The 70,514-nt window shown below is 43.7% G+C and overlaps 6 protein-coding genes across 9 annotated transcripts; 4 read left to right on the top strand and 2 right to left on the bottom strand.

Moving 5' to 3' along the window:
• Window positions 1-17,541: 17,541 nt before the first annotated feature.
• Window positions 17,542-22,831, top strand: LOC307071180 (uncharacterized protein). Its single transcript, XM_079730098.1, has 5 exons — window positions 17,542-17,681; window positions 20,266-20,443; window positions 20,691-20,828; window positions 21,190-21,574; window positions 21,691-22,831. Exons 2-5 carry the CDS (start codon window positions 20,271-20,273, stop codon window positions 21,889-21,891), a joined length of 897 nt encoding a protein of 298 aa, XP_079586224.1. The 5' UTR covers window positions 17,542-17,681; window positions 20,266-20,270; the 3' UTR covers window positions 21,892-22,831.
• Window positions 22,832-24,001: 1,170 nt separating this feature from the next.
• On the top strand, window positions 24,002-37,906 carry kcnn4 (potassium intermediate/small conductance calcium-activated channel, subfamily N, member 4). Of its 2 annotated transcripts, XM_079742585.1 has the most exons (8): window positions 24,002-24,528; window positions 27,602-27,697; window positions 28,618-29,093; window positions 31,490-31,628; window positions 33,649-33,759; window positions 35,251-35,372; window positions 36,145-36,214; window positions 36,443-37,906. In XM_079742585.1, the coding sequence occupies exons 1-8, from the start codon at window positions 24,244-24,246 to the stop codon at window positions 36,611-36,613; spliced, it is 1,470 nt and encodes a 489-aa protein (XP_079598711.1). In that variant the 5' UTR covers window positions 24,002-24,243; the 3' UTR covers window positions 36,614-37,906. The 2 variants fall into 2 exon arrangements, with proteins under 2 accessions (XP_079598711.1, XP_079598712.1); XM_079742586.1 differs by lacking the exon at window positions 36,443-37,906 and having other exon boundaries at window positions 35,251-35,419; window positions 36,145-36,206.
• Window positions 37,907-40,432, bottom strand: LOC307080014 (uncharacterized protein). The gene is made up of 3 exons (XM_079742570.1): window positions 40,369-40,432; window positions 39,998-40,073; window positions 37,907-39,901 (listed from the first exon to the last, which is right to left on the bottom strand). The coding sequence occupies exon 3, from the start codon at window positions 39,587-39,589 to the stop codon at window positions 37,916-37,918; it is 1,674 nt and encodes a 557-aa protein (XP_079598696.1). The 5' UTR covers window positions 39,590-39,901; window positions 39,998-40,073; window positions 40,369-40,432; the 3' UTR covers window positions 37,907-37,915.
• Window positions 40,433-41,098: 666 nt separating this feature from the next.
• Window positions 41,099-46,302, top strand: smg9 (SMG9 nonsense mediated mRNA decay factor). The gene is made up of 13 exons (XM_079730634.1): window positions 41,099-41,462; window positions 41,554-41,628; window positions 41,725-41,959; window positions 42,395-42,492; window positions 42,593-42,705; window positions 42,993-43,104; window positions 43,237-43,332; window positions 43,516-43,601; window positions 44,021-44,127; window positions 44,382-44,489; window positions 44,606-44,731; window positions 44,941-45,085; window positions 45,817-46,302. Exons 1-13 carry the CDS (start codon window positions 41,316-41,318, stop codon window positions 45,893-45,895), a joined length of 1,527 nt encoding a protein of 508 aa, XP_079586760.1. The 5' UTR covers window positions 41,099-41,315; the 3' UTR covers window positions 45,896-46,302.
• A 1,265-nt stretch (window positions 46,303-47,567) lies between these two features.
• Window positions 47,568-55,267, bottom strand: LOC307087617 (ankyrin repeat and MYND domain-containing protein 2-like). Its single transcript, XM_079753238.1, has 10 exons — window positions 55,096-55,267; window positions 54,647-54,711; window positions 53,762-53,900; window positions 53,456-53,554; window positions 53,190-53,350; window positions 52,525-52,739; window positions 51,708-51,843; window positions 50,675-50,803; window positions 50,358-50,487; window positions 47,568-49,923 (listed from the first exon to the last, which is right to left on the bottom strand). The coding sequence occupies exons 1-10, from the start codon at window positions 55,160-55,162 to the stop codon at window positions 49,796-49,798; spliced, it is 1,269 nt and encodes a 422-aa protein (XP_079609364.1). The 5' UTR covers window positions 55,163-55,267; the 3' UTR covers window positions 47,568-49,795.
• A 4,312-nt stretch (window positions 55,268-59,579) lies between these two features.
• On the top strand, window positions 59,580-67,531 carry herpud2 (HERPUD family member 2). Of its 3 annotated transcripts, none has more exons than XM_079728809.1 (10): window positions 59,580-59,702; window positions 60,307-60,425; window positions 60,508-60,665; window positions 61,988-62,065; window positions 62,839-62,949; window positions 63,052-63,218; window positions 63,336-63,461; window positions 64,507-64,860; window positions 65,006-65,120; window positions 66,274-67,531. In XM_079728809.1, exons 3-10 carry the CDS (start codon window positions 60,519-60,521, stop codon window positions 66,469-66,471), a joined length of 1,296 nt encoding a protein of 431 aa, XP_079584935.1. In that variant the 5' UTR covers window positions 59,580-59,702; window positions 60,307-60,425; window positions 60,508-60,518; the 3' UTR covers window positions 66,472-67,531. The 3 variants fall into 3 exon arrangements, with proteins under 3 accessions (XP_079584935.1, XP_079584933.1, XP_079584934.1); XM_079728808.1 differs by adding an exon at window positions 59,873-60,003 and having other exon boundaries at window positions 59,587-59,702; window positions 60,307-60,665; XM_079728807.1 differs by having other exon boundaries at window positions 60,307-60,665.
• The last annotated feature ends 2,983 nt before the right edge of the window (window positions 67,532-70,514 follow it).

Raw genomic sequence — 70,514 nt, 5'->3', positions numbered from 1 at the left:
GGGGGGGGGGGGGGGGGGGGGGGGGAGCTTCTCCCAGCAGGGGAGGCTCTATCACTGTCTGACAGCCAGACTGGCGGTCAGACGGTCTGCCGGTCAGACGGTCTGCCCGAGGGAGACCTGTCCGTCTCTTAATGTCTTGGTGTTTGTTGATGTCTTGGTTGACCGCCTGATCCCAAAGCTGTGAGCCACGCTACTTTATTGTGTTTCTGATGTTGGTTTTCTGTGTGACAAGTTTGCTCTGCAATGCAGTTGATACACTTGTGTGATGTATAACTCATCTGTGATTGCCCACACATGAACAATGTAAATTATTTTCTGCCTCCTAACTCGGTCTCAAGACTAGAGGATCAAATCATGTCAAATCATGTAATTATAATCTGTATGCTGGTATGTTTTCACTAATGAGGAGAAAATGTGTTTTGTGATATTATATAATATTGCTTTGAACAGCAAGGTGAAGGTTTTTCCCTTGAAATTAAAATTGCTCATGAACTGGGGAAATATGATGTTTTAAGTACTTGGCACCACTGAGAAGGAGTTACCGTTTGAAGGGGGAGCAGTAAGACATTTTAGCAGGCTTCATATTTCATGCTACAAACCATTAGTGTGACCTTGATGGAGATATTCATGGATGGAAATGTGTCTGTATGAATATATATAGACAGGCTATAGTATACTGTGACTAAAAATGTTGTGTAGTAGAAGTGAAGCCACACTCGGCCCCACAGCCACTGTCATTTCAGTTAATTGAGCTGAGGTCTGCTCACTTGGTTCAGACGGCGTTGTTTGTGTTGTGAGTCGCACCCTGACCGGCTGGGTGCGACTGCAACCTATAATTAAATTGTTTACAGGGATTCACTTTGATCCGGTGGGTAAACTAAGACGGGAAAGGACACACAAAGGGGGACGGCAGAATGTAAGATGAGAAAACATTAAAGGAAAAGCAGAATAGACTCTGCTTCACAACAACGCTATAGATCTCAATTAGGGTTAAAAATAACACAGGTCATCTCAAAGCGTACTCGTCAAACGTCGTCAGTGCTACAAAGAACACACGTCTGAGTCTGTCGAGCGGGCCTGTATGGGACGCATGGCAGCGACATCAAGAGAGAGAGGCAGTCTGGAATTATTTCTATTTTCGAACAATGGTTGCCCTCTACTGGCGACTGGGAAAGATATTTTTTCCCCCTCCTACTGGTTTCATACAGCTCTCTGTTGCTTGATCCCCATCATGCAATATTCAGCCTGAAAGGTTTCATGCTTTGTTGGTTATCAAAACAGAACTATTCTCATTACCATTCTCCTTCTATAGCTTCAAGAGGAATAAGGACATAATTGACTTGACGGGTGATAGATCTCTCCTATCAAAGGCGCAAAGCTTTCAAATAAACAAAACGCCTTAAAGACTGAATTATATTTAAACACATTTATGATGTGGCCATGTTGTCGGATGGAGTGGACCAATAGGGCAACAAGGGGGGAGGGAGGAGAGCCAGGGGGGAGGGAGGAGAGCCAGGGGGGAGGGAGGAGAGCCAGGGGGGGAGGGAGGAGAGCCAGGGGGGGAGGGAGTAGAACCAGGGGGGAGGGAGGAGAACCAGGGGGGAGGGAGGAGAGCCAGGGGTGAGGGGAGAATATGTCCAACAGTGCGGAGACCTTCAGGTGTCTGTTGCCTCCTAGCTGGTAGGACTACATAAGATCACTGCAGCATGTTTATAGTGTATAGTATACATTCTATAGTGTATAGTGTACAGTGTGCAGTCTATAGTGTATAGTATACATTCTATAGTGTATAGTATACATTCTATAGTGTATAGTGTACAGTGTGCAGTCTATAGTGTATAGTATACATTCTATAGTGTATAGTGTACAGTGTGCAGTCTATAGTGTATAGTATACATTCTATAGTGTATAGTGTAGTGTGCAGTCTATAGTGTATAGTATACATTCTATAGTGTATAGTGTACAGTGTGCAGTCTATAGTGTATAGTGTACAGGCTTTAGTGTAAAGTGTACAGTGTGCAGTCTATAGTGTATAGTGTGCAGTGTGTGTGTGTGTGTGTGTGTGTGTGTGTGTGTGTGTTAGTGTGTGTGTGTGTGTGCGTGTGTGTGCGTGTGTGTGTGTATGCATGAGTTTGTGGATCAGAATGAATGCCAAACAGGAAATTAAAACAGATCAGAGGAGGCTAAGCTTTGCCCCACCCCCTCTGCCTGACCTGCTCTTCACTTTCCTGTGAAATAACGCAGTGTCTCTCTGGTAGCTACCACAGAGACAGAGACAGAGACAGAGAAAGAGAGAGAGAGGGAGAGAGAGAGAGAGAGAGAGAGAGAGGGAGAGAGAGAGAGAGAGAGAGAGAGAGAGAGAGAGAGAAAGAGAGAGAGAGGGAGAGAGGTGAGAGATGGAATGAAACACTGGTGAATCTGCGTCCTCTTCATAGTCACTAGATTCTGAGCTTGCTACCAGTTTGTTGTTTGCACCATTCAGACTTCCTATCTTCGTCTCTTCCTCTATTAAAGTACACCCCCAACCCTGTACCCCTCCCCCTCTCTCTGTCTCCCTATACCCCTTAATGCAGCACAGACAGAGAGAGACAGAGTCAGACAGAGAGAGAGAGAGAAAGAGAGAGACTACAACTTTATATAACATATACATGACCTAGAATTAGTTTAATTATTTATCAATGACACATTTCTCACACTATACAATTGGTTTTGTATGTGTCTGAAAAAAATAAAATAATGTCATCACATTTGTAGTATGTGGTGTGTATGATGACATCACTTTGGTAGTATGTGGTGTGTATGATGACATCACATTGGTAGTAAGTGGCATGTGTAAACGTGACATCTCAATGGGAGCATGTGCTTTGTGTGATGACATCACATTGGTAGTTTGTCGTGTGTGTGATCATGAAATCACATTGGTATTATGTGGTGTGTGTGATCATGACATCACATTGGTAATAGGTGACGTGTGTGAGTAAATGTTGCAATAACTTATAAACCTACAACATATATATAGTGACATTTTGCCAGGCTTCCCTTGAGATAGCATGCAGACAAACTCCTACTAAGTCACCTCTTTCAGCGCCTTGTAGTAAACCATGTGTTGTGTTGACGCTGTCATGCTATGCACATGAAATGCTCTGTTCTGTATTAGCAGCCTCCTCATCTCCAGATGAGACCACGCTCTGTCCTACACTAATCTGCTTTGGTTGTCGTAAGCCTCGTATACCAAGGTGGCAAAATGGAGGTTGCCATGGGAACCTTTTGCCTGGCAACCCCTACAGCCTGGCAACTAGCCAAACTGTTGCTATGGCACAGCTGTCAATCTCTGCTGGACTGGTGTTTGGTGCCCTTCTGTAGGCACTAGATGTAAAACAAGGTTAGTGTTCATGTTCTGGAGATGGAGAGCCCCCATGGTTCTGCTAACATAAAAAACATAAAAAAAACACCTCACAGAACAAAGAATAATAAGACATTGGGACTATCAAGTCAAATACTCCTATAGTTTGCTGTGAACCCTCAAGACTTATTCATACAATGTCCAAATATTTGTTATTAATTTGTCAACTAGGACAGATCTAGAATTTGAAACAGTGAGCAATTGGGAATTGTAGAAGTGGATTGTAGAAGTGGATAACAATTTAGTTCTTGAAATACCAACTTTCTGAACACTCTGATATTTTACTATTGCTCATGTGAACAGATATATGCAGAATGAATGGCAGATATTCAAATTTATAATATTAATACCTCAGAAATATTTGATAAAGTATGAAAAAGTGTGTTAATTTATCTGGTCTGGTAAGCATGTGAAAAATGATTTTCTTTTCATAATAAAAATGCATACAGTAAGCACTGTGTAATATTTCTATATTTTGTGAATCCAGAATAACAAATAATAATGATACATGCATTAAAAATAACTGTTTCTGTGATTATCATTAGACCTACTATCACTGCATTTAAAGAATTGTATGCTTAGAAACTGACATAGAGATGGAAGCATGGATGGATTGATGGACGGTTGAATTAATTGTGGACAGATTGATGGATGAATGGTTAAGGATGAATGGCTGATTGGTGAAACAGAAAAGGGCTGGCAGGGGGTGGCTGGTTGAAAGCTTTAAAAAAAACAGAAATGTTTTTACCTTGTACGTCCTTTATGCAATGTCTTCCTGAAACACAGAGGGCAGACAAGGTTAGATAATGATAGATGAAGACACTTTCGAACAAGAAGGTGTAACATTGAAATTGGACTTGACTTTCTTCTGTGTCCTCTGTATTCATTCATTATAACTCAAACACAGTTCCAATTGATTAGAAGATTCAGTTTGGGCCATCCCTTTCCTCGCTTTGACCTTTTCTGACCTAAAGTGGATTTTGATGCCGGATTTTAATCTTCATGGAAATTGGGAGCCAGCTGTAATGAGATGAACTGAAACACAGCTGCAGCCCGAATCATTCAATCACACCAACACTTATCATCACATTCACATGGAGGAACAGGTCAGAGCATTCATGATCTTGTGTTGGTTCACTGGCGCTTCAGTGTGCTGTTATACAAGGTAAAGGGAATCATTGATTCAGCAAGAGCAACTCTACTACTGATGTTTCATAACACAAACGCACAGTAAAGCATATCAGTACTTTTCCCTCCTTTAAGGGAGAAATATAACAAGGTCATTCCTAATGCTGAAATCACAGCTGAGGTGTGATGAGAGGAGGACTGAGAGGATCTAAGGATTTCTGAAGTATCTTCATTCCATTTAAGGAAACAGAAATAACCAGTGTCAAGAAATATACTACATAAAACAGACACCCAGGCGAGAGGTTTCATTTATTTATATACTGTTTAGATGCTTTCCTGCTCTGCCTTATACATACAACTTCTGCTCAAACCCACTGCATGAAGTAACTCAAAAAAATGACATTAACTATCATACCATCATACTAGAGCACACCCGAACGTTCCACGGCTGTGTGACACCTCAGCCTTTTAACGGTTTCTAATCACGGTCAAATACAATTTCAACCAGATGTTTCCTTGACAACGCCACATGAAATGCTCACAGAAGAGGGGAATAGTATTATAGCCGATCAAAAAATAGCATTATCTTTATAGATGTAAGTAAGTAATATACAATCAAGTTAGTAAACTGTTCTTTAAGCTGAATAAAGGATGTCACCTGATTCTTAATTGGCTGGTGGTAAGCAACCACATCTTCACCCGACCACACATGTTTAAATAACAGGTCACCCGATCATGGTTCATTCCTTACTCATACCACCGCATTGTGGAATACTGGATTCTGATTCTGCTCATGAAATGCATATAAATATGTAATGTATCATACATATAAAATTAAACCTAATAAAACACATATCATAAAACATGATAATTTATATATATGTATATATATAAAGCATGTTACATAATACATGAAAAAATAACTATGTTATATTTCATGTAACATTATAACTACTAATACATATATATATATATATATATATATATATATATATATATATATATATATATATATATATATATATATATATAATATCATAATACCTAATAAAACAGATATTTAAAAAGTAATAACTAATAACTGGGCCTGTGTGCTGCCATGGCCCTACGATCACACGTGTCTTTGTTTCACCGCCAGTAGCCCGGCTCCCCTCCTCCACCCTCTCCTCTCCCCTCCTCCACCCTCTCCCCTCCTCTCCCCTCCTCCACCCTCTCCCCTCCTTTCCCCTCCTTCATCCCTCCTCTCCCCTCCTCCACCCTCTCCTCTCCCCTCCTCTCCCCTCCTCCACCCTCTCCCCTCCTCTCCCCTCCTCCTCTCCCCTCCTCTCCCCTCCTCCACCCTCTCCTCTCCTCTCCCCTCCTCCACCCTCTCCTCTCCCCTCCTTCACCCTCTCCTTCACCCTCTCCTTCACCCCTCCTCTCCTCTCCCCTCCTCCACCCTCTCCTCTCCTCTCCCCTCCTCCACCCTCTCCTCTCCCCTCCTTCACCCTCTCCTCTCCTCTCCTCTCCTCTCCTCCACCCTCTCCCCTCCTCTCCCCTCCTCCACCCTCTCCTCTCCCCTCCTCTCCCCTCCTTCACCCTCTCCCCTCCTCTCCCCTCCTCCACCCTCTCCTCTCCCCTCCTCTCCCCTCCTTCACCCTCTCCTCTCCCCTCCTTCACCCTCTCCTTCACCCCTCCTCTCCCCTCCGCTCCCCTCCTTCACCCTCTCCTCTCCCCTGCTCTCCCCTCCTCCACCCTCTCCTCTCCCCTCCTCCACCCTCTCGTCTCCCCTCCTTCACCCTCTCTTCTCCTCTCCTTCACCCCTCCTCTCCCCCCTCCTCTCCCCTCCTCTCCCCCCTCCTCTCCCCTCCTCTCCGCCCTTCTCCACCCTCTCCGTCACCCCTCCTCCACCCTCTCCTTCACCCCTCCTCCACCCTCTCCTCTCCCCTCCTACTCCCTCTCCTCTCCCCTCTCCTCTCCCGTCCTCCACCCTCTCCTTCCTCCCTCCCCATCCCCTCCTCCACCCTCTCCTTCACCTCTCCTCTCCCCTCTCGTCTCCCCTCCTCCACCCTCTCCTCCCTCCCCTCCTCTCCCCTCTCCTCTCCCCTCCTCTCCCCTCCTCCCTCCCTCTCCTCCTCCACCCTCTCGTCTCCCCTCCTCCAGCCATCTCCTCTCCTCTCTCCTCCTCCACCCTCTCCTCTCCCCTCTCCTCTCCCCTCCTCCACCCCCCTCTCCCCTCCCCTCCTCCAGCCCTCTCCTCTCCTCTCTCCTCCTCCACCCTCTCCTCTCCCCTCTCCTCTCCCCTCCTCCACCCCCCTCTCGTCTCCCCTCCTCCAACCCCCAGCACACAGCGGAGGCACACATGAACCTTTTGAACCTCCGTCTTTACAGAGGAAACGCGTCCGTCCCCCCCTGTGTAATGCCTGATTGACCACAGCACCTCTTAAAGAGGTCAAAGGGCAGACAAAACAGTCTGGTGTCATGGCAACCTCCCTGCCACCAACTCCAATGGGTTGAGGAGGAGGAGGAGGAGGAGGAGGAGGGCAGGGGGAGCAAGGGGTGGGCTCAATTGAGCTGTCAGTCAAACCGTTTTGTATCCCACCTTGGGTTTGCGCCAAATGGAGGTGTATGTGTCCACGAGTGTGTGTTTATCTACTAGTGTGTGACCACGTGGGTGTGCGCCTGCACACTGTTCTTGATGTGACGAATAAAGCATCACTTTATTGCCCGCTAAGCATGGCAGTTTACCAATCAGAAAGCATTGCATTGTGGGAAAGTGTACAAGAAAGCGGGGAGGGCAAGGGCGCTTGCACGCAGGGCCTCCACGTTCGATGCCATGATGGGGGAGGGGAGATGTGTGTGTGTGTGTGGGGGGGGACCAACGGATAAATGGGGAGCAAATGCATCCAGATCAATACTAAGCTGAGAGAGAGAGGAGCAGTGCAGAAAGAGGGCGGGAGGGGCATTCAAGGAGGCTGATTAATCATTCCTGCATTGTTATTGACTTTCTGCTAGCTGGGATTGTGTTTGTGTGTGTGTGTGTGTGTGTGTGTGTGTGTGTGTGTGTGTGTGTGTGTGTTTGTGTGTGTGCATGTCTGTGTATATGTCTGTCTGTGTTTGTGTGTGTGTTTATGTGTATGTGTGTGTTTGTCTGTCTGTTTCTGTGTCTCTGTATGTGAGTATGTGTGTGTGAGCAGTGCATTTACTTCCTTGAGGGTAGAAAGCCATCAATTATACTCTCCATCAATTATGCTACCCATAGTTTCACCATAATAAGTCTAAATATAAGTGAATCAAGTCTATATAAGTATAAATATAAGTATCAATATAAGTATATATATAGATATAAATATATATAGATATAAATACTGAATAATTATATATAAGCATAAATATAAGCATAAAATGTGTATGTTTTTCAGGGTTTGTCCCCATTATCTGTCTTTTTTAAGTTCTTGACTTTTTTAGGGAGTTGCGTACTTAGAATAAAGTAATAAAAAATTAATGTTTTACAAGGAGGCCTCATTTGCAGTTCCATTAGCGTAGCATAGAAAGAGAAAGAGAGAGGCAGAGAGAAAGAGAGAGGGAGAGAGAGAGAGAGAGAGAGAGTTGAACAGGAAGTCCCCTGTGAGGAGTTAATGAGGAGGTGAAGACCAAACAGGCAGGGCTGAGGCGATGGAGGAGGTTCTGGAGGTGCTAAAAGGGTGCACAAAAGGGCTGTGATGCTTCTGCCCTTCAGCAGAATGTGTGTTACCTTGATCTTGAACAATGAGAACCAAAGAAACCTGCTAAACTACTACTAGCATTAGTATTCAGGTTTAGCGGGCATACAACTTCCACCAATGGTGAGCTAGAGTGAGCTCCTAACGGCTAAAAAAGTGCCAGGCTGTGATCATCTGCACTTGTTGTACACTTGTTGTACACTTGTTGTACACTTTGTTCTCAATGCAGATCCTACGATTGGAGAGAATTTCTCTCTCAATTCTCTATTCACACTACTGAAATGCAGAATATCTCCTGTACTTTTCCCATTCTCTGTTCATCCCTTAACTTGTTCAGAGGCTACGTTAAAATTAATTATTTATCTTTTTGTTGGGGTTTGCATGCAGTTGCGTGCCTTCCAGTAATCTCTATTTACTCTGTTCTCTAAATGTTCGACACTGTAATTAAAAGACACACAGGAGAATAGAGATGTGATATGTTGGCAGCTGGCTTCAATATCTCTACTATCTGTACTATCTCTAATCTACTATCCCTACTCTACAATCTCTCCTCTAGCTGTACTCTAGCATCTCTACTATAACCACTCAACTATCTCTCCTTTCACTGCTATCTCCGCTGTTATATCTCTACCAGACTATATCTACTGTCTCCACTCTAATAGCTCTCTCTTCACTCTAGTGAAGAGAGAGCTACCTCAACTACTATCCCTACTGTAATATCTCTATTATACTATCTTATCTGAGTTCTCTACAATCTCAATGATTACATCTACTCCACTATCTCTACCACAACCTCTGCTATCTCTTCTTCTTTTGCTAAGACCTGCACTCTATTATCTATACTCCTCAACCAGCACAGCAATGTTCTGGTCTGACAAGGATTTACAGAATATGCAATTGTCAGTTAGTAAGGTTCATAATGAGCTACTGGCTGATTTCGCTAAAGTCTGTGCCAAAACACACAAGCAACCAGCAATACTAGCAACCTGTACACGGGTCATAAATAAACTAGTTTTAACTGACAAGAAGCTGGAAATCGTAGCATATGAGCTGTGGCGTTATTCTTAACATAGCTTTTGAATTTGACCCAGTTTTAATTACTTGCAGAAGGGAAAGTATGTAGGCCTCACACTCCCAAATGTTAGCATGTTGGTTAAAAAACATTGTAGGATGTGATTTGCTCTTGATGAGGAAGAACAGAACTTACAGTCATCAGACACTGCATCTCAAACAGAGACACACAGAAGGCGGAAAAAGGACATGTAAAGATAGACACAAAGTATTGTACAACTGTGCGTACATGCAAACACAGTGTTTGCGTATATGTGCACACACCCGCACACTCTATTACCCAAGCCCTTTCACCCGAGGCTCTTAAGATGTAAAAGAGAGAGAGAGAGAGAGAGAGAGAGAGAGTGTGTGTGTGTGTGTGTGTTTGTGTGTGTATTTATGTGTGTGTGTGTGTGTGTGTGCGCACGAGAGAGAGACCGATGATCAAAACCAGAGAACAGAGAAAACAATAGAAATACAGAATGAAGGCAAGAGAGAATAAAGACAATATAGAAACAGAGCATAGGCAATACGGAGAGTAGAAACATGACAACATAGAGGTTTAGAGGACACTATAGGGATATATGAGGGCAAAGAAAACATGTCAATATAGAGTGTAGAAACATGGCAATATAGAGTGTAGAAACATGACAATATAGAGGGTAGAAACATGACAATATAGAGGGTAGAAACATGACAATATAGAGGGTAGAACCGACGATATAGAAGATAGAAACATGGCAATATAGAGGGTAGAAACATGACGATATAGAGGGTAGAAACATGACGATATAGAGGGTAGAAACATGACGATATAGAGGGTAGAAACATGACGATATAGAGGGTAGAAACATGACGATATAGAGGATAGAAACATGGCAATATAGAGGGTAGAAACATGACAGTACAGGGGTTAGAAATATAGATTGTTAGAATTACAAAGTTAATATAGAGATATAGAGGGTCAATATAGAAGTACAGTGAACAATATAGGTATAGAGGGAACAAGAGAGTAGAAACATGACAATATAGAGGTATAGAGGAAATAAGAAGGTGGAAACATGACAATATAAAGGGTAAAAAAATGACAATAAAGGGGTTAGACACATGACAGCATAGGGGGAGTGAGACAAATAGGGGACAGGACAGAGGAGACGAAGATTGCGTGTCAATATGTTTTCGAGGTTAGAGGCAACACTGTGACTTACTAGCCAACTCATGGACTAACTAACTAACTCACTGACTCACTAACTAACAATGCAGTGAGACTGAGGAGACTGAGGAGGCTAAAGGGACTGAGGAAACAGAGGAGGCTTAAAGGACTGAGGAGACTGAAGAGGCTTAAGGGACTGAGGAGCCTGAGGAGAGTGAAGGGACTGGGGAAACTGAAGACTTCTCGCTGCTGATTCCAGACACATTCCTGCCGCCCATGGCCATTAACCCCCACCACGCTCCACCACAGCAACTAGTACACTATCTACACACATAGAACCACTGGTATACTTTCCCTGAACATAGGACCCCTAGAACACTATCCCCTCTACATAGAACCATTAGTTCACTATCCCTTCTACATAGAACTCTTAGTACAATATCTAAACACATAGAACCACTAGTTCAATATCCCCTCTACATAGAACCACTAGTACACTATCTAAACACATAGAACCACTAGTACACTATCTAAACACATAGAACCACTAGTACACTATCCCCTCAACATAGAACCACTAGTACACTAACCCCTCTACACAGAACCACTAGTACACTATCCCCTCCAAACACACACATAGAACCACTAGTACACTATCTACACACATAGAACCACTAGTACACTATCCCCTCTACATAGAACCCCTAGTACACATCCCCTCTACATAGAACCCCTAGTACACCATCCCCTCTACATAGAACCACTAGTACAGTATCCCCTCTACATAGAACCACTAGTACAGTATCCCCTCTACATAGAACCACTAGTACACCATCCCCTCTACATAGAACCACTAGTACACCATCCCCTCTACATAGAACCACTAGTACACTATCTACACAGATAGAACCAATAATACACCATCCCCTCTACATAGAACCACTAGTACACTATCTACACACATAGAACCACTAGTACACCATCCCCTCTACATAGAACCACTAGTACACCATCCCCTCTACATAGAACCAGACGGCAGCTGCAATATTAATAATGATGCATAATAATAGAACGACGAATGTGTGCTACTTTTTGATAAACATGGGGGCCACATTTAGGGTTAAATGTGCTGCAGAACAGGTCAACAGGTCAGGCTGCCTGAGCCAGGGAATGTGTAGGATAACAGAGCTGTTCTGTTCGTGAAACAATAAGCCAAGCTGCACACCTGCTGACTTATTGAACATCGTTCAGATCCGGGTCAATTTAAGGCAGTACCGAGCTATGTCAACCGCTATGTTATAATGTGCAGTACACAACACAATATGACTGGGCAGAAGCGGCGACAGGATATCTGTAGCCCACACGGCCAGCGCAAGCCTGGGACAATGGAGCACTGAGGGGAACGGAGCTACGCAGACACAGCTCTCTCCGGAGTCATGCTCATCTCTGCCCCTCGGGTGACCACCCCCCGGCCTCTGCCAAAACGGGGGACCGAGGAGCAGGTGACAAATGGGTGGGTGGTGGGTGGTTGTAAGTTTGCGTGTAGGTTGACTGCAGATAGCTGGTTTCCATGGAGACGGGTAGGTGTGTAAAGAGCATAGAGGGAATGACGATCTTGGGGCAGCGCACGCCCGGGTGGACGGACGCGATAACTTAGGGAGGAAACAATGGAGGCGCGGCGGAGGAGGTACAGACCACGGTGGAAACACACAGCAAGAAGATAACACAAAATGACTAATGAAAAGTGTTTGTTTAGGTAGATAGGTGTTTGGGTGAGGGTTGGACTAGCGATGTGATGGAAATATTCAAACACAGTGGAACAATTGGCAGGAGGATCGGGCCGTAGGCCGCTTCAGGGAGATGAGACCACAACATTTGACCATTTGGTCAAACCCTGATGCAAACACGATGAGGAAAGCTGACCATAATACATTTACAGATAGCAACAACACAAAGATGAACAAAAGAAGCGGTTGAATGGGACAACCACATGAAACCAGTGCTGCGACTATGCCTTCGTCTTTACGAGATACTATCCTTTACCAGCATAACCCGATTTAACACAATGCAACTTATTATGAGAACAACCATATCCAAAATGAATCCTTCAAATAAGAAGACAATAGCCTGCTACGCTTCGAAATTCAGAAGAGAACTGTGGGGATCTACGAGAGTGTAATGCAATGTGCACTTCTAAAACACACACAGAAAGGTACTTTCAAAAAGCACAGGCAGAATGCATTGGAAAGCAAAGCACAGAGAGACAGTTATACGGAACAGACCCTTAGAGTATAACACGTAGAAAACATATAAACCAAGCACGCATGCATGAAAATGCAGATATAATGAACATTATTGCATGATGAACATATTAACATTAATACATTTAAGCTTAGCTGGAGCATTTTTCTCCTCTTTTTTTTTTACCGTTTCCCGCGATTCCGTCCCGATTCCAACTTTGTGTTCCTGGCCGCTCTTCCTCACTCTCTGCTTCCTGCTCCACCACTTGACCTGCAGCCTCCTCATCCCAGCTCTTCACTCTTGCCTTCTAACGTTTCCATTCTTCATTCACTGCCACATTCCCTTCCTTCCCAGACCACGTCCGATCGTACGCATTGTTCCTGCAGAAAGGCAAACCAAGGTATGAGGGCAACAGAAAATGCTGATTATATATATATATATATATATATATATATATATATATATATATATATATAGCTCTCTCTCTCTAATAGACAAAGCAAAGAAGCGGCATGGTGAGCCGGCGAAAGAGGGAGAGAGAGAGAGCAAGAGAGAGAGGGAGAGAGAGGGAGAGAAGGTTTGCAGATCTGTCCCGTGAGGGAGACGAGAGAGGGAGCAAGAGAGAGAGAGGGAGAGAGAGAGAGAGAGAGAGAGAGAGAGAGAGAGAGAGAGAGAGAGAGAGAGAGAGAGAGGAGAGAATAGTGAGGAGTCTGCAGCTCAGTTTGTGAACGGGACGGCATCCACTGCAGCTGCACAGAACCGGTTCCACCGTGCACTAGGGCAGACAAACACACACATACACACGCACCCACACGCACACACACACACACACGCACACACACACACACACACACACACACACACACACAAACACACACACACACACACACACGAGGGAGAAAGCGAGAGGAGGAAAGAGTCTTGGCGGTGGAACGGAGAAGGCTAGAGCTCAGGGGAAAGAGAATGCAAGAGAAGGAGGGATAGAGAAGGCATCAGTCATCGTGTGTGTGTGTGTGTGTGTGTGTGTGTGTGTGTGTGTGTGTGTGTGTGTATGTCTGGCAGGGGAGTAAAGGGGAGGCGAGAGAGGGAGGGACAGAGGTTGAAAAAGAAAAGGGGGTGGTTCACAATATATCTGGAATGGGAGGAGGTGGGAGGGAACAGCGGGGGGGGGGGGGTTTGGGGGTGAAGTCTCTCCTCTTTCCTGTTCTCATTTTCTAATTGTTTTTCTGACAACCCTTTGTATTGTCTCCATGAGTACCACTGATTTGTCAAAAACACATTTTTGAGCTAATGGCTAGCCGCTAACTGCTAACTGCTCAGTGCTAACTTCTAGCTTCTCCAATGCCGGCTTGGGTCCTTTTTATGTTTTCTTGAGCTTCACGTGTTGAAGCCACTGGACTTGAACTCAGAATGCATGTCCCTCTACCCCTTGATGGCCCCCCACACACACACACACACACAGACGCATATGCAGACACACACACACACACACACACACACACACACACACACACACAAACATGGAGGAGAGAGGGAGAGGGGCTCAAGGGGAGAGCGAAGAGGGAACAAGATGGGGGAGGGGAAACATTTGTAAGGGTTTGTAGTTCCAGGGAACCATAAAGATTTGCCCCATAGTTTAAGAATTCAATCATAAAATATACATGATTTTATTCACCGTTTGACATCATCTGTTATCAGCTTTCTTTAAATATTTAAGTCAGACAATTCACCTGATAGGTTTTCAGGTTTGATAATAGACACAAGCTCATCTTTTTTATATTGTAGGCTGATCAACATTATTAATTCAAGTGCAAAAATGTTAAGCTTACATTAAGTCGACATATTTGAACTAGCAGCTACTTCTCTGCATTCTGTATAGTTACGATCGTGTCTTTCGACAGAGTGGGACAGGTGTGAAGATTGCTTATTCCCTTCAATAAGTGCTCAGGTCTATTATAATAATATTGATAACGATACATTTAACATTATTAGGGTATTTTTTAGGTATTTTAAATACCTACCCACAGATTCTCGCTACATCACTAGACGCCACGCACCACCGTGGAAGGGCGCCAGTCGTTAAATGGCGGTTTCACTTGGCAAACAATCACTTCTCACCTCAACGTATTACTTCACACCATAAATAGTCAATTTGAAAACAACCGGGGTTAATTGCAAACCCATCAGTTACCTATCTGACTATAAAGGAAAATAAAGAAGCGAAACTGTAAATATATAAATAAACAAAAGTGCTGGCTGTTAATTGCATTATTACAGCCATCGGAAAGTCGATGGCTGTTTACTGATAAAGTAAAGGGATGAGCCGATTTTAAATGGGACCATTCCAGGCTACAGTGTGGAATGAACCTCATTAGATGTACCGTCTGGAGCCTAGAATAAACCAGCTACAATGAGAGGTCATCAGCTGGATCAGGGAGAAAGGGGTTCTTTAATTAAAAACATCTCCTCAGTATATATACCCTACTCGATAATTCAGACTTTTCCAATCTAAAAGGGCATTGGTCCGTGCACGGGAAATACAAACAGGTATTGACCTGGCTGGGGGGAGAGGTAATGAAGGCCAAGGGAAGGAGCAGCAGTATATATACCTCCTATCCTTAACCATAATGAAATGAAGAGCAGCAAGGTGAAGGAGGAGCAGGAAAGGTTGGAGAAGGAGGAGGAGGAGGAGGAGGAGGAGGAGAAATAAGCAAAGGAAAGAACGGAAACTAAAACAAAAGCCATGAAGGAATCAAGACGGACGGAATAAAGAGAGAAAGGAAGAAAGAATGGATGCTAGAAAAGAAACAAAGATTGAAAGTAAGAAAGAGTGAAGGACAGAAAAGAATGAAAGAGAGCAAGAAAGAAAGAAAGAAACGCTTGTCCTTTAATGCAGACATAGCCGAGAACATCGTTACCTGAGGGGGAAAGAGGCGCGCTGGGCGTTAGGGGAAGAGATGCTTATACTGGCACTGATCTTGAAAGGGCCTCTGCCATCGATCGCATTAAGCTTTCTGCAGAAGGGGGAAATCAATATGTTGTTAAAGGCGAAGCGCGGCTGCATGTGGTGTGGCGTGTTTCAAGACACGTTGACACCATCAGGAGTGGATGACAATAGAAAAATTAATGGTGCAATGTTGATTCAAACCATCTCTAACACTTGATTAAAATCCTCTCTAATACTTGCTTCAAATACTCTCTAATACTTCATTCAAATCATCTCTTATACTTGACTAAAATTCTCTCAAATATTTAAATAAAATCCTCTCTAATACTTGGTTGAAATTATCTTTAAACTTGATTGATATAATCTCTAATGCTTAACTTGATTAATATAATCTCAAATTCTCGATAAATATCATCTCTAATTCTTGATTATTATCATATCTTATACTTGATTAAAATCGTTCTTATACTTAACTTGATTAATATAATCGAACACTTGAGTTATGTATGCATTAGGAGAAACATAACACGAAAATTCAACCATACTAACTGCTTTCGATGGAACACGATAAGAGCTCATTGCTATGTGAAAGCTAAGTGTAAAAGATGACAATTCACGAAAACAAATTGATAATATTACAAGATAAAAACTCTAGACACTATCATGTCATTCTCACACACACACACACACACACACACACACACACACACACACACACACACACACACACACACACACACACACACACACACCATCAGTAACTCTTGACTTGACATTTGGGACAGGGGCTATGATTTAACTGAATGATGCCATGCGTGCAGCTATCTGACCCACTGTCCTCTGGAAGAGAGGGAAAGGAGGAGTGAGGTAGCCTGTATAGGACACCAGCCTGCCCTCTAGTGTTCATAGAAAGACAAGACATGACTATCGTGGAAGGAATAATGCAATCCAATCCAATAATTATTACTATCAATACTACCCAGATAAACCTACCAAATCTAATTATATTACAACTACTGTGGATGAATAGTGAAAGCTTCTTTAGACATTATATGAATGATAGACACAGCTACAATTAAACAGCTATTAATTTTATTCACAAAGAAAGCTGTGAAAAAAACCTGTCAGTGACTTATTTTTGTCACGAATAAATATGACATTTTCTAGGGTTATCAAATTCCTTGGGTCAAATGTAAATGCTTTGATTGTCATCTTTATCATCAGTAAAAACCGCACAGAAAAAATGAAAAATTAAGTCGTGGTGGCAATGTCACAAATACGGCAGGCTATGCTTGTATGAAATAAGATCGCCATGCATTGTGTCTTAATAACACTTTCACCCGTGTGGTTTTGGAGTTAAAACACACCTTTGGTTCCAACGTAGCCGTCCATATTTCGACTGGGGTGTAGTAAAAAGCAATGTTGTTATAACTCATGGCATTGCTCATCGCGCTGAGGAAGTGAGTCACACTGACGGTAACATGACGTCACTACAACAGCCCCAGACGCACGCCAGCGCTACATGAGTAACGTGGACGAAGGGGAGGATCCTGAACTGTAGCGTTTATCCCGGTCTATCATATCGTCATCTCTGGTCTCTTACTTCCTGTTAGCCGTATAAGCCACCAGTCCCGAGAGCGAACAGAATAAGAAGAACATGAATTTTCTTTTTTTTCAAGAATAAGTATGGAGATTTCACGAAACATTTGGCAAATCTAAAAGCACCTTAATCATGTAACAAAAAAATTATATCCCTCTGTCGGAAGTCCCTCATTTTTTCTTGCCGCCAAAACAATTTATCTGAAAGTCCCGCCCTCTCTTGCCAATAACGCTCATTTGGAGCCCCCCCATGCGGGAGTTTCGTCGCGACTGAGTACGAGGTTTTATTACAACTCACTACAACAGCCCGCATGAGGAACGTGGAGTGCTTTACCAGAACAGAACAAGGAAGCAACATGTGCTGACAACAATAACTCGCCTAAACTCCGGAAAGAGCCAAGAAAAAGCGAAACCCCTGTCAGGGTAGCCGATATTCACGAATCATTAAAACAATTTCATGTGAGTAACTTAATGAATAATAGTTGTATAGGTTTCAGATGTTTTAATTTTTATGTATTTAAGCTATGTATATATATATATATATATATATATATATATATATATATATATATATATATGTATATATATATTCGTTTATAATAAGTATGTCAATTCGAACAGGATGTAGCCTAAGTGGTCGATCTTAAGATGTTGTAGTCTTGTCTATATCGTTGCCGTCTTTTTTTTTTTTTAAAGAAGTTTATGTATGATGTAAGATAAAGGCATCAATATAGCCATTTGAATAACGCTAAAGAAGCCCTCTTAATGTCTAATAACATCTTTGTATGCTACTCGTCTCAGATTATAAAGTACCGTGTATGGTTTTCTTGGGGGGGTTTCCAGAACTCCCAACTCGGGCTCAAGTGCGTGTTTCCATTGTTTAGGTCCTACAGCCCACAGCCGTGAACTACCGTTCTTTTCTGTCGTATTTCTTCTGTTCTGCTGTAACAGATCTACAACCAAATCTGTTCAGTCGAAACAAATTACATTTTCCGTTTCCCTGATTTCCGAAGATTTTCATTTTTTATATAGGCCTATTTAACAGGTGGTTCCATTAAAGTCTGTAATGGACATGTTCATTATAGGCTTATTACTCTGCCCAAGTCCCAATGTAAAAACTTCGATTGGCCTAATTATGTCAACTCCACATTTTGGAGTCATCAACTCAATCTCAAATGTAGTGTGTTAATGTTACTATTAGTGTTAATGATATATAATAATTTGTAATATGTAAATAATTTAATGCTCATGGCAATTTAGGGTCATAAATAAAGGAAGATAGGTCTAACGTATTGTGCTGAGTAAGCATTAAAGCTATTTGCGCAAGGGCTGTGAGAAACAGCAGGTCGGCAAACTCACTCAAAGTAGAGACATTTGCTCTGCTATGTGTCAAATGATTATCTGTAATGTTCTGATGTCACTGTGGGACAGCGGCGTAGGAATGAGTTTAACATTGGGGGGGACACATATCGGAAACGTGACAGATCCGTTAATGGTTTGAACAGAAATATGTCATAAATTAACTACACTGAAAAAATTCACAAATATATTTTATTCTACTAAAAAGATACATTTGTAAATGTAAAGGAAAACATATTTTGAATGGCAGTAATGAACTGATAAATATCAAATAAATTCTTTAATTGCACGGTCAATCATCCAGTTTTTAAGAATAAGAAGCGGTGACAAGACGCTGTGTTGCGGTTTCAAAATTAAATAAAATATTTTTCTCCCCCCGGTATAATTTTTAGGTGGGACAAATGCGCCTGTCTCCAATATTGGAGGGGACACGTCCCCTCCATCCCCCCCGGTTTCTACGCCCTTGCTGTGGGATACTTATAAGTGAAACATATATGTACTTAAACATATTTACAATCCTATTTCTCTCCTTGGTTGTTGGACTCTATTCATAGTGGGCAGGATCAATATTAAAAAAACATTCTAAAATCTCCAGAGAAAAGACCAAGAAGACCCAAGGGATAATCCCATTGTTTCACATTCATTTTAGGTGAGGATGGACTTCATTGCAAAGGTTTGGCCTGGTTTGGGTTAGTTCAGGTTGGTTAAGGTTAGCTTAAATAGTCATGCCAGATGCAATGCAATCTTGCCCAGAATGCATATAAAGTTGCCAAATGGGGACTCTTCTCAACTCTGCATATGTTTATTTATATTTTTGTGTCTCAGACAAAATAACAGCGCGGCAATGTTCAGGGATGACAGTGTATCATATAATATACAACTGTGGTAATTAGGCCGCCCCGAAACAGCACTAATCAGTACTCTGACAGGACCATGTGGACATTATGGGCTTGTTGTCTCGCTGAACACCGAGCTTACATCAGACCAGAGGTTATTTCTGCCCGCAACGCTCCTGTCACCAGACTCTCCTTCACCAGCGGGCCTGTGGCAGGGGCCTACCTCCACAAACATTAATTTCCTCTCAGGACAACATTACAAGCAGAGACACAACTGCGGCGTGCTTGAAGGTAGATCTCAATCCTCTAAGTGAAGTCGAAAGCCACAAAAACAAATGGCTCTCCCACCTCAGAACAAGAGAGTTAAGCTCCTCAGGAGACATCTCGGAAATCCCTGATGAAATCACTTGGCACAGCTTTTTCAGTGTTAGTTCGAAATCAGGCCGCTACGTCGGAGGTACATAGCAAATACTCGTACGGTCGACCTGACATTGGCTCAACCCAAACACACACACTATCAGAAGATAACGTGGCGGAGCCTTTGCAGGACTTTGGAAGGTTTTGCATGGAGACATTGTAGTGCTGGGATTTGCATGGGGTTTGCCGTTTACAAACAGTGACTCGCAACAGTGTCGATACTATGTTGTCATCCACGTACTTTCCCTAACTGGACACAGGGAAAAGTAGTACCTGGCTGTTGCAAGTGCAGTTGCAGCTGAAATAAGGATCCACATACATAGGGTTGAAGTGGTTTCACTGCTTATTACAAAAAGCAGTGCTAGAGTATCATATACCAATTGAGTGCCCTGTGCTGTAACATAAACCTTGGTATGTGTTGTCTCTACCAGAGACGATGGAAAGAGAGGTGAGGGCCGGAGTCCACTTCCTGAAGCGCATGGCAATGGAGCGTGGCAAGCTGGACGCGGATGAAGCAGAGGTGTTCGCAGGGAAGCTGCAGCAACAGCTCTGTGATAAATACAGCGGCCATTGGTACAAGAACTGCCCGAGCAAAGGACAGGCATACAGGTAAATATCACCCATGGCAAAATCAGTCACCTTCTGTCAATACGTATTTGTGACCATAATCACCAAAGTAGTTACCGAAAGCATTGCACTAACTTATAATATATAAGAGCGATAGCTATTAACCAAGATATACTAAATGGTTTTAATGAGATTCAGACTGCTCAAAGTGTGAGTGACAATAAAAGATATGCTTGAAAATACAAACCACCTTTCTCCAAGCCCTTCGTGACATGTGATTGCCCCCCAGATGCATCCAGATCATCAACGGGCTGGTCTGTGACGACGTGCTGCTGAAGGCCTGCCGAGAAAGCCACCTCACTCCCGCCCAGCTGGGCCTCCCGCGCGAGCTCACGCTGTGGATTGACCCCCTGGAGGTGTGCGCACGGTGAGTCACCGCCACCTCCCACTCAGTGGAGTGTGACACACACACAGACAGACAACAACAGCGCTGTTCTTCAGTCTCCAGACGTCCGGTGTCCGCAGTTTTGTTCACCAAATTTGCATTCTCCTGATGCCTTGTTAGACCATCACTTGCACTGTAAGTTACGCCTTTTGATTTTTACACCTAGCAATACAATGTCTAAACTAAAATTGTGCCTGAAACGAATAGACTATTCTAATGCCCATGAAACTAATAAACTGCTCTAACATCCATGAAAGCAATAAACTATTCCAACGTCCATAAAAATGATTAAACAAGTCTAATGTGCATAAAACAAAAAACCTATTCTCATTTCTCCTTGTAGGTCTGGGGAGAACTGCAGGCCGTTCACCGTGGCTCGCTTCCAGGAGGAGGAGGAGGAGGAGCAAGGACCAGCCGTTGGGGGAGGAGAGGAGGAGCTGAAGGGGGAAGGACAGGACACAGGAGGCCTCGACACCTCCGACTACCACTCCGCCTCCTCCTCCGACTGCGGCTCCACCACCTCCAGCGACACGGAGGAGGAGGCCAAGGAGCCCGGAGAGGCCCAGGCGCCGCAGGAGGCGCAGCAGACGGAGGGGGAGGAGAAGGGAGACCAGGAAGAACCGGTGCAAGGAGAGCCGTATGTGATCGTCATGGTGCCCCGCAGTAGGGATAGGGTGAGGAAGCAGTCCAGAGACCTACCAAAGAAGACCAAGTTCGCCAGGAACCTGGTAAGCCTCTTTGTCTTGTCATGCTGCTGCGCTCTGCTGAGGTACAACCTCGGTTTAAAGATTAACAGTACAAAACTTATTTCAGTCACTTATTGCCAAACCTCTGTTTTCACCAGATGCCTGCTGCTACCCTGCAGTACTTTTACCAACCTGCTCCTGCGTGGCCGCGGTTCGAGAAGAGCGCCCCCGTGTTCCTCACTCCAGTGTGCGCCCCCCTGCCTCCGCCACCACCGGTGTTTGGATACTATTTCCTGCCCCAGCCGCCTCCACCCTTTATCGTTCCACAGGCCCCGCTCCAGCCTATAGGCGCCAGGTGAAAGGGCGGTTAACAAAAAGGTGGACTTAGTGAGTTGAAACAGCCAAGACACGCACAGGCCTGAAATGAATTAAAGCCAATCATGTGAAATCACTGTATTTTATAGAACCTCTTTTAGCCTTTTTAAGCTTTCACAAAATTATGTAATTACTTAAGCAACACATCGAAGTTGCTTTTTAACATAATCTTAATTAACATAATTTAATTCCTTGCCATTCACTTTAAAATCATGTATTACCAATGCATAGTTATTTCAGCCTGTGTTTTTATAAAAGGGCTTTGGGTTCCATCCTATCTGTGGTGCCAATGCACAATATGGGACTCCATCTTGGAGTGACATCCTTCAAGAGCTGGTACGGAACATCTCAGGAACCCACAGCAAGGTGTATTTTAGCTCTTATTGTTGTTCTCAGGCGTCTTCCCTTATCTCCCTGTTACCTGGACCACTCACTGACAAGGTGCAAATGTATATAGAACAAATCCAAATGTAGTTTAGTGGAGTGTGAGGCAGGGCTTCATATCCTAAATGATTGAGAATCACAATATTTGTACATTAAGATACATTTATTTTTACGAGACTGCTTGTATATACCGCAGGCTTTTATCGCAATAAAATTACAGATTTTTGTGATTCATATTTCTGTTTCTTTGTATGATGGCCCCAATTATATATTTTTTAACATTTGTGTTGCAATTTTTATACCTACCTCTATACAACATGCTTTTTTTTTCTTTTCTTTTTACCAATTGTTAACTTAAGACTTTTTTTGATAACATTGTAGCTATTTGGTGTTTGCCTGTGGGTTCTGTTGCGTATATATTTGAACATGAAAATAATATTCTTACTTGACTGGAACCTAGTTTACTGCAAGAACCAGCAGTGTGTTGTTGGTTTTGTTGCATATTTATTTTATTCAGTAAATTCTCTTTTTTGACATTAACCATTGTTTCCTATTCCATATTATGATGATTAAAACGTGAGGTCTATCATTTTGCCATGTTTAAAAAAAATCGCATGGTTATTGGTTCGGACATCAGAACACTGATGTCTTGCTGTTCGTCTGCTGCTACAACATCCAGAAGAATGTGGGCATAATTTACCATGCACAGTCTTCTTTGTCAACAATCACTGAAGCTGCCAGAAAGCACAGTCTGCTGCTGATGGAGGGTTATATGTTATAATATATAATATACATTTATTATTAAGTTTAGATGCATTCATGCTATGGGATGATCATATTAGCTTGAGGGTTTACTCTCGCGAGGTCAACAAGACAACCTGTCTTGAGGTCACCAACATTCTCCTTTTTGTAGGAGAAAATAGGCTGTATGGAAAGCATGCTGTGGAGCTGGCAAACAATGTCAATAGTAGACATAATCTTAAAGGGTCTTATTATGAATGATACAGGGTCATGAGACAACCCACCCCCCACCCCCCGCTCGAAGGAAGTCTCGCCCGGGGAGTTACTGGGCGTAGAACCGCCACTGTGAAAAGCATAATTTTCCCTCTCATTGACAGGCTCGCCCTTATTTTACAGCAGCTCTAGATCGGTTGCCTTACTTGACCACCAGGGGTCAGTAGCCTCCCATGTAGCAGCTTCATCCTCCTTATCTTTACGCTTAACTTCAAACCCGAGCGTTGAGTAAATAAAACTGGTCATACTTAAAACTAAGTTAAGCATAGGTCGGACAATTGTTAAGTAAACACTTACGCTTTACAACCCGGAGGTATGGACAATATAATGCGTTATAAAGTTATGCAGCCTATTTACCATTACATTCAACAGCAGGATTATGCTACTCACTGTTTTTCCTTTGGTTTAACTTAGTGATTCATGCAAAGAAAAAGTGAAGCCTACTTAAATTAGGCTTATATGGGCCGCATATGAATCTGAAAACCGTATGACTTTGAATTATTATTCCCACGTCGCACTATATGGGCAACTTGGGAGATGAGAATGGATAGATGCAGACTTCTGTCATTCCTACTTACAATATAACAATTCATGCAGGCTAATAGCGTCCAACCGTGCCGATAAAAGGGACCACACGATGTGACTCACATCCATGTAAACACGTGGCGCGGCTCAAACGTTATCAGTTAGACGCTCTGGTTTTAGGGGGCGTTAAGGTGAACTCCAGTAGGTTTAACTATCTTTGGTTTACCAGCAACTTCGATGAGCGACGGACGCGAAAGGAGCCTGGTTTTCAGTGGGCCTATTATAACGGTTCTTCTTCCCGTCCCTGAGAAGGACGCACGGTTGGAGCCGAACGACCCGGACACTGACCGGCGTCTGCAGACAACAGCGGGGAGAGTGGCGGCGGTCGCCGTCCCGTGTTCCCCCCTGCGGAGATGGAAATGACCACCAGCGGTTCAAACGGCGACTCGAAAGGCGATTATGTCAATCGCGATGGGCTGAACGGACGAAACAGTGGAGACACGACAGAGATAACCGTGCCTCTGTCTCTGCCCAAGCGGATGACGCCCGTGGAGGGCAACAATCTATACCGATTGCGGGACAGGAAATTTGTGCTGGAGGATAAAAAGCGTCTCTGCACGTGGGCTCTGGGCGTCGCGCTCCTCGGCATCCTGCTGATGATCTGCCGCGCCGAGATGTGCCCGTCTGTTTATCATCCGGTAAGTAGTCTTCCACCTCACACCGTGGGTCTGCACCGTGGATTCAACTGGATAACTTGACAATTAACAACGCTACAGGCGCAGCTTACCAATGCATCCAGAATGTTAATTGTTACAACAAATTGGCCTGTTAAATAAATGGCTTTTTTAACCAGAAATCTTGCATGTTCATGTGTGTCGCGCGCGCACAGACACACACACGCACGCACACACGCGCACGCACAGACACATGCGTGAACACGCACGCACGCACGCACGCACGCAAACACACACAGACAATGGGAGAAACACTGCACTGTGTGAGATATTATTTGATAACCCCGCCGTTTACATGACAGCCTTTTTCTATTAATGTTTTCGTTTAAATTGTGCCTACCTACCTTTCCAAAGCTAGCTGCAACGGGGATTTGTTTGTGTTTTGCATAAATATAGGTGGGAGATATAGCGACCACACAGGAAACAATGTACTTTAATAATGTCAGGAAGAGGAGCGTTTAAACAAACCGTTGAGTTCACGAGACTCCACAAGCTGTGGTCACATTATTAATTACATCACTCAACACTCACAAAAATTCCCCACATGTAAAATGAAACATCATGTAATTATACTTTTTTAAATCTGTGTTCTCCGTCAGCCAAAAAGATTGAGGCGGGCTTATCACTAACTGACCAAACACCATTTTGCCATCTGTAGTGCGTTTGTAAAGTTGAAAGAACCCTTCTTAACCTTGTGTCTCAACTTAGAAACTAGAGGACTTGTGTCTTACAACTGATTACTTCCCCTAACTTAAGGTCTGTTGTTACTGATAGTGATGTTGAAGGCTTCCACACTCACAGTCACCACTGAGTGTAATGTCCTTCGACAACACAATTGTTGTGTGTTCCTTGTGTGGTCACAGCAGTGATGCCAGTAACCCCCCCCCCCCCCCCCCCCCCGCTTTGCACCTGGGGCCCGGACCAGCCCGACAAGCTGATCAGAGTTGAATTTCCACTCTATTTGGTGGCACGGCCTCATGACACGAGGCGATGCAAATCTCTGTGGATAACTACGCCAGGCCACAAAATCAGCAAATGATTAACTCCCCCGGTTCCTTAGGCACGCACGTGTGGGAAGTAATCCCTCATTAATGCCCCGAAACATCCAAGCTGCCCCAGGGAGGAGGAGGTGATGGACTGTGTCAAGATCCCCCTTGTCAACAACAACAACCCAATCACATAAGGCAGGAATATAGAGCTAAGGGCCTTCCTTCCCTGCAGAGATAAGGTGTCTTACAGCCCAGCCTGTTTATTACACTACTTCACTTTACAAATATCCACAGAGTTAATATTTAGAGTTCCTGCCAATGTTGATATTTACAGCAGCAGACATCATATTCATGTTCTGTATCAGTTGTACAGGAGCAGTTAAAACCCATTACCTGAAGAAATACGACTGCGCATTTGGAATATCTGAAAAGTGTTCCATCACCGTTGCAGAGCCCTACTGTGTATATAGTAGAGCAATGTACTTTGCAGTAGTGAAACAGCAGTCTACTAACATTTCTGTTCCTGCTTTTGATGGAAATTGGCTATTTAAGGCAAGTTCTTTACAGCTAGTTTTTCACATACAGCCCACTCACTGGCCACCATGTGCTGTCTGCTGGTCAGTAGAGAGCTACAAGAAGCTGGCCTATAAAGTCAGCACCCACACACAAAGGAACAGGGCACCGCAGGGCAGGAAAACATCACATTACTTTCCACGCTCAGGTCAAGTGGATAATTTGAGAGCTCTGTGTTGCCCATCCAAGTGTCTAGAGAGCCGCGCCACCATGGCAGAACACCAGTGCGTCGTGCTTATTAGTTACTTATTACAATCACGCAGTCTGCCACATGTTGACAAGATGCCAGCCATCGCTATGACGCTGTCACGTCTCGTCTGTACCACATTAAGTCAACCAGCCGTATTAAGCTTAGTGCAAATTAGGTTGTTTAAAAGGCCTTGAAATGACTGTTTCCAAAGGGAAAACATTACAGAACGCATTTAGAAACTCTGCAGGCAAGATGTTGGGAAGCCTCTGCTGTGGAAAGGATGGTGACATCTCTCGTTTACTGCAAATAAAGGATTAGAGTACTGTGGAAAATTAACTACAATCCAATTACTCCACTTCATCTATCCATCCATTGTCCTTCAATTCATCATCCTTCTATCATCCATCAATCCATCATCCATCCATCCATCATTCAGCCACCCTTCCATCCATCATCCTTCTATCCATCCGTCATCCTTCCAGCCATCATCCAGTCATCCATCCATTCATTATCCTGTCATCATCCACCCATTCATCATCCAGTCATCCATCCATCCATCATCCATCCATCATCCATTCAACCTCTGTCCATGAATGCTGAGTGGCTGCAGGTCTGTGACCCTGCAGTGACACATTACTAAGTTCTTCCACTCTTTTCTTAGCATGACTGTCATGCACTGTGTTTAATACACATCTGCTAATACGTGTTTAATACACGTATGTGTTTAATACATTGTTTGTGTAATACTCATGCCTTTAAAACACAGTGTGTTCAAGACAATGTGTGTTGAATACATATGCGTTTGATTCACAGTGTGTTTCATACACTGTGTTTAATACACTGTGCACTTAATACAGTGTGTTTAATACACAGTTTGTTTGATACCCTGTGTTCAATACACATGAGTTTACATTTTGGAATACATGTGTGTTTAAAGCACCTAGTGTTTGGTGCACCCAATGTTTAAAGCACCCAGTGTTTGGTGCACTCAATGTTTAAACACCCTGTGTTTGGTGCACCCAGTGTTTAAACACCTTGTGTTTGGTGCAACCCGTGTTCAAAACAGCCTGTGTTCAAAACAGCCTGTGTTCAAAACAGCCTGTGTTTGGTGCAGCCTGTGTCTGGTGCATCCTGTGTTTGGTGCAGCCTGTGTTTGGTGCAGCCTGTGTCTGGTGCAGCCTGTGTCTGGTGCAGCCTGTGTCTGGTGCAGCCTGTGTCTGGTGCAGCCTGTGTCTGGTGCAGCCTGTGTCTTATGCACCCTGTGTTTGATACATTGTGCTTCCAGGGTTCTTCCTATTCCTTCATCATCAGCTGCTCCATCAGTATGTCTACAGCCTGTCTGCTGATCCTCATCATAGCTTTTCATTATAAAGACATTAGGGTAAGTATTCATTTTGCCTTTGTTCATGAGCCAACTTAACAAGATAGTCAATTCTTTCCTGTTTTTCCAGTGATTCTGGAAACGCTCCCTAAATAAAACACTATTGAAGGGGCAATCTTAAAGATCCCTAAAGATCTTCATTTAAGACACTATCTGTCTAGAATCAAGTAACACAATGGTGATTGAGTCTATGGCCCGCTGATGAAAGCTCTTCAATTTTCAGTATTATGAATGTTACCAACTGGGTGTCGGTGGCGGCTTCCCGCCATACATTCAAATCATGACGATAGGATTGACATCTCCCAGCAGTGATTTTTCTGCCAGAGAAGGTATAACAGAGCTACCCGCAGACTCGTTCTTCAACTAATTTGTTTGTTTAGCAGTGTTCTGGCAAAGAGAGGTTTGTGAGAGAGAAATGGAGAGGGATTAATCACGCATTCCACACACGCATGTACAGAGAAGGCCCACTGCGACATGAAATGTATGATCTGTTCGATGTCTATGTGTTACAGAGGGTTAGGTTAGGATGGTCTATGTGAGGGTTAGGTTAGGGTGGTCTATGTGAGGGTTTGGTTGGGGTGGTCTGTGTGAGGGTTTGGTTGGGGTGCTCTATGTAAGGGTTAGGTTAGGGTGGTCTGTGTGAGGGTTAGGTTAGGATGGTCTATCTGAGGGTTAGGTTAGGGTAAGTATGTTCACTACATATACAAATTTATAAGAGAGGGGGAGTCCACTATCTCTATAAAAGGCAGTCTCTCTATTCACAAAGAAGATAGACAGAAGGGGTGAAAGCCCATCGGAACATTCTCAGTCTCTCAAGTTAAATATGAAAACGTGTATAGAGGGCTTGGTTTTTACCAGCCTCCCTTTGGGTGTACTATCTATCTGCACTTACCATGCGGTGGCGGCCCTCTTCCTCCCAGCTCTTCATCATCGACCACCATCACGTGGACTGGCGCATCGCTATGACCGGCCACAAGATGCTGCTCATCTCCCTGGAGCTGCTGGTGTGCACAGTGCATCCCGTGGGGACCTACTGGGAGGTGGCCCTCTCCACCCCGGAGTGGCGCACCCAGCGCCCTGACGCCAACACCTCCCTCTCGCCCACGGCGTCCGTGCTGTGCGTGTCGCCGCGGCACGGCGAGCGTGTGGCGGATGCGGAGCTGCTGCTGTCCCTGCTGATGTTCCTGCGGCTGTACCTGGTGCACCGCGCCATCCTGCTGCACAGCAAGGTGCTGCTGAGCGCCTCGTACCGCAGCATCGGCTCGCTCAACAACATCAACTTCACCTTCCGCTTCGTGCTGAAGGTGCTGATGGACAAGTACCCGGCGCGCACCCTGCTGGCGTTCATCCTGCTCATCTGGCTGGTGGCGTCCTGGATGCTCACCCTGTGCGAGAGGTAGGAGCGCTGCCGGGCGAGAATGGGGGAAGCCCGCCTTAAGAGGCCTGTGCTCCTTTATATTAGGTGTAAGTAAATGTCCGTCCAACTCTGAAGTACTTAAGTGTGTGAAGAAAAGTCTAACATTTCTAAAAGGGCTTGCTGTAGGCCTTTATCACAGAGGTATGTAGCAGGGGCGAACACGGAAGTATCTCATGATGTTAACTGATGGCCGTGGCACATCTGACTTGACCTGTTTTCACCATGACGCCTCTGTGATGGAGGATCTTTGCAAGACTCCACTTAAAGGTGCAGCGTGTTCCAAAAAGGTTTCATTGTCTACGACAGCATCAAGTAGCCAAATATCAAGTAATGGGTTTCCCTGATAGATTTATGAATTGTATTTAGTTATGTAGGCTGTTAAACTATAGGTCATGGCTTCCAGGTACAATAGCGATAATGATTGTTGAATGAAAGATGTGTCCTATGTAGAGCAGGTTGCCCTTCTGGGCTACTGTAGAAACATGACGTTGCAACATGGCAGCTCAGTGGAAGATACAAAGGGCTCATTCTAAAGTAACGAAAACATGATTTATATTATCTTGGGACGATACACAAATTAAATATATGAACATTTAATTAAATTACTGCCATGTCCGTTCCGCTTGCTGCCACTAAATTCTACACACTGCACCTTTAATTTTGGTTATAAAGCACCACTGTTCTAAATTGACCCTTTTCTATGCAAATAAGAACAACTGAGTCACTATGGTTCTCATGCTGAAGTGGGTTTTACTCTAAAAGATTGCATCGCTGTTACAGGTGATTAGACAAATGTGATTAGGAAAGTTATGTCTTCAAGTACCCAATATCAAGACAACTCACATCTACAATGCTAGGCATATCGGAAAGCTTGTTCTTTAGATAAGGGACACACAATATTTTCCAGTGAAGGCACCTGAATTAATCTGAGTCAACATTCAAATATTTACATTTCTGCTTAAAAACTTTGGTCTTCATGTTCCGCAGTATATCACTATGACAGCAGGGAGCATAGGTGAGTGGTGTGACTAACCAGTAAATTACCTTAACTTAGAAGCCCAAGAACTCTGCTTATAGGACCTCTTTTCAAATATTCAATCTTTCAATACTTGTTTACTCAAAAAAGCATGCACACACACACACACACACACACACACACACACACACACACACACACACACACACACACACACAAAACATACATAAACATGGAAACACAAACGCGCACAAACACACACACACACACACACACACACACACACACACACACACACACACACACACACAAAATGTCTGTCGGCCCATTCCCCATAAAACCTTGATGGTCAATTTAACATTCCTATTTGGATTGTGTTCCTAATATCAGATTGAATGAAAATAATTTTCTATTTGAGTTCCGTGAGCCAATTAGAGCACAGTGCGAGCCAACATCAAGTATAAACAGCATGAGGCTATCCCTGTATTTGAACCCTAATGGGTGCTTTGTTCCTAGTATTATTCCGGTATTTTGTGATTTGTTTGATTTCATGAAAGGGCTTTTTGTCTTTGAATTTAGTTTCCTTAGTGAACTGTAATTACCTTTTCTTCAATTACAGAAAACGCTTTTTGAGTCTTGCGTGTTAGCTCGCCAATGTTGCAATCAGTTTTAGGTTTTGAGTAAAATAGGACAGAATGAAAACAGGAAGTGAATTTATTAATTTGAATTGTGTATTAAGAGCAAAACTAGTAGCATAATAACCAAGAGCACATTAAGAACAATACTAGCAGTATTATAACTAGGAGTACATTAAGAACAACAGTAGTACTATTATAACCAGGAGCACATAAAGAACAACACTAGCAGTATTATAACCAGGAGCACATTAAGAACAACACTAGCAGTATTATAACCAGGAGCACATTAAGAACAACAGTAGTAGTATTATAACCAGGAGTACATTAACACTAGTATTATAACAAGGAGCACATTAAACTAGTAGTATTATAACAGGAGCACATTAACAGTAATAGTATTAGAACCAGAAGCAGATTAACACTATTAGTATTATAACCAGGAGCACATTAACACTAGTAGTATAATAACCAGGAACACATTAAGAACAACACTAGTAGAATTATAACCAGGAGCACATTAAGAACAACAATAGTAGTATTATAACCAGGAGCACATTAAGAACAACAGTAGTAGTATTATAACCAGGAGTACATTAACACTAGCAGAATTATAACCAGGAGCACATTAACACTAGTCGTATTATAGCCAGGAGCTTATTAAGAGCTACGCTAGTAGCATTATAACAGTCAGGAGCACATTAAGTAGTAACACCCATAGTTGTCTTGTTTGTCTGACTCAGTGTTTCTGACGCCCCCTGCAGGCAGAAGCAGCAGGTGAAGACGGGGAACATGGACACGGCCCTGTGGCTCATCGCCATCACCTTCCTTACCGTTGGTTACGGCGACGTATCGCCAGAGACGAGCTGCGGCAAGGGCGTGTGTCTTCTCACCGGCGTCATGGTAACGGGACGGGGACCCCAAGGGTTCGATAACATCCGTAGGACACCGTGACAGCACGTTACCGAGAGAGCTGCGTGCGAACGTGTTTCCCGCAGGCCCCATGTCAATGTTCTCTTCTCTTCTCCATGATCTCTGAGTGAATTGAGATGAAAGTCCTCAGCGGGACTTGGGTCGTGCCAGGTGCTTCTTCAAACCGCGTCAAGTAAAACCTCCTTAGGAAACAGGAAAGAGCATTGAAGCAGGGCCCTGTTGACGCGGTAGGAAATCATGATGGTTTTGCTGACTAGTGATGTCATCGTTTTGCTATTCTTACTCATTTTACGGCATACCTCAAGTTAGCGTTTATTTCTGGACCTTTGAAGGAGGGATTCAGGACAGTAAATCCCCATTATGCTATATATATATATATATATACTTTTGTGACGTTATCAACGGTTTGTCCAGTCTACGCCATGTCAGAATGGTCACGTCTAGCCTAGCAGGCTCCTCGAGAAAGATACCTAATAATAAACATACATAATAATACGCAGCCATAATAATACGCATACCTAATAATACGTACACAAGTACAATTCAGGCCCATTAGGCTGCGGTCGTCATGACATCATCCCCAGTGAAAGCCCTATAAACGCGCTGGGGAGCAGGATGTGACCGGGGTTTCCCTGCTGGTGTTGTTGGTCTGAGTGGACGAGGAGCAGTGGATCAGTGTTCTGATGCGTAACACGTCGCCCGTTGTTCACACCAGGGCCAGACACATGCTCTCACCCCGGCCGTGTTTTATAACCTCCCCCTAAAGTATCATGCAGAAACTTTCCACCATATCCATTTTTAGTTGGCTTTATAGCCTTTGGCACGGCCACAACATGGCGTTCCGACGTGGGCCCATTAGAGGAAAAATAACGGGTTTTTTTAATACTACCAGTAGAGAAACACCGTGTTGGAATAATGGAGCGAGGGAGACAGGACCACACCTGTGCTTTGTCTGGGATCTCTTCTAATCAGGAGTTGCCCTCGGCAACACTCTGGCCTGCGCTGTAACTTTGTGTTCCACAGTTGGCCAGTTGGTAACCAACTGTTTCCACTTCCACTCACATTATGTGGAAGGATCCAAGGGAAGACGCTTCGAGGCCATCTTCAGGGAATTTACTTGGAATCGTAGAATCACTGTCCAGGGTCTAGTTAGCAAAGTAAGTATGTAAAGTTGGCTTTAAGATGGAAAATGTTGAAAAGCTTGCGATTGATTTTGGTGTAAAACAACACAGTCCAATACACGGAATATAGAATCTCAAGTATGATTAAAGACGTGTAGGACGTTCAGCAGGGAGAATTCTCAGTTTACATCTCAGGAAAGAACAGCTTACATGCTTGTATGATGTATTTGTGAGCAATTCAATGGATGGCGGTCTTTTACATGCGCAAGCCTAATTTCTCTCTCTTCCTGTTTCACCCATGCAAGCCATAGAACGGAGTAAAGGTAATCTCATTAATCTTCATTAAATTTTCCAGTATATGACTATTAATCATCACTTCATTGTTCCTTGTGAAGCTGTACGCATGCACGACCCATGACCTCAGTTGACTGTGTGACTACATGAATGCAGGGCACTCGTTTTTCATAGCTCCCCGTCCAGCAATAGCACAGCACTATCCCCAGGGGAGGCCCACGGGGCAACCAGATCTATGTTGAACCACAGAGTTTGCTAAACATAACTGATGTTTTACAAGAAACCATATGGAGTAGAAAGACCAACATCACTTCTGTCTTTCTGCCTCGGAGGGTACGTGATCTGGGCTGTAAATTACACCTAGAGAAAGCGTTAAAATCCAAACACACATGGATGGTTTTAGCTTCTATGACCTAATAAATTCAAAATGTCGATCCATTTATTCATGCAGTAACTGTAACGGTTCCAAAAGGGGATCTTAATACCATGTGCTGTGTGTCTGTGTGGGTGTGTGCGTGTGTGTGTTTCTTTGCTTATGTGTGTGTGTGTGTGCATGCGTGCATGTTTGATTTCAGGGCGTAGCATGCACTGCCATGCTGGTGGCGGTAGTGACTAAGAAGCTGGCCTTGAACAAAGGAGAGAAGCACGTCCATTTCTTCATGCTGGATATCCAGATCTCTAAGAGGGTGAGAGCTAACGATCTGTCAGCATGCCAAGAAATCACTGCCAAGGCAAACACCCACACCCACACACACACACAAACACATACAACTAAAATAGATTTATCTTCCATTTTCTGAACGCTGAACCAACCACTTATGAAAATGACCCAGGGCAATGTTGGTGGAGGGTACTATCACGATGTGAACTGTTGATCTAATTACTCTCATAACCATGGTCTGACAACAGCCCCACTTCCTATGGGGCTGCCCTTGAGGGTGTGTGTCAAAAGAGGGACTTACGTTCCCTCCAAACGTTTCGCCGTCGACTCAGAAGTGCAAGAGGAGGCACGAGAATGACACAACAGATTTGTCCCTCTCTAACTCTGGTCCAGGTTGTTTCCGCTGCCTTGTTTTGGTGTCTTTTTATAATCTTCCTTTTCCTTAAATAGTCCACACCAGCACACAGGAAAGTGTGGGAAGAAGGCCTGGGTTTCTCACTGTTGGTCATTTGTGATTTTGTGTTTGTGTGTGTGTGTGTGTGTGTGTGTGTGTGTGTGTGCATGTGTGTGTGTCGGGGGAAGTGTGTGTCAGGGGGTCTCTTTATAGACTCTGAGGCGTCAAAGTGAGGAAATAATTGTTTGGCTTTCAGGAAAGGTACGTGTGTCATTTTGAGATGGACAGGAAATGGATTGTGTTAGTGTATGTAAGTGTGTCCTTCAGTGTGTATTTGTGTTCGGAAGTGTCTTGCGAAGGGGTTACGCTGTCCGACAGGATTCATCTGTTTATCTCTGGAAAGGTAGAAAACGAAACACAGAGTAACAAGCTGAGGGAAGGACACCATTCTTATGGCGCATAAAAAACATATCACACATTAATAACATACAAGTGAGACATCACACCGAAACTATACAAAGACATGTCAAACATCACACATAAACTATATAATAACATGTGAGAGATCACACGTAAATCCCTGCAATGTTTTCTTTGCACTCCGGCGTAGCACTGGTGTTGTGCCATTTGTCGGGAGGATACCACAACTTCCCCTCCCGGGCGCCTGCATCCTGTTCCTCGACGCGTCCCTCACCTCTCACGGGGTGTTTTGGTGTGTTTGTGTTCAAGGGCTGTGCGCGCGTGTGCGAAACCGCCATGAATGTGCGTGTGCTGTGCATCCTTGGGAGTACTGTTCTGCGCGACGGGTACATACACTGATGGGAAAACGGGAAGGACACCTGGATGCCGACACTGACAGACCATAATAGTATTAATAGCCCACCATAACAGGACCAGGAGTGACAACATCGCAGAGCCCTGACAGCGTGCTGAGCAGGAAGGTCCGTACGGGAATAGAATCAAAGGGAACAGGAGTGCGGCCTTGAGTCAGTCCAATATTTCCCTGTCCCTACCTTAGCTAAGCACAGGTTGATCATTGAGCCACATTTCCGTTGAACATGAATGACATTACGGTTGGCGTAGGCACACTTCGTATTGATCCCTGAGCATGGCCTTCCCTAGATCCGTCACGCGGCCGCCAACGTTCTGAGGGAGTGCTGGCTGCGTCACCGCACCGACCTCTCCCGCAGGAGCAGCGCCGAGCAGCGCAGACACCAGCGGTGCCTGCTGGAGGCCATCAGAGTGTGAGTCATCCCCCACACTCTGCAGGGCTGGCCCTGTGCACACACAGGTGTGTGTGTGTATGTGTGTGTGCGGTGTGTGTGTGTTTGTGTGTGTGTGTGTGTGTGTGTGTGTGTGTGTGTATCTGTAATAGAGAGGAAATGGAAGGTAGGTACATAGGTGTGTGTTGACATTGTCTGTCTCGTATAAAGATCATTAAACATTTTTGTTTAAATATGATCACATGAATGACTCATCAACATAAGGGTAAATTGGAATGTGACAAGTCCCTTCTAAGGAACATATATTGCATGAATACATTATTATTTAGGTTTGAAAAACTGGATTTCACCTATTTTCATATGATATGGCATGGGAGAAGTCAACGGATATGTAGCCTGTAGTAACTAGGAATATTAATAATATCACCATGATTGTTTTAAGGGTTTGGACTTGCTTTACAGTGAGGAAAATACACCACAGATACAATTTGCCTTGGACTTTCCAACACCTTTGTTTTGGGCAGACTGAGCAGCATTTCAGAGACGTTGAGGTCACCGTTAGTGCGTCATGCGTAATAATTCTTTGCTCTAAATGGTTGTTTAGTTCGGTGGTTAGGTGCATCTGTTTTATTGCACATTTTATTTTCCATTTCTTTATTGGATCAACAATTACAGCGCAGCCGCTGTGGGCTGAGTGATATCATACACATCAAAGTGAATTTCATCTAGTTTCCACGGAATTACCAGGCAACACCTACTGGAAAGAATCTGTCAATCACTCTTCCTTCCACAGATTCCGCCACCTGCGTCTCAAGCAGAGGAAGCTGAGAGACTACGCCAGTGAGATGGTGGACCTCCCGAAGGTGACCGCGCCCCAGGATCTGTTACCTCTCATTAATCGTACATCAGAAACAACCCCCCCCCCCCCCTCCCCCCAGGCACCCAAACCATTCCCTCTAAAACTGTGGATGATCAAGTATAATATGGGGGTCGATATTACATAGACTTCCATTATTACAGAAAAGATTACTGGATAATAGAGGTTAAGTTCTGCAGGAGATAACCACCCAGCTGTGTTTTATCATTAACAGATGCAGATGATCATGTGCGACCTGAGTGCCAACTGGAACAACTCATACCGGGAGCTGGAGCAGCGCATCCTGTCCATGGAGCAGAAGCTGGACGATCTGAACCGATGCTTCCAGCAAACGTCCGAGCTCCTGTCTCGAGCGCTGTGCCACCGCAACCCAGATATCAGGTAGCACAGTCGGGACTCTTTGGCCGCTCTCGGGAGTCAGGTCCGTGGGACGTCAGTCTAACCAAGTATGAACAGGGTAACATGCTGTAACATGAAAACCTGCACAATATATCATCTTGATTGGTCGTTCTAAAGCTGCTCAACAGATACAAACCCTGTATGAACCACACTGAATGTACTTCAAAGAAGTATGATTTATTTTATTTTATATGTTAAATGCTGCATAGACTTTTGTAGACTATTCTGTGATCTCTGGCCTGTATGAATATTAGTGTGTTGATTTCGCTACATTTCATAAAGAGGCTAACATTGCCTTATTCCTGGGGAATACAAATATATGTTTTGTAGGAAAGTGCTTGCTTCTGATGCATCGCTGTTTAGCTTCTACTTGAAATGAAAAGTTAAAAAGCCCACAAATTGATTATATTTGTTTGCTACAAAGTTTTTGTATTTATTGAATTTACAAAATCCTTTCAACATTATTGTTTGCCATATTCCTACTTCTAGTAAAACTATTAGTGAACATTAAGCCTCATTTATGGATCAATGCTGATCAGGTGTATAAAATGAATATCTGGGCTTACACACCGCTGGGCCATTGGCAAAGAACAGGCCAATCTGGTGGATATACACAAATAGCCCCATCTGCTGGTGATTCACAAAGTCGACCGCAGCTGGAACATAACTGCCAACAATGTGCCACTGACTTTTAATCTAAGCATTATAAGCCTTTACATGGCTAGTTTAAGATTAAGAAAACAGGCAACGGGCCAGTATGAAAACCGACTTTAACAAAATTTTTAATAACCTGGTTTCACAAAGTTGTTCATCCAAACAAATGATAAACCATACTTTGAAATGTCAGCGAGGATTGTTGATCAATTAAATAAAAACTCTTCAAAAGGTCTTCTAATGTTCTGTCTTAGAGTTAGGTAAAGAAACATCTCAACTGGGGTTTGTTATATGGAATATGGATAATTATTCAGAATAAACAGAAGTTATTTTATATAATCTGCATTTGTGTTACATTTGTCTGTCAACAGTTTTGCAGGCAAGACAAAAACTATAATAAAACATTTTATCAGAAGGAGTCCTGTTTTTATTTCCTTTTCATCAATCAATATGTATAAATAAAATAATGTTCAGTGCCATATCTAAAGTCACAAATACCAAACCATTGTAATCATAAAATGGAAGACTTTAGAAAGTAAAAAAAATAAGAATAAAACCACTTGTACTTGAATGCTTGTGTTGGGGCACCAACAACCCAAACCTATTCATCAGGAAATGGATCTGTTGTAAAGTCTCACTTTAAGCGTTTTCTATGCACCTTTGGTTTTTGCATGTTTTGAAGTTGGTGCCATATATAAGCAGAAGGTCTGTCGAAGCACAATCCACATTCACAACAAAAGGGAACTTTCTTGATGCAACTCTTCCTTGACTTTTGTGTCCAGGAAACACCCGCAGGTTTCCTTGATTGGCCCGTTAAATGCTCCACAAGGAGTTTAGCTCCTCGGAAGGTTTCTCCACACTTGGCACATATATAGCTGCTGGCCTCGGCGTGCTGAACGCAGTGTCGCAGGAGGTGCAGCCGCCGCACAAAGCTGCGCCCACACTGGCAGCGGTGCAGGCGGCGGCCGCGGTGCCGGTAGCGGTGGGAGACAGCGAGCGAGGGCTGCTGGGAAACGGCGCCGCACTGCCGGCAGGGGTACGAGCCTTTGGAACGCCAGCTTGTGCGCAGGCTCTTCTTGGGCTCCTGGCTCTTGGTTTTAGAGATCCTCATAACGATGGGGGGATGCTCAGCTGTCGGCTTAGCCTTGCAGACCACAGTGGCGGCCGTCCAGGACGATTTTGCTTGCCGAGTCAAGGCACTGGTTGCTCCAGCGTTGGCTGCTATAGACGCCGCTCTGGATCTAGTGTTCACGCGATGCTGGACCGCACTCTGGACAGGAGCCTGTGGTTTGGTTTTGCTCTTGTGAGGAGGGGTCTGAACACCAGTCACGAAGTTGGCCACATGCCCGTTTAGTAAACCCTTCTCTGTCTTAAAACAATGTCCATTCATAGTGGGGGGGATTCCTCTGCTATCCTGAGAAGGTGCGACTCCACTGGAGGAAAAGACCAGTCCAGATCCACCTGCGGAAGAGGCAGTGCTGATCGGCGTCACCAGAGCAGGGTTCGTAATAATGCAAACTTTGGAGGTCACCTTGGTACTGTGAACAAAGACCATATGACTTAGCAAACTATTCTTGGTAGCAAAACAGGCTTTACAAATATTGCATTTATTGGGCGGCGACATGGAGCAGCTCCAGAAGATGGTCGGGGAGAGCGGCTTGGGGCCCTTGGGACACACGTGAGACCTGTAGAGGCTCCAGTGGACGAACACCTCGCTGCAGAGGAAGCACACGTGGTAACGCGCCCTGTGCTTTAGCTGAGCCTTCTCGTTGCGGAAGCTCTTCTTGCATACCGAGCATTGGAACGGACTCGCCATGCCACTGCAGTGATGCAGGTGGACTTTGAGGTTCTTAAAGGGCCCTTTGCCACAGTTCTCACACATCAGCTGTGTCACGGCCGGGACGTCGTCGCCAGGGTCGTCCATGGTCTCTGTAGAGGAGGAACTGCTGGATGACCCACTCGAACTTGACTCGGAAGAGGAATCTGAATCAGTGTCGTGTGAAATCGGTCCTCCGATTTCCTCTGGATTAAATTCCCCCGCTCCATCATCTGAGGAGTCTCTGGATGAATCGTCGTCCGAAGAGTGTCGCTGGTTGTCGTCTGTGTGGCTTGTTAGATGGTTTGTGCCGTTGCAGTCGTCGTACATTCCATCGTAAGGATTTTCCACTTTGAAATCTTGCCTTGACATGTAATGTGTAGACTGATACTGCTCAATATCATCTCTTTCTTCTTTTACCGTCACACAAGGCATCGTGGCTGACACTGGTCCAATGCTGTGTTGTATTGGGCTGTTTAACATTTTTGCCATTTGTGGAAAATCACAATCTTTTGAAAAGGGAGTAGAGTCCTCTTTGAAGAATACATACAATGATGTATGATTCTTCTGAATTATCGGCAATCCAGCAGTCCAGTGTTTCTTTAAAAGATTGCCTTGAGCAGGGACATGTCCAAGCAGTGTTTAACTCATATGTTGTAAAACTAGTTCCTGTATCAGAAGCATATCTGGCAATAATGAAAAAATATCAAAACGTCTTCTGCACAACAGTCTTGTGTATACTTAAGGAATTACACATGACTTATGCCTTCCACCGATACTAGCATTGATGCTGTCCTGCAGAACCTACATTTGAAAGGAGAATGTATGAGGTTATAGGTAAAACAAATTGACAAATGATGAATATATACAAAGTAAAGGACAATTATTTTAGGTTAATACCTGTTGTAATATGAACCTCAACCAGTCCAATTAACCATGGGGTCCAGCATGTGTCAGTTTCATTCACCCATCTGTTCTACAATAGTACACCGATAACACATTCGCGTTGTTCACTATATTGCACAAGCGTATTTTCTAAAAGACGACGTTGAAGCAGGGCAAATTAATTGTACTAAGACGAATAATACAATCCGATTGATTTGCTGAACTACCTCCACAGAAATGTGTAATTGTGTTGGTCCGTGTAAATACAATTTTGCATGTGATGATGCTAACCCTATCAAAATAATACACGCAAAACCTATACGTGGAATGTATCCTGCCACAGTGGTTCAAAATAGAAATTCAACTGCTAATGTTGTCATATTTACCACGTTTTCATAGTTTATCCCTCGCAATCATAAGACAAAGTTCCTTTATTAATCTTTCTACGTCGGGTTTAAACCGGATGAGGTTGAGTCGGGTGGATTTGATGCACGTACTCCATAGCACATCATTCAGCCTTCAAAATAAAAGTCAATAGTTTACGTTTCAGCAGTTATCAACAGCATATAACAATATAATAACAGCCTTAGTACTTAATGTAATGTAATGTAATGTATCTTGCATATTTGGAATTTAAATATTAAAATCTGTGTATGTGGATCCCATAACCGTTTTTCCGATAGACACTATTGGGTTGTTTGAGGCAGGTAAATCCACTACATTGACTACACTACATTTACATATTAGAATCTCCAGTGGGTAGGGCGACTAATTGATCAGTTTGTTGACAGCTTCTATTACTGTATAGTAGGTTTGGATAGTATGTATTGAAAATTTATGTTAGCAATTAAATCATTCACATAACGTACATATAAAAAAACAATTAAATAATATGGTGGGGCCAAATGTTTGTTTTCCAAATGTATGTTTCTCAACGAGATCATTTAAAAGATGGACCTGGGGTGCTTGATTTTATTCACTATAGATAGATATGTGGGCGGGGTTAGTGCTTAAGCGCTACCTCTATGGTGGAAAGTTACTCAAACGGGGAATGTCGAGCTACAAAACAAGCTCGTTGTTGTTAATCGTGTGGGTTCCTCCTTGCTGTGTTCGCAGTATAGACAGCACATTTCTTTATTGTTAGTTAAATGATGTGTATGGCACTAGGCGGGTTATCTTAGAGCTATAATAATATCCATGCTTCGGTTGAGCTACGGGGACGCTTGGACACATTGCCTAGGTGAAATCAGCTGCGCACCAACGTGTATTATTGGAGGCAAACCGTTTCTGTGCTGAAACGCTGTTTGTAGTCCACCCACTACGGTGTGTCATCATGTCAGAGTCGGGCCACAGTCAGCCCGGGATGTACGGACAGGGACGGAGGAGAAGACGGAGACGGGGCGAAAGAGAGTCCGGTATTCCCGGTCAAAATTTGTCGGGACCAAGTCGTGACAGGGACTATTACCCTAGAGAACGAAGGGTAAGCTTTTTCCCACCGCCAAAATGTTTTATAAAATATGATGATTCAAATCAAAGTCGGTATAATACATTGTTGACGTATTTTTTCTCAGGATACAAGTGAGGATCCTCCAGGACAACTCCTTCAAAAGACCCCCATCATACTCGCAAAACCCCCCGGAGAAAGAGTATGTGGGACTTTTGCTCTGTATTTTCCCCTGATGCTTCTCTTTTCTTTCTATTCAACGTTTTCAATTTTTTTTAATGATTTTATCCATTTGTAGTCAAAGCCAGCTCAGAGTGTCTCTGTCAGTGGAGCCCCTGCCCCAGAGAAGCCGATTATGTTAATCAAAACGAGGGAAGACGCCACAAAATGTGGTACTCCACCAGAGGCAACCCCTCAGCTCCCTGGCTCTGGGCCGTCCAAGATGGAGAGGGAGGGACAACGTCCTACACAACCCGTTTACCAGATCCAAAACCGTGGCATGGGTGCCTCTGCCTCCAGTGGTGCTGGGGACCGTGAGTTTGTGTTGATTCTTTGTTCAGTATAGTATAGTATAGTATAGTATGGTTCATTAGTAAAGCGTTATCCTGTTTCCCACCTTTTTATGGCGTAGTATTTGGGGTAATGACTGGCTTGTCATTGTTGTTGGGCCCTCTAACACTTCAGCTTACAAGATCATATCTATAAACTCTTCAGCCTAGTCATTGAAGCGGATGCTTTTATCCAGAACGACTTCCAGTGGGTTCAGATACCGGTCACTTAGGAACAAGTCAGAGTTTGGTGTCTTGCTCAAGAGGTACATGCAGGTTGGGTGCAGGCATCGGAGATTGAACCCTGAATCTTTCAATCGGGAGTGGAATACCCTTGCTTCGGCAGTATCCTCTACTCCCTTACAATATGGAATCATTTAGCCTCCCTGCATGTCTCAGATTCTGCTCTATGCATTGCAGCTGTGGTTGGCCAGACCAAACTAATTGCTCCAGAGAAGATGAGGCAGAGCATCAAGCTCGTGGACGATCAGATGAACTGGTGTGACAGTGCCATGGAAGTGAGTCAGTGTCATGGAGCTAAACTAAACGGTACCCAGAGGGGTCTCAGTGTTCACGGTCTGCAATGACGGGTGTAAAGAGGTTTTACGTGTCTTCTAGTACTTGAGGGACCAGACCGATATGCTGGTTGTGGGAGTCCTTGGCCTACAGGGAACTGGGAAGTCTACAATCATGTCTCTTATATCTGCAAACACTCCAGAGGAAGACCAAAGGTAAGAACATGTTTCCTGGCCTGCAAATTAATGCCAGTGTTTACATTTAGGATTAATTTACCACAATGCGACAGTAAAAAGTCATACAGGTGTACTTCCGATATGCATTGTTGACCATAACACACTTTTCACACACCGTATTTGGCTGCGGTTGATGAACATGTTGCGTCTGACAAATGAAGGCCAAACTTCCAATACCCTGGAACTACAGCGGTTAAAGGAAAGGACCGGGTGTCTAGGAGGTTATGAACGCTCTGTTTCTGACTTCTAGGGTTTTGGTCTTCCAGGGCTTTTGTTTTCAGGACTCAGACACAGGAAATCAAGGAAAGAGCGGGAAACCAAAGCACAGGAATAGATTTCTTCATTACGCAGGAGAGAGTCATCTACCTGGATACACAGGTAAAACTAATGGGAGAAAGAAAAACAGTCCTGTTTGATCATTCTTCTAACCTTTTAAGAATGAGAAAACTACTGAATAGACACGGGGTGTTCTGATATCTTCTATTCCTAAAACCTTCTTTGCCGTTTCAGCCCATCCTCAGTCCCTCCATTCTGGACCATCTTATCAACAATGATCGGAAGTTACCTCCAGAGTACAACCTTCCGCACACCTACATAGAGATGCAGGTGAGTACTGGGCAAGCAACAGACATTTGTCATTCGCCAATTAAAGATTGGGTAATGTTGAAGTCAAGTCTCCACAGTTGTAAAACACAGTTCAAAGTATATCTCATGAGTATGTTTCACATGCTTCCTCATTTTCTTCAGTATAAAGTATATCTCATGAGTATGTTTCCCATGATCCCTCAGTCTCTTCAGATGGCGGCCTTCCTCTTCACAGTGTGTCATGTAGTCATAGTAGTTCAAGATTGGTTCACAGACATCAACATGTACAGGTACTTTGTTGCATTTACTGTTGCCCTATTTTTTTTTTTTTTTTTGGTATTACGAATTTATTGGCCTGAGCATGGCAAACGTGGAACAATCAGTTGTTTTTTAACCTGGTTAGCTAGTTTGTGTGCTTTGGTAACGATGTTCCTTACAGTATTCTGATCATTTAAAACCTCAAATATGAAAAGTTTCTTATTAATTGTGACATTCTAGCTGTTTGTCTCATGGAGACTTTACATTACTGAGATCACAGACAAGCTTTACAGACCAACTGGCTGTAAAACTGCTGGATTCCAATCAAGACAGACATTATATCAACATTATTTAAACATGTTTAAACCATTTCATGTGTGTTGCCAGCAGCTAAATGTCAGCCATAACTTAGTAGCAGCGTCAACAGTTGAAAGTGTGTTTTTGTTTCTAGGTTTCTTCAGACTGCAGAGATGCTCAAGCCCTCGACTCCCTCAGCCAGTCACGACAGCACCGGCTCCTCAGGGGCCGAAGAGGGAGCCGAGTACTACCCCCATATAGGTGGGTGCTGAAGTGCTCTAGTACTGTAGTATATATGCTATACTATATATATATATCCATATATACTATGGATGTACTACTCGCTGTACTATGTTCACTACTATGGTACGAGTACTCGCTTTACCGTGATCACTGCGCTGTGGTACTACTACTCGCTGTACAATGTTCGCTACTATGGTACCAGTACACGGAGTAATGTTTGCACTAAAGCATTCAAATGAAGATCAGCACCATCTTATGTTTTTTCCGTGCAGTTTTCCTGCAGAACAAAGCCAGGAGGGACGACTTCTGCCCACGCAATCTGAAAAACATGCATTCAGTGGTTGACAAAATGATGGCGCACTCCCATCTCAAATACAAAGGTAAGGAAAGTCCCAAACCAACCATCTCCTTCATCTCGTTTGAGACTGCTAGTTTACACAAACACTGTTCGCTGAGGGGGGAACCCCGGGTGGACCTATGTTCCCCTTGCTTCCAGGAACCCTGTCCATGCTGGACTGCAACATGTTCCCAGGTCTGGGCAGGAAGTACCTTGAGAGCGAGGTGAACCTATTCCTGCTCCCACCGCAGGACACTGAAGGGGACGAGGGCCTCACTAAAGCAGGTGTGCTTCCCCGCTGCTCCGACCTCCCCTCGAACACCTCCCTTCTTCACCTCCCTTCTGGAAGAGCTTGTGGAGAATGCAACATCCAAATGTCTTTGTTAGCCAAGAGCGGAGATGTTGAGAAGGTCCGTTTGAACCTTTGTGTGTGTGTGGGTGGGTGGGTGGGTGGGTGGGTGGGTGGGTGGGTGTGTGTGTGTGTGTCCGTCCAGGTTCCGGGTCGTCCCCTCTCTTCTCTCTTCTCCCTGGATACAGAGGCCAGCCAACCTTCTCCTCTGTGGTCTCCAAGCTTCGCAGCCAAATACTGGCCATGCCTCGCTGCCAGCTGTCCCATACCATCCTTACAGAGAAGAACTGGTACCTCACACACATCACCCTCTTTATCTCCTCCCTGTTTCTTCACTACTGCATTGACTGTGTTAAATACATTGAACACATTATGCTGTTATTATTATTATCATCATTATTCTATTAAACCAGCATATGTTTAGGGTCCATTGAACACATCATTATTATATTAAACCAGCCTATGTTTAGGGTCCATTGAACACATCATTATTATATTAAACCAGCCTATGTTTAGGATACATTGAACACATTATTATACTATTAAACCAGCCTATGTTTAGGGTACATTGAACACATTATTCTATTAAACCAGCCTATGTTTAGGATACATTGAACACATCATTATACTACTAAACCAGCATATGTTTAGGGTCCATTGAACACATCATTATACTGTGAAACCAGCCTATGTTTAGGATACATTGAACACATCATTATACTATGAAACCAGCCTATGTTTAGGATACGTTGAACACATCATTATTATATTAAACCAGCCTATGTTTAGGATACATTGAACACATCATTATACTATGAAACCAGCCTATGTTTAGGATACATTGAACACATCATTATTCTATTAAACCAGCCTATGTTTAGGATACATTGAACACATCATTATACTATGAAACCAGCCTATGTTTAGGATACATTGAACACATCATTATTCTATTAAACCAGCCTATATTTAGGATACATTGAACACATCATTATTCTATTAAACCAGTCTATGTAAACAGGTTCCACTACGCGGCTCGTATCTGGGATGGAGTGAAGAAGTCTTCAGCCCTGGCTGAATACAGCCGCCTGCTGGCTTGAGACCAGGGGCCCGGGGCCCTCTGTCCACTCTCCTTCAGCAGAGTCTGTGTTCCAAGGGGAGCCAAGCCTTCTGCCATGGGGGGCGGGACCTTTCTATCAAAACGAAGAGCTTAACATAACTGATGTTGAAAAGGATGGAAGACTGATGGTTGGGCAGGGGTGAAAGATATGCATTTGGACATGCCTTGGCAAATGTTTATTTTTGTTTTTAATTGGCTATTCATTGTTTAGTTTTGTAGCTACGTGATCACTTTATATTATAAAGTTTCTTGCCAAAATGTAACCTTTGATTTATTTTATTACAATGGGGGAAAACATGAACATCAATGTGAAAATGGTTGAATCCTTTTATTAAAGTGGGGGTGGGGGTGTGAACACGAACATCAACGTGAAAATGGCACCAAAATGATGTCTCTTCAATAGTACCCACAGCACCTTTAAGACCCCCTCCATGTAGCTGGCTCAAACGGCCCGTTAACAGTGTAATGCTTCAAGACCAGGGACATGAGCCATGAGCCCCAACGACCGGAGAGGTAGGCATACAGGGCAGGGAACGCTCCTGCAATGCTCAATGTTGCACTGGAGTGCTTCCTGGTGCTCTGAGAAGGAACAGGAAGTGGGACAACATCCGCTCAACGTGTTGCAAGGGTCCTCACTGTCAACTTCAGGCGTCCAGAGTCGTGAGATGACAGGACTCGGCTGCAGCAGGCCAAACCTGACAAATGGTGATGGTCACCATGGTTCTTCAAAATACTAATCTTTTGATGGACTCACTCGGGAGTCACACACGCTTTGGTGGCCTAAATGATGTACCATTAAATATGAAATATCCCAACCAAGGACTTTGCATTATCACTGACCCACAGTAAGGCAGGGTCAGGCAAGTACAAATCGTTAAATCCCACAACATTTGCAAGACCTCTGGACCATTTCGATTTGGGCCTAACATTAAAAGTATGCCCTTTTTTCTCATATATTCCTTTGACGTGTCTTGCCTATTGCACCATCTGGTAGCTAGAAACCTTGTTCGCTCTCAGACAAGAAGTTCTAACAGTAATCCCAGTTTACAAAATTTACCCAGCAATATAGAGCATCTCCAAGTCAAGAGTTCTAGCACAGTTCAGTGTAGAGTTCACAGTACGCTTTCTTAACCAGTGTTTAAGCAGCCTCACCTGGCTGAGTCTGATTGGCCTCCTGGGTGAGGCAGCACAACTGTTACACGTTGAGTAATCAGTGTGCACAGGATAAACCAGCCATCTCCACATGCACTCGGAAGATCTTCTGCATGCCTTGTTCATTAACTACAACTTTATCGATAGACTGGATTTAATATCATCACCCTGTGTCCTTTAAGTTTGGAGAAGCCCAGAAAAGTCATCAATAAAATACATAAACTGGACTCTGAGCAGGGGTTACCATACGGACTCTTTCACGGGATACCATACCTAAAATAACAAAAATAAAAACCTAAAATAATAAAAATACCCCCCCCCCCAAAGACGCCAACCACCCCCACCAGCCATCTTCCAAACACACTGCCACTTTACTGAACTCAAAGCAAAACAAGTGTTAGCGTTCAAGAAGGTAAACGGTAACTGGTAAAAAAATATCAAATTATGTAGATACTGTTCAGAATTTATACAAGAATGCTGTTTATATTAGAATAGTTTTTTATTGATTCATTTTTCATGATTGTGCAGTCCTTAAAACCTTCCTTTCCCAAGCTGTCAGGATGTCAACAATGCTATCTTTTTGATTATTCTATGGCAAAACAAACCGTGTACACACTATACTTAACTCCAGCAAACAGCTCCATTCCTATTGGTTACCATACAACGCTACACTTTAAGGCAGAATTTAGCTGTGTTGAATAAAAAAAACTTCTCTATCCTCTCCCTTGAAATACCATACCAAAACTTGCGTTCTTACACAGATAAAACAACACGGTCAGAATACTTCAAATAAAAAAGAAGGAACAAGAAATATACAATTCAAACTTTCAGACACCATTCTAGTGTGAATGAAGAGCACTCTGCTTTGGCAGCCATTTTGGATCCGTGTTGGAACACAATATAAACTTAGCATAAAAAGTAAGGAAATTTGTGTTTGGTTCATTATTTCTCTGTGGTACCAATGCTTTTTGGCAATAAATCTTAAACGGTTGGAAAGCCTGTTTAGTTCCCTTTGAAATGGTGCCCCATTGCCAAACAGGTTATTTTGCTGTTGCTATTGACACTTTTTTTGAGCTTCTGGTACACCCAGGTGCTGCCAATCAGGTGCCTGATTGGCACCTGATTGGGCAACTTCAAGCTGGTGTAAACCAAAACCAAGTTGCGGCATTATTTGGAGTGAGCCCTAGTACCCTCTCCAAACTGAAGGCCAAGTTCCATATAACGGGGGATGTCAAAGACAGGCCGCGAAGTGGGCGTCCCAAGAAGACGACACCCCAAGAAGACCATTTCATCACCCTGTCTGCACTTAGGCCGCCGTAGGCTGTCTTCTACAGATTTGCAGTCAAGGTTTGCAGGACGATATGGCTGACGGCTCTCTGCCCAGACAATCTGGAACAGACTACACATGACGCAGCCAATCTCCGGTCTCACAGGGCTGCCAGGAGTCCTGCCATGACTGCCCTTCACCGTCAGGCCCGTTTGCGCTGGTGTCAACAACACGTGCGTGTGGAGGAACGTTATGTTCAGTGATGAGTCCAGATTCTGCCTACGGCAGTTGGATCGAAGGGTCAAAGTGTGGAGAAGACGCGGAGAACGCTATGCTGATTGCTGCACCGATAGAATAACATCTTTTGGTGGAGAAAGTGTGATGGTGCTGGGTGGCATCTCCCACACTGGAAAAACGAGGCTTGTCATCATTGGAGGCAATCTCAATGCAGAGAGATATTGAGATGAGATTCTGCAACCAGTGGCAATCCCATATCTCCACAGTCTGGGACCGAACTCCATCCTTCAAAATGACAACGCTTGCCCCCACAGGGTGGGTTTATCAGAGACTACCTCCAGAATGTGGGAGTGGAGAGGATGGAATAGCCTGCTAGCAGTCCTGACCTCAACCCCATTGAAAACCTGTGGGATCAGCTCTGCTGTTCGTGCCAGAGTGACCAACACAACCACGTTGGCTGACTTGCATCAAATGCCGGTTTAAGAATGGGATGCCATCCCACAGCAGTGTGTGACCAGGCTGGTGACCAGCATGAGGAGGAGCCAGGCTGTTGTGGCTGTGTATGGTTCTTCCACACGCTACTGAGTCTTCTGTTTGTGAAATGAATAAATTGTTTAATTGCCAATATGTCTTGTTTCTTCAAACTTCAATCATCCAATCCACCAAACACCAAACGAGTCAATGGCAGGATGAACGGTTTGGCATTTGGAGAGAAGATTTGGCAAATTTTTCATGGGCACAACCCACATACTCAGCTCTGCTGCTCATCCCACAAGTGCATGTTCCTTACAAATGGGGCACCATTTGAAAGGGAACTATACAGGCTTTCCAACGGTATAAGATTAATTGAAAAAAAAAAAAGCATTACCACAGAGAAATAATCAACCAAACACAAATTTCCTTACTTTATGTGCTTAGTTTATAATTAATAAGTCTTAATTTGTCACAGGATCCAACAGGCAGCCATCATGTTCCTCAGAGTTATCCAACCTCTGGGCAGATGGCTTTGCGTGTTCAGAGAGTACCGTGTGTTTCTGGTGGAACTCGTCAATACAATCTTCATCTTCAGGAGTTCACATGGAGATGGGATCTTATTGGTCAGGATCTGGGATAGGGCAAGGAACCTTATTGGTCAGGAGTTAGGCTAGGGGAGGGACCTAATTTGTTCAGATATGGGATAGGGGCGGGACCTTGTTGGTCAGGGTTTGCGATAGGGGAGCGACCTCATTGGTCAGGAGTTGGGGTTGAGGATTCTGCTGGTACAGCTGGGTCAGACGATAGGCTGTCAGTGTGGGTTCCCTCCAACGAGAGGTTCTGCATGCCCTCTGCAGCTTCCTGCAGTGGCCCATCCTCTGGAAAATACAAGTAATACTTACAATCAAACAATGTATATCACCACAACATTGATGAACACGGTGGCCACACTTCCAGCTTTTCAGAGGACAAACATGTAAGGCTAATATGAATATTGCAAAAATGATGGTATTCTTTCCTGACCATGTCTGAAAATTGAATTCCTCAATGGATCGGATGACCGCTCATACCACCCACACAATCATGAAAAAGATGAGATCTCTTGCTAAATACGAAGCCAAATTAAAGTGACCACGACCTCACTGCTTAGGAAGAGGGATCTAGCATGAACATTGGATATCAACAATCATTTTTCACCGCTCCATTAACGATTTACTGCCAGTGTGTGTCCAGTTCCTGTCCCACAAGGGGCTCTGCTCAGGAGAACGAAGAGGTGCTGGGTATGAGTTTCAGTCAGCAGGGTTTGACCCACCGGTGCTCTGCTGCTGTCTCAACATAGCTGCCTCCTCCTCTTGCTTCTCCCGCTCCTCCTGGAACGTCTTGCAGACCTTCTTGTGAGTGAACCAGTGCATCTTCTGACACGTTTGGTCGCAGTAGATCACCTGGGGGGTAAAAAACAACCAGGATAGTGAGGCGGCTAGGGGGTTCGACACCCCATTCGAAATGGTACTGGGTCTCTACCCAGTTTGTGCAGGGGGCATCCTCGAAAACCCACATCAGAATTCAACCATGCAATGGCAAAACAATACTTGCAACCATATAAACAATATGGGAAGGTGCACAACATACCGTTTTGCATATGGAACACCTCTTCTCTGCCCCCTTCTCTCCACATGTGGTGCAGAAGTCTGCGTCCATGAAGCCGACCTGGCCCGTGATGGCCTGGGTCAGAACGGAGATGGCTGTAGGGTCGTTTCCCTACAGAGAGAGGATGTGGATCAGGACCAGTCAACTCACCGGAATCAAATATTGAGAATCATGCCATCAAAAACAGTGGTGGTTTCTGCATATACACAGCTGCATGGGACTTTTTTGTATTTATTGAGACATATTAACGGCATCTAACCAGAAAACACGTTTTGGCACAATTCGTCTGATAAATCTGTGAATCCCTAGTTAAAGTAGCATGTAATAACATATATTATGGCATTAGTAGAAGGCATGCATTTTTACTTAGTTTACCTGCCCATAATATTCAAAATAAAAGTCAGGGATTTCCTACATTGAAAATTATTTGGCAGCCGCCAGAATTGTTTCACAGTCAATCAAAGGAAAATAATTGACTGTGAATAATGAGCTAATTCAGAAAGCTTTGAATAGAATAATCTCAGGATGACTTGATTTTGGGTGCAATGTGAACCTTTGGCCAGCAGATGGCAGTATGCCGTAGACCTACTCGAAGCCAACCAAGCGGCCAATGATAAACAGTCAGTCCCATGGATAAGAAGGGTCTGGCCTGCTACCACCAACAAACAACCTAACCATAGGGTCATGTCATTTCCACACAGGATCAGAGCGTTCTTATTAAACGTGGGTACCCATTTTATAAATAGGTAGATAAATCGAAATGTTTAGTAACCCACTATGATGGGACCTTTGCAATCGACTGGTCCGTCCAACGTTACTATTATATCATATTATATTGACCAGTTTTGTTAAAGGGGATGATCCTTCCTCATCGAATGAGCAGCAGAAACTGATAACAATAAGTGAACACAGACTCATTGGCTTTGCTGTTCACGGGCCGATCAAGCTTAGTTTGGTGCATCCCCCCCCCCACCGGCCTGCTCTGAGCCAGGAGTAACCCTGAGAGCGGACTCACTATCTCGACCGGGGCGATGCTGCGGACCAGCTGCTGCAGCAGCGTGGCGTCGCAGTAGGGGAACTTGCGGACGCACTCGCGCACAAACTTCTCCTGGAACACCGGGAATCCATCCCCCTCTCGACCCTTCAGCAAGCTGGAGGAAAGACAGACAGCCAGATGGAGACAGAGAGAGACACTTTAGGTTGCTACCTGAGATTAAGTGAGATCTATTCTGTGGTTAAAATCTTTGTCACAGCTCTACAATAATTAACAATGTTGAAATTCAGACTATTCAGACTATTTTTTACAGCTGATATTCCATTTGTGTTATAACAGAGAGTAAAGCACAAAATGTTTTACCGTTGGTAAGCGGTACCGAATTCCAGGTACTTTAATCGTTTCAAAACGGTATCAGTTCTACCCCCTACAAATTATTACTGTGGTTGAGAGGGCTCGTAAATCAGAATGCAACATTGGAGTTTTTTTGGGCGATTCTCCTCTTTTTGGGTCATTTTGTGATGATTCTAGAGAGTTGTAGTAATGTAAAATCCTAACGTAAATACACTTTAACTTAGGCTCATCTAAACTTTGTTTTGCCCTGTCTCGTATGAGAAACGCTGTGGCAGTTTCAAACACAACATCTCTAAATCGTGACAAATTATTTGACTTTTATCAATTTATTAATTACTAAACAATGCCGAAAACACCATTACTACCAATACTTCCGAAATATAGGTGTTCATTGCGATGAGACAGGGTACAAGCCCTATAAAAGTCCCGTTTCATGTGTGGAACGTATCAAGTCGTTTCTACAGATAGCCCCGGGCACACCCACCTCTTGATGAGGCCCTCCAGTTTGTCCTCGCCGGCCTTGAGGAAGGAGCAGCATTTGGCCAGCACGCAGCTGATGAAGTGCATCTTCATGGCCAGCACCTCGTTCATTTCCTGCTGCTTGATGCACTTCTCACAGATCAGCTCCATCACCCGCCTGCACTTCTCCAGAGCACCCACCTCTGCCAGCAGAGGGTTCTCCTTCACCAGCAGAACCATCTACCAATGGTGGAAACAACCGGTTACAAAACTGCTGGTTTTCTGACCAGCAGAACCATCTCCCATGGCTTAAAAAACAGTTACAAAACTAACCATCTACCATGGCTTAAACAACCAGTTAGAAAGTAGCTGGTTGGTCAACAAGGTACATTTAGTGAGGTAGCGATGACTGATAAATAATCACGCAATGACGCGATACAGTTAGGTTTGTCTGGCCAGACGTATGCTAGACAGAGCTTTGTTGCACTTTAGCGATCTCCTCTTTTAGGGGTCACACACTGAATTTCACCCCATGGCTAGTTGTTAACAGGTGGGATCTGATTATATAGAATATGCTGGTTCAATTGTATTTAAGTCTGGATTAGGACAAGGATGAACTGGTGTTATTGTAGGAGTCACCATTATCATTATATTGAAATGACCTTCCATGTGGAGAGCAGCTGGGCCTACCTTAACTGGGTGGAGGTTGGTGCTCATGATGATCTTGTGCAGTGGCCCAGCTAACTTGGGCGGCAGCTTGGGCTCCTTCTCTAGACCCTGGGGTTTGGTGTAGTAGTCCAACCCCGCCCGGGAGAAGAAGTTGTTGATTACCGTCACGCAGTCGTGCTGCCCTGGGGAGGAATAAAGATTGGGTTGTGTTTAACCAAGAGAAAATGTATAAAGACTACATCAGATTCCCAGTTCCCAGTGAGTGGGCATGTGTCCTTCCAACTAACCGACAAAGGCGGCCATCTGAGCAGCCGTCCGGCCGACAGAGTTCACCACGTCAGTCTCGGCGCCCGCATCCAGCATCATCCAGGTGATGTCAGTCTTGCCTGGGAGGAAATGGAGGGAGTCAGCAGAGTCATGCCTCTTCCTTTTGCCGAACATGTATATGGTCACGTGTCTATGTTTGTACATGTATGTTTTATGTGAATTGACTTATCCAAGTGCCATTAGTTGTTGAAATGATGGTCTGTCAATAATTTCCCAAAATTAAAAAAACAATACAAATAAATGTAAATTTTGTACAAACACTGTACCTGAAAGGCCGGCGAACATGAGTGCGGTGTAGCCGTGCTCGTGTTCATTACAGTTGACGTCTGCGCCATGCTGAAGTAGCAGCCTGCACATGTCTGCCTTCCCCTTGTAGGCTGCATGCATGAGAGGCGTCATGCCATTCTGTGAAAGAGACAACAGGAACGATTTTAAGTGTGTGCAACCTGAAGTGTCAACTGTAACTGAGGATACGGTGAGTCATAAAGGATTTATATTGGGCTAGTGGAAAAAATATTTCTGCATGATTGTCAATTTGAGTATAATTTTATCTTAATATAGCCGAGAAAACACTATCATCGGGCCTTTCCCGTGTTTTGCTTATTGGTTTGACAGGAATTCCCGTCCCGAATTAGGGATTACATACATTTTACATACAAGGATTGGCAGGTCGTTATGCAACACATTTTAAGACGATGAACCAGACTAGAACCATAACAACCTATTTCATAGAAATTCTATGAAATATAATGTTATTATCCAAGCAATAGTGAAAGCAAAAGGTTAATGAATGAGGTTTGGTAAATGTTTGGGCATCTTGGTTGCTTGCCTACGGGTAGGCTGTGGATATCTTTCTTTTTGACAAAAAGGCCGAACCTAGAATACATACTAACATAATTATTATATATAGGTAATCATATGAAAATTTTAACTAGGCTATGGCATCTCTAGCAAGGTAGTGAAAATTATGTTGGCAATTTCGAACACCTGTTTTGACAGGCAGGAAGTATAAAATAGAGAGAAGCTCATTCAATGCTCTCCATTGTCTTGACTACCCTGAGAATCACTTGTCAAACCCCGTTGCTGTGTCAAGCCAAGAATCCCCGTGTTGTCCTGTTTGAGCTTGCTTTAGGACGTCTCTTGTTTCATACCTCATCCAAACAGTTGACCCGCACATCCTTGCAGCCAAGAAGTCTTGAAGCCTCCTGCACATTTCCTAAATGAAAAAAAAAGTATATTCTAATTCCCTGACCAGTATTGTCATGACGCCTAAGCATCTTGCAGTTATTCAAATCCAACGCCCCGATCTCCACTTCCACACATGGCTTCCACACCATCTGCCCTCCAACGTTACCGAAGAACTCCACTTTAAATCACAAGTTCTCATGTTGTTGCATTTAACGTTAAGTTCAAAATGTCAGATGTTCACGAACAATAGAAATAATGAATTGCATTGCATATCATGTTGTAAAACTATCGCTTATCAAAACAAATTACATGTAATCCACATTTGCGTAATAATGATCAGACTACTATCACCGAGTGCAGCTACCAGTGTAGCTAATCTCAATGTTAGCATTAGCTGAAGGATTTAACGTACCTGCTGTGATAACCTGAAACAGTTCCTTCTCTGTGGAAGATAGGTCTCCTTTCTTTGGAGCAGACATGATACGTACAATTAGGAAAGGTAGGCTACAATAACTCAGCTGTAAATATATAACTAGTATAGATGCTATGTGCCTTAGTAGGACTGGCAGCTAGCTGTGGACTTGCTCATGTTGCTGTCATTTGGACTATACCAACATGTACAGCTTGGAGGGATGAACGACAGTTCTACTTATACAGCTTTCAATACTATTCAATAGTTGGTATTTCATCTAATATTTACCAAGGAAACATTTTAATTAAAAAAAACATTTAGGGGAAATATGGATGCATGGAAACATAAAAAAAAGGCTGACCTGGCAGTATATACACCATTGGTTTAATTTTGGAAGTCTCAGACTCTAGAATGTTCTTGATGTAAGGCAGGGGGTATTGTAAGTAGGGCTTGCGTGTGATTGATCAAATAATCGATAAAGTGTTCATGGAATCAATCGAAGTCATGAATGTGTTCAGTCAATCTAGCAAAACACAAAACCCTAACCCTTGGAATGTGACACTGACTTTGACTTTGATTTGTTAGTCTCTTTGTGGAGATGGACACACAACCAAATATCAAATGAGTTGGAATAAGAAAGCAAATTTAAGTGTTGCTGTCTTCTACCATTTAAAAGTGCATTTGGATATTTGCACACCTTATTTGCATACACTCACATATTCAACCAAACATTAAATTGCTCGTTTTACCCAATAAAGTTTGTCCTATTTGACCTGTTTTCCCTTTTTTTACTAATCTATTCTATGTCCTCTTTTTCTACATATTATTATTACAATTGATTACGATTTATAATAAATGTAATAAAAAATAATTGCCCAAAGAAATAAGGTATAGCATCAGCATGCAATTCGTAAGAGGGATTTTGTATTATTTTAAACCACAGAACAAGAGTATTGCAATCAAATCAAGGATAAAGGATCATACTCATTCATACTCACATAAACATATATGCATACATAAATACATAAAATATATATATGTATATATATGTTTATATATCCATTTAGATGAGTACATACATGCATATACACAAAAAATATGTAAGTATAAAAGTACATATACATATACATTAGCCGTAAAGAGTACAAAAATACAACTCAAAATGTTTGGCAGAAGGGTGTTTTGGTTCACAAAGGGTCCCAAACAGAGTCACATTTTTTAGTCCAGGCTCTGACACAGTCATTTATCTGTTTCTAAATTTAGGTAGAGCTTAAGGACATAGCCAAAGTTATGCAGCAGACTACCATTAAATACTCTCCTCCGGGCCAGCAAGAAGGCAAAGGCAATAGTTTCTTATCATTTGTTTGCTAAAGAGGTCTGTTCTTCAGTCACTCGATAAATAGCAAAAGATAAAACTAGGTTGGATGTCTATAACAAAAGCACCAGAGATACAGTAAAAAGACAGTGAGTCAGGTCAGCCTTATCACAACGACCAAAATAGAATACAATTTTGAGGATGGATAGAGGATAGAGTAATCGATTTTGACCCCTCTATCCTCTATCCACTTGTGCATGCAGCACCAGATGTCACACACGACAAATACAGAGCAACAAGTCTTAACTAAATTAAGCATGCCCTTTTCTCTGAGGAGTTCTCAACCCCTGAACTTGTATACATTTGTATTTAGTTTCCAATTGTATGTTTAACTCTAAAATTTCTCTCAAAAAGCCTTCAACAACTAACTATCTTAATCTCCCGCCTTCAGCAAGTTAATGATTAACACTACAGTTACTACTACACTTCAGCTAAAATTGTGAAACTATATGTCTCTATCAGACTGATACAAGGAAATCACAAAGGTCTTGGGGATGTTTATAGCGTTTCACAGTTGCAGTTGATCTAAATACATGGTAAAAGTAAATATATATAAAATAATGGTTTAAAATAACGATAAACAATGGAAGTCATTAAAGTCATTGCACAAAACGAGTAAAATTGTATTATGTATTATTAATGGGTCACCAAATAAAGGTTTTAAAAAAATCTTTATATCAGAAAGTGTCATGTATTTGACACCAACTACTTTTTCATGACCGTTGATAAAAGTCTACTTGGGATATGACTTATAAATTAGTACATACATTTTATCATTAACATTAACATCCACGCTTTTTTGCAGGTAATGTTTTGATGATGTGAAGTCAAAGTGATTTCAATGAATGATTTTTCATCGAAATCACATTATTTTGATCGGTACCTCAGTAACCATTCAACCCCATTATACAAACTGGATCATGGGTAGTGTAGACTTTAAGACATTTGTGAAAGTAACAGTCGCTTCTTTAAACTATTTTGTGCATATTTGAATATATTCCAAATGAAATGTACCCTCTTTACTGAACTAGAAACTACAATACCCGAATAGTTAATATAATGTTTAGTATCATAGCTAGTATCATAGCTTTTCATAATGTCTTCTATATTTTTGGTTCAAAACTAAAATTTTCAACCATCAAACGTAATTACCCTCCGACTCAGTAGATGGCACTACAATCTGGTGAATATCTCATTCTGTTGAAGCATCCTGCTTGGCTGAAGTGCTGGCTGTGGCAGAGCTCAAATTCCGTGGATCGGAAGTGTTGTTATTGTTTTATTGATAAATGTTGATGGTTTAACTCATGTACCAATTTATAATTATCACACTAAACCCATGTGCTCATGTACGATACTTCACGGTGTATGCTTCGTGTTTGGACAGACCTAACGTTAAATAGGACGGGTACATTGTTTATATTCTTGCGTATAAGGGTCTGGGAAGTTTTCGATGCTGTGGGATTGAATTCTGAAATGTCTGCGCCGTTCGGTGTCCTGTTTAAATAAACTGAACGGCTTATCTGATCTGAAAATGAAACAAGAGTACCAGGACCTCATCTTGCAGGCGTGCGGCGCATCAAAGTTGAGTGTAGGCGCAAACATCCAGCCATTATGGAGCGGCTATGGGAAGATAATTCGAGTTCACCTGGAAGGGAGTGATCGGCCCTCCGTTGTTGTGAAACACGTCAAGTTTCCAAGTGATACCGAGCGTACGGATCACTCTCACATGCGTAAAGCAAAATCGTACCACATCGAGAGCCACTGGTACAAGAACTACTCCACCGAGCCCAGCTGCAGGATACCAGCATGTCTGGCGACCCATTCATGTGGAGAAGAGATGCTGTTAGTTCTAGAGGATCTTGATGCGGCCGGCTTTGATCAGCGAAGGTACTGAGTCCCTGTAACATCTGTGAAATGCCATTTATTAAATTAGACAAAAATATTAATGCATAAAATATAGCTCTTCTGGGCTTCAACAGAATACAACAGACGTATTTAATGACTATTGTGTGAAGAAATTATAATTTTCCTGATCAAACTTTCTTTTATTAAAGGACCAGCGTGAAAGACAGAGAAATACGGGTTTGTCTCAGCTGGCTGGCCCACTTCCATGCTCTCTTCCTGGGTGTGGATCCAGAAGGCCTGTGGCCGGTTGGGACCTACTGGCACCTGGAGACCAGGCCAGATGAGCTGGAGTCCATGGAGGACGGCAAGCTGAAGACAGCTGCTGGGGAGATCGACAGCACCCTAAATGAATGTCACTTCAAGACTATTGTTCATGGGGACGCTAAATTAGCAAATTTTTGTTTTACCCAAGGAGGACGGGATGTTGCGGCAGTCGACTTTCAGTACGTTGGCGGAGGCTGTGGAATGAAAGACGTTATTTATTTATTGGGAAGTTGTCTGGAGGGGCGAGAGTGTCCAAAGAAAGTGCCAGGCTTGTTGACCCATTATTTCAAAGAGCTAAAGTCGTCGGTTAACAAAGAGGTGAACTTTGCTGCCCTCGAGGCGGAGTGGACAAAGATGTTTGCGTTTGCATGGGCAGACTTTGATCGTTTCCTGCTGGGGTGGATGCCTGGACACTTGAAAATAAACTTTTACAGCCAACAGTTAACCAACGAAGTACTACGCAAATTAGAGCAGTAACTGGAAATATGAAAAGTTCAATGAAGTCAACTCAGTGGTTTTAGGACTTCCCATCTAATTACAAACCTGCAACATGTGTACACACCTACAACACACAACTTTAGCAAATTAATATACTCCACTGTAAAATGGATTATCTTTATTTAACTCATTTCCTCAGTAATTTAAAACTAGTAGCATACAACTTAATTATTGTGTCAGACAAGTACTGTTTTTAACATATTTAATTTCCAAATGCAACATAGTTCATTGGAAATCCATCTTCCCACAGTACACATCCAAGAAAAAGTGTGTCAAAATGTGAATAAAAAACAAAAAACATGGGCATGGATCTCTAAATATATTCATTATTATTATTAGAAACTACAGTTGAATACAGTATTTTATCCGTACTTAACATCTGTTGTCCAGTCAGGATCGTCGGTCAGGCTACCGAGGAACCATGACGTCGTTTCCGTTATCACGCCCGACAATACAACAACAAACCTGCCAAGCTACGGATCGTGGACGTGAAGACCAAGAAACCACATTTGGTGGTTGTATTGCATTTTAACCCTAGATGCAAAGCAACCGCTCGACAAAAAATGTAATTGAACCTTTACTTGTGTTGCTCCATATGTTGCGTGTTTAGTGAACACGACGTAATGTGCCCGCTAGTGCTGCTAGCCAACAAGCTATCGTTGACCCGAAAACAACTCGTTAGTTATCCAATCTACGTTTTTTAAATTGTTGTCTTTTTTCTGAACATTCACACAGGCCCGTCTTACCTGCAATGTATTATTAGTTAAAGGAATGATCAACCAATGTGGATGCAGGCTTAGTTTTGCTGAGTACATCTGAGTGATTTGAGATTACTGATTATTTTGACAGCTCAACAGAAGTCGCAGGTGAGATGTCAACGCACCAGGTCCCTCATCTAGTAGTTATTATGTTACGATCATGTCCCGAGAATCATTTTAGTATTATTGGCAACTGGCATTGAAGGCTTTCTGTACAGCAGTTAGTGGTAGGTCATATCGTCATCGATCTAATTTAGACCGTAACGCTTCGGAATTTAACATACAAACAGAGTCAATGCTAAATGTTCTTCAATTAATTCAGTTGTATGTTAACTATTCTGCTCTGCAGCCATCCTAAGAATACAAAAAATCGTGAAATAACCAACAAAATGATACTCCCTTCTCCACTAGCTTTTTGGTCAGACCCGCAACAAGTTTGAAGGGCGATGAGAGCAGTGTTTTGCCCCGCTCCTGATCTACCTGCCTGGCCTCCCAGCCATCATTGACACAGGTTAGATTGGTGCCATGAGGTAAGAATGATGACACTAAAGTGGTGAATCGTCGACCACAGATAATTCCGAGCCCTGACCTCCAACCACCCACCCACTGTAGTAATATGAGCAATGGACTCAGGGACAGTTGACAGTCCTGTCACCTTGGTCATCAAGGCGCCCAACCAGAAGTACAATGACCAGACCATCAACTGCTTCCTCAATTGGACTGTGGAGAAGCTGAAGAGCCATATCTCCATTGTTTACCCTAGCAAGCCGGTAGGTTATGTAAACCATATATGTTCCAGGTTGCCTTGGTAATGTTGTCAAAATATGCACAAGCAGGCCCGAGTAGTTGATGTGGTTTTGTTACCGCAAGAGAAAGGTCTGAGGTTAGGTCCTCTTCATGGTTCAACCTGTTGAGCTATTAAAGGTGTAGGGACTCACCTTTATCAGGTATGGAATTGGCTAGTTCTTCAGACTGGCTCCGGCCTATTCAAATTCCATAAAAAATGGGGTCACAGACAATAAACAATGCGGTGCTGTTTAACCCTAATATCCAAACACATGCAGCTAACACTGCTAAACACATTCATCAATAACCTATGCAAAACGCCAATATACGCTAGTATCCAACCAAACTATATAATTGTTATATATTGGGGCAAATTTATCCAAATGCATTTTATCTGACCTTCCTGAGCAAAGACTGAAGTTACCTTGGTAACTATTCATATTAGTGTTATCCACATAATTTAAAGAAAACATTTATACTGCAATGGTTTACTGTGGCATTCTCCTGGCGAAAATGTTGAGGTATCAGTCCGAGGTTGTTTGCTTAGTGCCAGGGCCATTCTAAGAATGAATCCTTGTGGTCTTCATACAGTAACAGCACTTTTATGCATCGTTTGACCAATTTCGTAATAGTGATCAAGATAATTATATATTTTGAATGAGGCTGAGACCTTTGAGTCAAATTCACTATTTCCAAAATACTTCCTGAAATCTGATTGGAAATGGTTGGTAGAAGTCGTACACTTAAGTAAATTTGCAGCACAGAAGTATAATTTGTAATGAAACCATGCCTCTGTGCTACGACATGCTACCATGCAAATTGCAGCGTTCTCTGTCTTGTTAATATCTAGGTTTTTCAGCTCTTTTGGCCGTGCTGAGTCGTACCATGCCACGCTGAGTTGCTTTTTCACAGCTAGTTTAATCGTGCTGTGCCGTGCCCGAGATGGACCATCACCGAGTTCAGGTCTAAGCGAGCCAGACCCGCCTCCATACGGGCTGCATTGACATCGGCCCTAGTTGCTGTTAGCAGCGAGAAGCTGTCCCTCAAATTGTAGGAATATAGAATGTATACATACATTAAACTGCATTGTTGGGTATGAGATAGATCGCCATGCACGAAGCGTCGGCTAGAGTTCACAACTGCTTGATTCTTTATTATAGCTCGTTCATATAACTAAATAAGAAATTAATTATAAATTAAACAGGGTAATTAAGGTTTAGATGGAAGCGGACCACCTGCTGGGCAAGTGCAGTATAGTTGAGAAAACATACATGAAAACGTATCATTCTCTGTTCTCTCTCTGCAGTTACCCAAGGACCAGAGGCTTGTCTACTCAGGCAAACTGCTCCAGGACCACCTGCAGCTCAAAGATGTGCTCAGAAAGGTAAGGATCTAGCCTTATTTGTTCAACCAACAGAGCACTGCATACCTGCCATCTTTATTGTGCCTTTATTTTCTTTGTGTTGTTGTACATTTTTAAACATTAACACAATAGTTGACGCGCGCCCATACACATTCCCGTTCAACAGTGACTTGTTAACATGATGTCCAGTATCTGTGAGTGTCCTAGGGTTGGTACTCGGACCCATTGAGTGTTGTTTTGAAAGGGATGTTGGGCGTTTGCAGCTCAGAACAAATTAAAAAGATCTGGCAGGAGCAACAATGACTGCTCTTTTTTCAACTGTTACAAAAGCTTGGCATTCTGCCTGGATTCTGGTACACACCGATTCTCTTGGTCCCTCTATCAATCTTCTGTTCAGTTTTCACTCTCTGGGTATCACTGCATCTCATTCAAACCTGTGTCTCACTCTACCCTCTGTGTGGCTCACTCTCTATTTGTCTGACTTCAACCTGTGTCTCACTCTAACCCTGTGTCTCACTCTAACCCTGTGTCTCACTCTAACCCTGTGCGTCTCACTCTAACCCTGTGTGTCTCACTCTAACCCTGTGTGTCTCACTCTAACCCTGTGTGTCTCACTCTAACCCTGTGTCTCACACTAACCCTGTGTGTCTCACTCTAACCCTGTGTGTCACTCTAACACTGTGTGTCTCACTCTAACCCAGTGTCTCACTCTAACACTGTGTGTGTGTCTCACTCTAACCCTTTGTGTGTCTCGCCGGTCCCTGCTGATCACTTCTTAATTGCCCCCCCTGCAGCAGGACGAGTATCACATGATGCACCTGGTGTGTGCCTCCTGCAGCCCCCCAGCATCCCCAGCGCCGCCCCGTCCCTCCTCCCCCACTGCCAACGCCAGCTCCAGCAGTAGCGTGAGTGGGGGGACTTTGGACTGATGGGATCAATATGTTCTCCAATATGATTGAACGTGTTTGGGTATTCTGCAATTTAGTTTTTTTCAATCTGTCCCTTAGAATTCCGAGGATGCCGGCTCCGCCTCCTTGGACGGTTCAACCAATCAGGCAGGTCCACCAACTGCCCCTTCCTCCTCCGTACCAGAAGGTAATGATGGGCTGAGGTATCGAGGTGGCCTCCCCCAGTACGGCGCCCATATCAACCCCGCTGCTGGTGCCATGCCTTGGTAAGAGTCTGACACTGAAAAAACAGAGAAAAAGGCTCCAGTCTCTCTCTTCCCTGTCGCCCTCTTGGTGTTTCACTCTCTGCATCTCACTCATTTTTTTCCCGGTGTGCTTCCCAGGCCACAGGGGACAGAGTTTCCCCCCCAGGCAGTGCTGGGGCCCACCTCCGGCCCCCACCCCATGTACACGCCCATGCAGGTCCTCTGGTGGCAGCAGATGTACGCACGGCATTACTACATGCAGTAGTAAGTACACACACACACACACACACACACACACACACACACACACACACACACACACACACACACACACACACACACACACACACACACACACACACACACACACACACACACACACACACACACACACACAGTTTCACATGTATGTGGTGCAGACTCGCCTCTCGTGGGGGCAGGTGGAACACAATGTTTCCCTCACATGGATCAAGACAGCCGGTAGACGGCGGAAGTCACAGGATAAACCGGACGGCAAACTGGCTCTCTCATATCTCTCTCTCTACCTCTGGCTCTCTCATATCTCTCTCTCTCTCTACCTCTGGCTCTCTCATGTCTCTCTCTCTCTACCTCTGGCTCTCTCATATCTCTCTCTCTCTCTCTCTCTACCTCTGGCTCTCTTATATCTCTCTCTCTCTCTCTCTACCTCTGGCTCTCTCATATCTCTCTCTCTCTCTCTACCTCTGGCTCTCTCATATCTCTCTCTCTCTCTCTACCTCTGGCTCTCTTATATCTCTCTCTCTCTCTCTACCTCTGGCTCTCTCATATCTCTCTCTCTCTCTACCTCTGGCTCTCTCATATCTCTCTCTCTCTCTCTACCTCTGGCTCTCTTATATCTCTCTCTCTCTCTCTCTACCTCTGGCTCTCTCATATCTCTCTCTCTCTCTCTACCTCTGGCTCTCTTATATCTCTCTCTCTCTCTCTACCTCTGGCTCTCTCATATCTCTCTCTCTCTCTCTACCTCTGGCTCTCTCATATCTCTCTCTCTCTCTCTACCTCTGGCTCTCTTATATCTCTCTCTCTCTCTCTACCTCTGGCTCTCTCATATCTCTCTCTCTCTCTACCTCTGGCTCTCTCATATCTCTCTCTCTCTCTCTACCTCTGGCTCTCTTATATCTCTCTCTCTCTCTCTCTACCTCTGGCTCTCTCATATCTCTCTCTCTCTCTCTACCTCTGGCTCTCTTATATCTCTCTCTCTCTCTCTACCTCTGGCTCTCTCATATCTCTCTCTCTCTCTACCTCTGGCTCTCTCATATCTCTCTCTCTCTAGTCAGGCAGCGGTGGCGGCCGCCCAGCCCGCTACAGCCGCCGCTCCCCTGGCGCCCCCTGGCCCCGCCCCCTCGCCACCGCAAATGCAGCCGGCCCCGCCCAACGAGCGGGTGCAGGCGGCGCTGGGGCCCAACGCGGCGGCCCCCAACCCTCTGCCCGAGAACCCGCCGGCCAACGCCAACATCCAAATGAACGCGCAGGGTGGCGCCGTGCTGAACGACGACGAGCTGAACCGCGATTGGCTGGACCGGCTGTACGGCGTGTCGCGGGCCGGCGTGCTGCTCGGCATCGTCTACTTCTATTCCTCCTTCAGCCGCTTCGTCATGGTGCTCGGAGCCATGCTGCTGGTCTACCTGTGAGTCTGACCCCCCCGACCGCCCTGGAACCACCGCCACGCTCACCCGGTTCAGCATTCAGGCACTCTGTTGCTCATTTCCCCAATATAACCTGTGTGTGTGTGTGTGTGTGTGTGTGTGTGTGTGTGTGTGTGTGTGTGTCAGGCACCAGGCCGGCTGGTTCCCCTTCAGGGCGGAGCAGCAGCAGGACCCCGGGGCGGGAGGACGGGACGCAGCTCCGAGGGGGGAGGTGGAACGACACCAGGACCTCCAGGAGATGGTCAGTGGTATTCTCGTCTGCTGCTCTGCCTCCGTTTCTTCCTTCCTTGTTTTTTTAATGGTGACATATTATAAGAGGTGGGTAGAGTAGCCAAAAAATCTACTCAAGTAAAAGTACTGTTACTTTCTATAAATAGTCTATAAATACTCAAGTAGAAGTAAAAGTATTCATAAAAATAATTACTACAGTAAGAGTAAAAAAGTATGCAGTGAAAAGACTACTCAAGTACTCAAGAGTACTCAAAAGTACTGAGTTTCTCCAGATTTATTTTTTAAATATACAGGGCAACACAAACGGTACAAAATAGACACGAACAAAATATAAAACAGCCATGTTCAAATAAAGATTTGTTAAATAACATCCTTTTTAAATAAATCAATTAATAAGGTCTTTAAAAATAAAACTAATAACCCTTGAACTAAAACAATAAATTAATTCTTTGCAAAATTAAATGCATCAACCTTTAGATAAAATGATCAAAACCTGCTTGCAAACTCACTGAACGTATAAAACTACAGAGGCTGAAAAAAAGAGACCGCTCAGACTCTCACAAAGCCAGACTCAGGGCATGCAAAGTGAGTACAGGGAGAACAGGAAAGGTGTGTCACTGAAGAACAGTGCTGTGATTGTGAGTTTTTGTGAGTTTGTGTCAATGTGATCATGTGTGATTGTTAGTGCTTGAGTTTGTGTGATTGAGAGCGTGTCTGATTGTGAGTGTGTGTGTGTTTGTTTGATTGTTACTGTGTGAGAAGTTGTGATTGTCTCAGTTTCAGAATCAGCGGTTTCATTTTCTCGACCCAGATAGTCGCTAAAATCTGCGTGTTCTGCTCCTGTGAACATAGCACGGCACGACCACGGACACAACATTGGCGCGGAACCGGAGCCATTTAGACAAGTGTTTTTTTGTCTATTAAAAACACTTTTCATGTGACTCAAGTGGCTCCATTTGATTGGCAAGAACATTTTGTCAGGTTTTTATTGGTTAAAATAGTCACATGATACAAATGTTGGCTGAAACCGTCCCTCAGGAAGATAAATAGATCTCGCATGTATTTTCAAAACGGCTTGGAATGGCTAATCACAATCGCACCTGATCGTAAAATATGTCACCTTTTTAAGTAACTCTCATCCCCACACTCTCGCCCCCCCTCAGGAGCGACTGATGGATGAGGGCGTGGAGGACAATGACGGTGAGGAGGAGGAAGGTGGAGGAGCAGCAGAAGGCGATGAGGAGCAGAGCCAGGCCCAGACCGCCGTCCAGCAGCCAGGCTTCCTGACCTCCGCCTGGTCCTTCATCAGCAGCTTCTTCACCTCCCTCATCCCAGAGGGACGACCCCAGCCTGTCAACTAATGATTAAGACGTCCCCCACTCCCACCACAGACACTACCTTAATGTCCACCGCCGTAGCACGAGCCCTCCATCCCCCCCGACCAACGCCACAACCCCACAACCCAGAGGCCGTACTACCCAGTCTCACAGAGCACACTCTCCATGGGATATGACTCTCCTGGATGGTCTAGTCAGAACAGCCTGATTTCAACATGAAATTCTAAAACAACGAATTTAGATGGAGGGAAATCTCTCTAGCTCTCACACACACACACACACACACACACACACACACACACACACACACACACACACACAAATAAGTCTGCCAGGTGAACAGGGACAATAATAGCTCATTTAGCAAAAACAGCCTGTTAGACAAAACGATAAATCAACTGACATTTTAGAAAGAACAACATTAAAACATCTAAAACGGCAAGTTAATGGAGCTTACATTTGAGATTTTCTTTCATTGATTATGTGATTGTACGTTGAAGGGACTTCTATTGTGAAAAAGTCATGAAGGCCGCCGTAATTCAGACACTTGGGAGATTTCTGTTGGAAATTGCAGGAACACTAAAAAAAAAAATGTGGGTTTTCATGTTCAATTGTATTTTTATGACAATTGGATAAGATGATTGATTTTCAGTAATGCAATGCCATCGTTTTACCCCCCATTTTAATTTCCATAAATATATTAAGTTAATGCATCGTTATTAAGCCCTCAATAATTGCTCTTTTTAAATAAATGCCTAGTTGCAGTTTGACTGAATGTGCTGTATTTCACCATCCTCTAATGATGTCCACAAGGGGGCGCTGTCGCCATTCAGTAGAGCCTTGTTGCAGAAGAGGTCTATTCAGTGCAGTGGTTGTGTTTACTGTTTCATTGTACTACTTGGTACTAAAAGTACACTGCTGCTGCATGACTAAGAAGTGCTTGCGCTTTTCTATTAGAAGTTAAGGAAATTGATCCCTAAAAGAAGAGAAATAAGTTAAACTGCGGTTGATTATTGTCCAATGTACTATTTGCCACCCTGTAAATTAAATATGGCATACAAAAAGCAACCTTATATATGGCAATAAACACACTCAAAAAAGGCTCTTTGTTTTATTTTGTATCAATGATGATTACATACAAATTCAAACAAAACTGAGTGCAGTGAAAAAGTCACATACTGCAGATTTTCCTTGAACGTTTCTATTCGTGTTTTGGAGTAGGCCCGGTGGATTGTTAATGTTGTTACTTGGTCTAAAATCCAAGAATGTCTAACGCCAGTATTCGCTCTTAAAACAGCACTTAACCTTGTTAAATGCGTGTAGGCTAACACCCTCCTGCCAGCAGACACGAGCAGACAGCAAGGTGAATGGGGAAGGGACTTAAGACAGCGGTGCACTTTCTAGAGTCCTTCAAAACCTCCTAATCGAATGACCATGGATTTTTGTGTAGTTGGTCGTAGACGGACCAATTAATTATGCATGACACAGGCTTGACGGCCATTTGATTTTGTTACGCTTGCCCCTTTTTGAGACGCCGATCCAATCGTGTTTCTCTCTCTCTCAGGAAAGGTTAGACTCTCCTTATCAGAGAGAGAGAGGGGGGAGGGTTCCTATATGAGATGGTGTTTGGGGCATTGTAGGACATTTCATCATCCAAAGTCCTTGTTATGCCGCTGGCTCGCCGATGTTTCCTGCTATCAAACCTTGTTGCCTCTGCCGACACGGAAGCCCAGATACGTTCGGCTAGAAATGAGAAAGAGAGAGAGTAGATTCCTTTCACACACACACACACACACACACACACACAGCCACACACACACACACACACACACACACACACACACACACACACACACGGGACCAACAAAACGTGGAATTAGATCCACCCGCTTGGATTAAAAAAAATCTTCCTAGTTCTTCCTAATTGTAAGTATAGTTTTGGGGCCAACAACTTTGCCAGTTTGATGCCTTTAACGTTGTCACAGTATTGAAATATAATTCCCCTACAAGTTGTGCCAACGTCATCCGACAAGTGGATGTTCATGGCTCAAACACTGCCCCATCCCCAGCAGCCGGACCTGGGCATCGGCCTGTGTTCCTGATGCATGAGTCAATTAAAACATGAGGTTTTCAGTTGATACTGACACTGAAGTAATCCTGAACAAATGAGCTTTCTTGAAGTATTGTTTTATACTGCTTCAGTGAGCTATTAGTATTTATACAGACTATTCACAAACAGACAAATGGCCCTGCTCAACATGAAGGGTGGGGAGACTAAAGTGACCTAGGGTGCTATTATCATCATGTTTTCAGCCCTTCTAACTTTCACTTTGGAAGAAAGGCATGTCTATCAGGAAAATACTTACTCAGAGTTTCCACTCAGTGAAAAATCTCTGCAAGTCAGCTGAGAGTAGAGGGGCCGAGAAAGGTCAGAATCTAGGTCGGAAGCTTGTCCCAGTACAGCAGAAGCCTGTTGAGGTCAACGAGATGATTCATCGTCGGGTCAGAACACTCAACAGTTAGAGACACATGGAGTTGTTCAAGGTCTTCCATGGTATTGGCCCTTACAGCCCTTGGACAAAGCTGATATAGGTCAATAATAAAATAAGCAATACTACAGACGATGTGGACTATTGAACTATACATGAACTATGCATCCATGGCTTGCATTCACAGTCCTCTTAAACTCAAGCGAACTCAGACTACTCTGCATATGGTACGGACGTTCCTCAAAGATGTGTCTTCTTTCATGTTAAAAGTCCTCCATGATTGACTTTTATTCGCGGAAGAGGAAAACGACCCTGAAGTAGCTTGTCTCAAGCACTATAGGCTGTTCCCCTGAACTATTGCCACATTGTCTGCCATTTGCAGAGGGTACACCCAGCGATGGATACACGCTGTCCCACAGCAGAGAGCTCTCACTGGAGCGCCGTGCTAAACGCCGGCCCCGACATTGTAATGCACCGTGTCTGCCCTCCGGAGTTCCTATTATGCATCCACGATCCTCCACCAGACGATTCAAACGACCGCTAAAAGCACAAAGTGGGGGAAGGACAGGGCAAAATGCAAAATTGATGGAAATGACATCAGATTCAGCTTGCGCTACTCACTGTGTAAATTAGGCCCCGAAATGGACTCTCAGGCCCGACTGTTGTCTTCAATTTGTTTGGCCATACCTCATGGTGGCTCGTCCGCCCTTCCCCTATCCCTCTAATCCGATCACGGCCACACTGGGATGTTATTTATTTGTTTATTTATTTATTTTCAAAGGATGTAACTGATTCTTATCGAGGTGGAAGTGGGCCCTTCTTCCTGGTGAAACGGTGACTAACGTCCCGCCATCGATCGGCGGGGGGTTCTCTGCGGTGGACGGTGATGGTGGTGGTGATAGACGGGTGTGTATTGGTTTACATGTGTAGAGAGGACATGTGTAGCGGGGGGCTTCTACGCAGTGGTCAGGGAGTAGGGAAGGGGGCATGCAGGTATTTAGTGAGCGGTTCGGTGTACATGGCCGTGTCGTTTAGGGTCATGGTGGATTGCCTTGGAGCTTTTATCTAACACACCTGACTCCACTGAGAACGTACAAGAGTGTGTGTCATTAGTCTCGGGAGAGTCCTTTTGAACATTCCAGGTTCAGAAGTCAAACAGCTGTTTGGGCATTGCTAATTAACAACTGCAGTTGTGTTTCGAGTATGCCAATTAATTTGTCATTATGTTGACGTGTGTGTCTCACTAAATGAGTAGATGCCCATAGACACAGGCAGTCAGGTGAAGTGTACTCTTTGTTTATAGGTAATTGTTTGTTTATGCCCCTGCAATTTGCACGGTACACATACGTACATGTCTGTGTGCTGACTTTGGGCTGTCCGTGGGCATTGCGGTCAGTATATGCTTGCAGTGTAACGGTCGGCTGTATCAATTCACATTCTCAAAGGGGTTAAGCCCCAGTAGCCCTGTCTAATTGCTAAAGCACCTCTTAAATTGAAATGGCAATCTTGTCCTTGAGCAAGAGACCTACCAGGCAGCTGTTTACAAAGAGCTAAAGGTTTCTTGCATCCAAATTAACA

The sequence above is a fragment of the Pollachius pollachius genome (genome assembly GCF_949987615.1).
Source record: "Pollachius pollachius genome assembly, chromosome: 1".
NCBI classification, from domain to species: Eukaryota; Metazoa; Chordata; class Actinopteri; order Gadiformes; family Gadidae; genus Pollachius; species Pollachius pollachius.
The sequence above is the reverse complement of the archived record's forward strand: the minus strand, read 5'-3'. Positions and strand labels throughout refer to the sequence as shown.

Excerpts from the sequence above, each read along its gene's own strand:
- kcnn4 (XM_079742585.1), top strand. The coding sequence starts at position 24,244 with ATGGAAATGACCACCAGCGGTTCAAACGGCGACTCGAAAGGCGATTAT. Across the intron at positions 24,529-27,601 it reads GCCCGTCTGTTTATCATCCG|GGTTCTTCCTATTCCTTCAT; the intron begins GTAAGTAGTCTT and ends TTGTGCTTCCAG. Across the intron at positions 31,629-33,648 it reads GTCTTCTCACCGGCGTCATG|GGCGTAGCATGCACTGCCAT; the intron begins GTAACGGGACGG and ends GTTTGATTTCAG.
- LOC307080014 (XM_079742570.1), bottom strand. The coding sequence starts at position 39,589 with ATGGCAAAAATGTTAAACAGCCCAATACAACACAGCATTGGACCAGTG.
- LOC307071180 (XM_079730098.1), top strand. The coding sequence starts at position 20,271 with ATGGAAAGAGAGGTGAGGGCCGGAGTCCACTTCCTGAAGCGCATGGCA. Across the intron at positions 20,444-20,690 it reads AGCAAAGGACAGGCATACAG|ATGCATCCAGATCATCAACG; the intron begins GTAAATATCACC and ends ATTGCCCCCCAG. Across the intron at positions 20,829-21,189 it reads CCCCTGGAGGTGTGCGCACG|GTCTGGGGAGAACTGCAGGC; the intron begins GTGAGTCACCGC and ends TTCTCCTTGTAG.
- smg9 (XM_079730634.1), top strand. The coding sequence starts at position 41,316 with ATGTCAGAGTCGGGCCACAGTCAGCCCGGGATGTACGGACAGGGACGG. Across the intron at positions 41,629-41,724 it reads CAAAACCCCCCGGAGAAAGA|TCAAAGCCAGCTCAGAGTGT; the intron begins GTATGTGGGACT and ends ATCCATTTGTAG. Across the intron at positions 44,128-44,381 it reads CGAGTACTACCCCCATATAG|TTTTCCTGCAGAACAAAGCC; the intron begins GTGGGTGCTGAA and ends TTTTCCGTGCAG.
- LOC307087617 (XM_079753238.1), bottom strand. The coding sequence starts at position 55,162 with ATGTCTGCTCCAAAGAAAGGAGACCTATCTTCCACAGAGAAGGAACTG. Across the intron at positions 52,740-53,189 it reads CCAACCTCCACCCAGTTAAG|ATGGTTCTGCTGGTGAAGGA; the intron begins GTAGGCCCAGCT and ends CACCATTGGTAG. Across the intron at positions 50,804-51,707 it reads GCATCGCCCCGGTCGAGATA|GGAAACGACCCTACAGCCAT; the intron begins GTGAGTCCGCTC and ends CTCTCTCTGTAG.
- herpud2 (XM_079728809.1), top strand. The coding sequence starts at position 60,519 with ATGGACTCAGGGACAGTTGACAGTCCTGTCACCTTGGTCATCAAGGCG. Across the intron at positions 60,666-61,987 it reads TTGTTTACCCTAGCAAGCCG|TTACCCAAGGACCAGAGGCT; the intron begins GTAGGTTATGTA and ends CTCTCTCTGCAG. Across the intron at positions 64,861-65,005 it reads GCCATGCTGCTGGTCTACCT|GCACCAGGCCGGCTGGTTCC; the intron begins GTGAGTCTGACC and ends TGTGTGTGTCAG.